The 55,295-nt window shown below is 48.2% G+C and overlaps 1 protein-coding gene across 1 annotated transcript; it reads left to right on the top strand.

Annotated features, from left to right (window-relative positions):
- Positions 1 to 23,637: 23,637 nt before the first annotated feature.
- LOC144737254 (endonuclease domain-containing 1 protein-like) lies at positions 23,638 to 38,925 on the top strand. The gene is made up of 3 exons (XM_078619975.1): positions 23,638 to 23,701; positions 30,402 to 30,723; positions 33,922 to 38,925. The coding sequence occupies exons 2-3, from the start codon at positions 30,424 to 30,426 to the stop codon at positions 34,924 to 34,926; spliced, it is 1,305 nt and encodes a 434-aa protein (XP_078476101.1). The 5' UTR covers positions 23,638 to 23,701; positions 30,402 to 30,423; the 3' UTR covers positions 34,927 to 38,925.
- Positions 38,926 to 55,295: the final 16,370 nt, after the last annotated feature.

Below are 55,295 nucleotides of genomic sequence, written 5' to 3'. Positions count from 1 at the left end.
TTTCAGGACAGTCCCTCATTAGATGCCCTCGGCGATCGCACATATAACATGCCCGGGGAGGGGGGGCGGTTCCGTAGCGGGTCCCCTGCCCACTCCCTCCTCCCCCATTACGCCGCTGTCCACCCTCCGCCTCTAGTCAGGCTACCCTTCCGGATAACCCTCCTACCGTGGCGCGTAGGTCCCCCATTTCGGACCGGATGGTCTCAACGGAGGATTGCAGTTTGGTCAGATTCTCACCTACGTGGGTTATCTTACCGTCCATATCTCCTATGCCGGTCTGTAACCCAGCTACCCACCCCGGGGTTGTCTCGCTGGGTTTCTGGGGCTCCCTTGTCCGTCCCTTTACTGCGATGGTGGGCTCCTCCTCCTCGTCGGAGAGTAGGCTCGCTACGGCGCACTCTCGTCCCCTCCCTCGAGGCTGCGCGCGCTCACCCGAGAGTTTCTCGCATTTGCGCGTGCGCTCGACGAGGGTGTTAAAGGAGAGGCATGCACCGTCTACATTTGGCTGCCACCACGGGGTGCGTGCCAAACATCGCTCGAGTTTACCGGCGGCGAGGCCCTCAATTATCTTTGCCTCGTACTCCGGGTACGCGAGCCGGGTCAGCATGCGTACGTCCTCGGCGTAATCTCGCAGATCCTCGCCGGGTTGGCGGCGGCGTGCCTCTAAGGCCGCCCGCGCCTCCTCTTCGTCATAGGTGCCGAAGCGCCGTTCGAGTTCGCACATTAATTCTTCCCACTGAGTTTGAGCGCTTGCGGGCAAAGCTTCCACAAAGTCAGCTGCCTGCCCATCTAAATGTAGCTCTAACTGCTGCAACGCCTCCTCATCTGACCACCCATTAACTTTTTTAGCCCCCCTGATGCTGCGGGCAAATGATTTCCATGATGGAATTCCTTTGCCCGTAAACGTGCATTTGATTTTAATCTGGGTTGGGGGGCCTCTTTCCCTTGGGGGTGCGGGGGATCGTCCCGTTTCTGACACCACTTTGTCGGGGTCGCTGGCCCCCGAGATCCCTCCCTCGATGATTCTAACGGCCGGGCTAACATCATCACTCGCCCCCCCCCCCCCCCCCCCCCGCTGCTAAGCGAACCGCTGCTAGGTTCCTCACCCATGGTGTGGGAGCCGTCGCTCGAGGATTCCCCTCCACCGCGGGTCCGCGTAGTAGGCATGGTTAGATACCGAGTGGTATTATGCCCCCTTTACACTACCACGATACCTCCCTTTCCTAATCGCGTACCTGCAACCCACACGGAGCGAACGTACGCACACACACACACACAGCTCCGTGCACTCCAACTCCACACTGACTACTCACGTTATGATCGCGCACCTGTATCCTACGCGGAGCGGACGCATGCGCACACACGCAGCTCTACACGCGACACCCACTCTCGCGCCGCTAGGCGCAGCGCTCCCACGAGGCGAGCCGCAGCACTACACACGTTCACACCGCTCACGAGATCACACGAGGCCACGCTTTGCTATTAATGATTTATTATTTGCTACCTGCGAATTGATGCTAGATCAGTATGAGTCGACGAGGCTGGCCTATTCTACCACCCCTGAATCTATTCTCTATTTATCGGCTATGATCCTACTTCACCTTCCTACTCACGGTTCGAAGTATTCGGCATCCTGTGGCTTTTCCTCGATGCTCGTCTGGACACGTCACGCGGACGTCCGGAGGGCAGAGCTGGGGGCTGACTTGAACGCGGGCCTCTTGAAGCGAAGTGGATAGAGATCTCCCTACCTTGCTACGCTCCCTTTTATCCTAATTCCCGGACTCAGGCCCCTCCCCCCTTCCCACGTACCGGGTGCCTTTGATATGCTAATCGGATGTGCCGCAAGTGCGGCATTACGCAAGTGCGGCGTTAATTCTAATTAATCCCTTTCTCACGCAGGCCCCCATTATTGCAGTTCATGCGGTGGTGTCCATCACAAAGGCCTGCCGTGGGAATCTGTGCACGGCCTCCCCTCTCCCGATCTATTCATACCTTCAGCTCAATCATTTACCCTCCCCAACAATTGTGCCTGCGCGCTCAAGCGCAACCATCCCAACCTTCCGTGACTATGCGCAAGAGCCCCTGCGGTCCTGCTACTCATGCTGTCCCGTCCTTCCCCTGCTTGCCTCGTCGACGCGTGGGGGGGGGGGGGGGTGTGGGTGGGGGATGCGTCTCAACCGTGGTGGCTGAATGCCCTTCGCCGCGGCCATACCATCTTAAGGCCGGTCGCAGCGCCGCGGTGCAACGTAGCGTCGGGGGAGGTCATCCAATTCCCTGATCGCCGGAAACCGTGAGAGTTAATCCCGATAAGGGTTTCTCGGATAAAAAACGGTCGATCAGGTGTCCTCGCCTTCCAGCTCTATGATGGGGGGGGGAAATGCGTGCGGGTGTGTTCATGTGAGGTGAGGTGAGGGGGACGAGGGGTTGGCTCCGTCGCTTGGTGGTGGCGAGGTCGGGGATGGGGTGCCTGCCGAACGGCTTCGTGGCGGCGGCATCACATCCCCGCTCCCGATGCAGCTCCGCTGCTGGCTTTCCTCCTAGCCTCTCCGCCTTTGTGCAGTCTCTCTCAGCTGCTCTCTCTGCAGCCCCACCGCTGCTCTCCATCTCCCCCACGCCCTGACACCGATGGCCAACGGTGCCGAGTCCCGTCCTGTGGCAGTCGCGCCACTCTCCACTCTCTGCCCTGCGTGGCCTCCTCCCGTCTTTATACTCACACTCTCTCCCGTCTCTTCCGGTTACCGCCCTTAAGAACTTTCCCCTCTCCCCCCACGTGACCTAACCCCTCCCCCCGTTACGTCATATCCGCGAGGCCGTTTACGCCCGCATTACACATTTAAGGGTTGACGTTTAAGGGCCAACCCTTAAACGGAAACCCTAAAACACAAGGTTTTGCGTTCAAGGGTTGGTGTTTAAGGGTTGGGGTTTCAGGGTTGGCATTAAACGTTTGGCGTTCAAGGGTTGGTGTTTAAGGGTTGGCGTTTAAGGGTTGGTGTTTAAGGGTTGTGTTTCAGGGTTGGCGTTAAACGTTTGGCTTTCAAGGGTTGGAATTTAAGGGTTGGCGTTTGAGGGTTGGCATTATAAAGGTTGGTGTTTAAGGGTTGGCGTTTAAGAGTTGGTGTTTAAGGGCTGTGTTTAAAGGTTTGTGTTTAAGGGCAAACCCTTGAATGCAAACCCTTAAACACAATGATTTGCTTTGAAGGGTTGGCCTGTAAGGGTTGGTGTTGAAGGGTTGGCGTTAAAGGTTTGATGTTTGAGGGTTGGTGTTTAAACATTGGCGTTCAAGGGTTGTGTTTAAGGGTTGGTGTTTAAGGGTTGGTTTTTAAGCGTTGGCGTTTAAGGGTTGGTGTGTAAGGTTGGCGTTTAAGGGTTGTGTTTAAGGGTTGGCGTTTAAGGGTTGGCTTTTAAGAGTTGGCGTTTAAGGGTTTGCATTTAAGGTTTAGCGTTTAAGGGTTGGTGTTTTAAAAGGTGGGCGTTTAGATGGTTGGTGTTTAATCGTTGGCGTTAAAGGTTTCGAGTTTAAGGGTTGGTGCGTTTGTAAGGAAGGGTTGGGGTTTAATAGGGTTATTGTTTACTGGTTGGCTATTAATGGTTGGCCTTGGTGCTTAATGGTTGCATTTAAGGATTGGCGTTTAAGGGCACCCTTAAACGGAAACTCTAAACCACGAGGTTTTGCGTTTAAGGGGCGACGTTTAAGGGTTGGTGTATAAGGGTTTGGCGTTAAAGGTTGGGCGTTTAAGGGTTGGTGTTTAAGAAAAGGAGTTTAAGTGTTGGCGTTTAGGGGTTGGCGTTTCATTGTTGGTGTCTAAGTGTTGTTATTTAAGGGTTGGATTTTGGGGATGCCGTTTAAGGATTGGCTTTTAAATGGTTGGTTTTAAGAGCTGGCATTTAATGGTTGTATTTGATGGTTGGCGTTTTAAGGGTTGGCGTTTAACGGTTTGAGTTTAAGGGTTCCTGTGTATAGTTGGTGTTTAAGGGTTGGCGTTCAAGATTTGGGGTTTGAGGGTTGGTGTTTAACGGTTGGTGTTTAAGAATTGGCGTCTAGGGCTGTGTTTAAAGGTTTGCGTTTAAGGGTAAACACAATTATTTCCGTTTAAGGGTTGGCGTGTAAGGGTTGGTATTTAAGGGTTGGCGTTAAAGGGTTGTGTTTAAGGGTTGGCGTTTAAGGGTTGGTGAAAATTTTTTTGCTGAAGTGGGAGAGAGATACCGTGGTAAGAGGCTATATAGGTAAGAGAGGGGAGAGGAGCAAGGGAGGGCATAGGGGGAGGGGAGCATTGCGTGGACGCAAGGAGGCGGAGACGTGAAGCTAGGATGGCGGGAAGTGGACGGGGCTGGACGTGGGAAGCTGAGAGAGCTGGGGATGCGCTGGGGGGGAGGAAGCTACAACAAAACAGCAACAGTACCAAAAAATCTAACAACCCCAATGCAGCAACAATGCCAAACGATATATCACGTTACCATACATAGCAGGCATTACCAAAAAAGATTGCCAAAATCTTAAACAAACACAAGTTCAAGGTCTGATTCAGTACAGTACACAAAATCCGTGATCTAATCCCATCTGTGAAGGATGTCCTTCCTGACATGCAATATCCGGGAGTCTACAAATTAAGTTACACCTGTGGTGATTGTTACATTGGGGAAACGAAACGTAATGTCTCGGATCGTGTTCGCGAGCACAAGGCAGATCTGAAACACGGCAGTACTAATGTAATAACAGCCATAGAGGGTTCACGTGGGGATTGGCTTGCCGGTCCTGCTTATAGCCAATAAGGGTTGAGATAGGGACCATGGCCCATGCGTCATCACGACAGGTCATCAGGAGTGATTAGCCTAGCCATTCGGGGCCCCAGCTAATGGGGAGCCGGATGAGGGGCGTGGTCCCGGGATTGACAGGGAACCATCGAGAATGGTCGAAGCTGTCCATGAACGATTGGCTGGGGGAACCACGTGACGAAGGTATTAAGAGCGAGTGAGAGAGAACGATCGGGAGCAGACTGAAACTGACGAGAGCAGGGTCACGCGCGGACGGGGGCTCGGGTTGCCACGTGCGCGGTGGGGACTTAGTGCGTAGTCTGTCCTCTCTCCGTTGTCTGCCAGCAACGGAGAGTGAGTGAGCAAAGTGTATTGTGGAGTGGAAATAAAAGGACTGATTCCGAAGCCGTCTCCTGAAGGATTATTACACTGGTGTCAGAAGTAATTCTGCGACTGTTTGGACGATCGTCAAGATGTCTAAGCACCTCAGAAAAAAGAACCTGCCCGTGCCTCTGTCGGAGGAAGAGGTCGAGACGGATGAAGATGAGCTGTTGGGAGCTACAGCCCTGGTGCCGCCGGCTGACGACACTCGCCTCGACGTCTCTCAGCGTCGACCGGGGGAGGATGCGACCACCGCAGGACCGAGAGATGAATGGCGGCTGATGGCGGAGCAGATTGAGTCATTGCGCGCAATTCTGCTAAGCCTGGTGACCGCGGTGGCGTCCTCACCAGCCGTGGGTCGCCAGATCGCCGATCAGCTGGACGCCGCGGGAAGGGGTCCTGCTATGGAAGCGGGACCCGCCATTGCTCCTGCCACGCGGGAGGACGCCGTCGTCTTGGGTGGGGCGGCTGCGCCGGAGTCGTCGGCCGCCATTTTGGGCGCGCCTACCACCACGCGGCCGCCGGACGCCATTTTGTCTGCACCGAGCGGAGAGCGGGAACGGCGGCCGGAGACGCCCGCGGCACGCGCCTGCTACCGCGGACATCGCCTTCCACAAATAAAAGAATTTATCGCCGGGGGCGATTGGAGTGCTTTTACGTGGTGCTTTGAGTCAGCTTTTAGATCTGTCAACTGGACGGAGGAACAGGCGCTGGGAGCGCTACCTACGCTGCTCGATGATGTGTCTCTGGGAGTCTTCCGCTCCATCCCGGCGTCCAAGAAGAAGACACTGCGGGATGCGTTCACAGAGATGGCGGAATTTTACGACCCGCCGACATCGGCCACCAGAAAATTTATGTCGCGTCGCCGGGCACCGGAGGAATCGCCGCTGGCCTATCGGGGGGCGTTGATGGCGATGGCCATGGCCGCCTACCCCGACGCAACGGCCGAGCATTTGGATCCACTCATCCTTTCCCGCATGCTGGAGTTGTCTCAGGAGCTCAACATCTCTCTACCAGTGTGCGGCCACGAACCACTTTCATCGCGGTGGGTGGCGCGCTGCCTGGACGCTAAGTTTAATATCAAGCGGTGGGACCAGATGGCGGCGTGGACGGGGAAACCCGAGATCGACGGGCCGCCTCTGGGGTGGTCTCCGCGACTGGTTGTCCACTGCTCCAACGACTCGGGCGACGACGACATGCTGGCTGCTGCTGTCCCGCATAGGATTCCGGGCCGGCGGCTGCGCGACCAGCGGGGCGACTACACGGGCCGACCGCGTGCGAGGGCCGGGTCGTCCGACCACCGGCCGACGTCGGCCGCGTGTTTTAAGTGCGGCAGACGGGGCCACTTCGCCCGTGACTGCCGCTGCCGACCTCTGCTGTCGCCTCCTCCGCCAAGGGGACCTCCATCTCCTCTACCTGCCGCGGAGCTGCAACAACTCGGGCGAGTCGGCACAAATCGGACACCCGGCAGGTCGTGTCACATCACTCATCCACTCGCACTCATTCTTACACTCCTAAGGGTAATTTTACTTCTCCTGCTCCATTGACACGCTCTGCTACACAGTGGAAGAAATTGGCTCGCAGGATTGTGGCTGCGGCGTCGGGCTCGTCGACGGTACGCGGTACCATCGACGGCGTTGACGTCCGTATCTTGGTGGACACTGGCGCATCGGCTACCATCATTTCGGATGTAATTTTTCATTTGTTGTCCATTCCTGCGTCGAGAATACGCAAAGCTAATGATGCGTGTGTTGCCACCAATGGGGGGAGCATGGGTATCTGCGGACAGGTGGATGTGAGCATCGCTATCGGAAATATTACCGCCGCAGGACCTGTGTTAATTTCTCGCTCACTAGCTGTTCCATGATTGTTGGGTACGGATTTCCTGCACCGGATGCCGTTGTGAATACGGGTCGACCAGGACTGTTTGGAAATGCCGGGGGGTCGTAGGATGGCGTTCCTGCCTTCCCTGCTGGCCAAGGCGCCTACAGGTAACGCAGTTACTGCTGTAGTTGCGGCTACGGTGGAGGTTCCATCGGGAGCGCAAATGCTTATTCCGCTACGTTACTGAAAACCACTTCAAATGGGAAGGGGTGCGAAAGGCGTGCTATTATCCCCATCGAATTCCGTATCGAAATCTTTTTCTTTGGTGGCAGCACAGACGATCGTGCGCCCAGGTCAGGCACCTTTCATACAGGTCTTGAATGGGGGACCTGATCGCGTTGTTGTTCCGGAGGGATTGGTGCTGGCTCTCCCCACTACCGATTTCGCCTCTTGTGAAAAACCGCCGCGCGCTCGGATGCCCGCGGATGGGCCTCCGCATGATCGTTCACAAGAACGCTGGATCGCGGATTTATGCGGAGAGAATTCTTCCTTGTCAAGTGAACATAGGAACGCCTTGCGTTCGCTGTTGCTGCAGTACGCTGATGTGTTCAGCAGAAATGATTTGGACCTCGGACGCACATCGCTTTTGTCGCACCATATTGAAACCGGTGCGTCGCCGCCTGTCTGTATGCACCCTCGCCGCATGAGCCCGGCGGAAGGGGAACACGTGCATGGGGCGGTATATGAATTGCTGGCGGCGGATATTATCTCGCCATCCAATAGTCCTTGGGGCGCGCCCATCGTTTTGGTTAAGAAAAAAGATGGTGGTACGAGGTTTTGCGTTGATTTCCGCCGGTTGAACAAAATCTCGGTAGCGGACGCGTACCCCTTACCGAGGATGGATGACTCATTGAATGCTTTATCGGATGCTAAATTCTTTTCCACCCTTGACCTGTCCTCGGGCTTCTGGCAGCTTCCCCTCGATGACGAGTCAAAACCAAAACGGCATTCCGCACGCCGCAAGGCCTCTTTGAAATTTAATCGGTTGCCGATGGGCCTGAACGCGGCTCCAGCCACGTTTCAGCGGCTCATGGAATTGGTATTGGCGGGACTGCAGTGGGAAACGTGCCTCCTATATCTAGACGATATAATTGTCTTTAGCCGCACGTTCGATGAACATCTCCAACGCCTTGAGACAGTTTTTCAAAGAATGCGTGCGGCTGACCTTAAGTTTAAACCGAGGAAATGCCACCTCCTGCAACACTCCGTCCGTTACCTGGGTCATATTGTCGGTTCGGACGGTGTATCCACTGACCCTCTGAAAACGAAGTGTCTACGTGAGTGGCCCACACCCACTCCAGTGGGTGATGTTCGGCGGTTTATTGGATTCGCTTCCTATTATCGCCGCTTCGTTAAGAACTTTGCGACGTTGGCAAAACCATTACACGTTCTGACTGGCAAAAATCAAAGGTTTAAATGGGGGGCGGAGGAAGAAAGTTCCTTTATGGCACTTCGGGACCACCTCGCCACGGCGCCTACGTTAGATTACCCAGATTTTTCACAGCCGTTCATCCTTGATACGGATGCTAGTGATATCGGCATTGGGGCCGTTGTGTCGCAACGTAAGGACGGGGTTGAGAGGGTGGTGGCGTATGGCAGCAGGGTTCTGTCCCCTGCGGAAACGCGATATTGCGTGACAAGGCGGGAACTTTTGGCAATTGTCCATTTTGTTCGATTGTACCGACCGTACCTGTATGGACGGAAATTCCTGGTCCACACTGATCATGCGGCTTTGCAATATTCCCTCAAATTGGATCAGCCGTCAGGCCAATTGGCCCGGTGGTTGGAATCGTTACAGGAATTTTCCTTCGATATAACATACCGAAAGGGGGCCCGTCATGCGAATGCTGATGCGCTCTCAAGGCTGCCGCCCGTTCCTCCGTGCACTTGCCTGACGGGCACGCACTGCTGCGCCGCACCGCCCACGTCGCCCTGCCCGGTTATGGGGGCGATAGCGAATGAGGACGACGCAGGGGCGAAAGCGAAAGAGGAGGACCAGCAGGTGTCGGTGGACACCGATGATACCTTACGGCTGCCGCACGTGGTCTGGTTGCGCGAGCAGGAGGCCGATGCCTCGCTGTCTCCGCTACGTAAATTGGTTGGAAAACAGAAATCGCAATTGGCGGGCTGGAAGTGGCAGATATTCCGGGGTAAGTCGGGATTGCTAATGTGTACCGACGGGGTGTCTGACCGACCACGCTTGGTGGTGCCTACTTCGCTTCGCTACGACCTGCTCCGTGCTCTGCACGCTGATAAGTTGATGCACCTCGGCGTCCAAAAGACTGTGGCCGCGATGCAAAAGGATTTTTTCTGGGCCGGTATGACGGCGGACAACAATGATTTTGTCCGCTCGTGCCATGACTGTGCGAAAAGGAAGCCGCCTCGGAACCACTATGTACCACCGTTGCGTTCCATTGAAGTGTCCCGTATCAACGAATTAGTGGCTCTCGACATTCTAGGGCCGTTTCCCCCGTCGGCTAGGGGCAATAAATACCTTCTGGTCGGGGTGGAATATTTTTCTCGATGGCCGATGGCCTGGCCTCTGCCCTACCAAACGGCAGCGTCCATCACCGACGCTTTCTTGAACGGGTATGTCATGGACAAGGGGGCACCTGAAAGGCTGCTCACAGATCAAGGCCGGAATTTCTCCTCTAAATTGCTTAGGGAAGTTTGTGACGCGCTAGGTACAAAGAAAGTTCGCACCTCCCCATACCATCCACAAACAGATGGTATGGTGGAACGATTCAACCATACCCTTTCCACTATGCTTTGTCACACGGTCAGTGAAAAGCAAACCGATTGGGACTTGCACATACCAGGCGTCTTGGCGGCATACCGCATGGTTCCGCACACGTCCACGGGATACTCACCGTTTTTTTTTATGTATGGCCGTGAAAATGTTCCACCCATCGATGTGCAACTGGGTACGCCGAGTTTAGATCGCGTTATTTATAAATGTGTCGTAACCCTCCACCACCCGACACGGCCAATCAGTAAAAAATGTGTCACGTTGACAAAAGACAAATAGTTCACTGCTTTAGCCCACCGGTGTGTTGAAGCCACAACATTTACAATTTGAGTACGACGTTTCGCTGGTAATTGCATCCAGCATCATCGGGCAAGTCGCCAGAATGGTGAGGCGCTGCTGTTTCTCCCGTTCTTATATAGAGCAGCAGCAGGGTGACGTCATCATTAACTCATTAACTCATCAGGTGCAACGATTCAAGGGCGGATGATTGTAATTATATACTAGATTAGTTATCAGGCTATTGTTACGATGCGAGTTGTAGATTAGTAATCATTTGGAATGTGTTTTATTGTGATTATGCTACATTAGTAATCAGTTAATGTTTGTTTCCCTTATAAGGAATTGTAATGTATCTTATTTAATAATACGCTTCCAGGCCGCACTAAGCCTGTAGCTGTCTGAGCGATTAAAGTTATTTCTGTTTCTCTCAATTTCAATCGATTCTCTAATTAGTCTTTGCCAGTAGTAACTAGTTTTACACAACACTTCCACGTTGTCAAAATCAATTGAGTGTCCCTGTTGGCATGCATGTTCTGCCACTGCCGACAGTTGTGTTTGTGAAAGTTTAATATTTCTCTGGTGTTCTTTTAGTCTTACACTAACGTTGCGCCCTGTCTGTCCAATATAGCATCTGCCACATACACAATTAATCCGATATACACCTTCTGTTGATAATTTAGGCAATTCGTCTTTAGTGCACGTTACTAGTTGTTGAATTTTGTGTACGGTACCAAATCTTACTGTAATGTTTTGCTTTTGCAAAACACGGGCTAATTTGTCAGTTACTCCTGAGATAAATGGTATTTTTATTGTTTTAATAATCTGATCGCTTTCAGCAGTGTTGCTTTGCGATCGTGATTTGGCTTTTAGTGCTCTGTTAATTTAAGCATTATTGTAGCCCTTCTGTCTTAGTGCTTCTTTAACATGTTTAATCTCTCTCACTAGACTTTCACCATCTGACACTGTTTTAGCCCGATGTATGAGCGTCTTGATAAGAGAGGATTTCTGAGCTGGGTGATGATGTGAATCTGCATTCAGATAGGCATCAGTGTGCGTTTGCTTTCTGTAAATGCTGTGTGTTATTTTACCATTTATGCCATGCCCAAGTAAAATATCCAGGAACGGGAGTGTGTTATTCACCTCCATTTCCATGGTGAACTGAATGGCCGGGTTTTGTGCATTGAGATGATTTAGAAACTCGTTGAGTGTATCTTTACCATGTGGCCAGACCACCAAAGTGTCATCCACATATCTAAACCAAAAGGATGGTTTTAATGTGCTCGAGGCAAGTGCTCTGGTTTCAAAGTTTTCCATGTACAAATTTGCTATAGCAGGAGATAAAGGAGAGCCCATTGCTGCTCCCTCCCTTTGTTTAAAGAATTCGCCTCTCCATAAGAAGTAAGTGTTATTTAAACAATGGTCTGCGAGTTTCGGAATATCTTTTGGTAAACCTGTATTCTTTACCAGTGTATCAAGTAATTCAAGCGACTCGCTCACTGGAACCTTAGTGAATAGCGAAACTACATCAAAACTCACCAAAATATCATTAGGGTTAAGTTTAATATCTTTGATCATATTCACAAGATGTTCTGAATTTCTTATGAATGATGATGTCCTACCGATGTAAGGCTGTATTTGTTTAGTTACATATTTTGCTAATTTATATGTGGCAGAGCCAATTGTACTGACTATAGGTCGTAAAGGGATGCCGACTTTATGGATCTTTGGTAGCCCATACAGTCTAGGTGGTTTTGAAGCCCTTGGCTTAATTAGGAATTGCTCATTTTTTGGGATTAATGAATTTGCAATGATTGCACTAGTCTTACGTTCCAAAGTATTAGTTGGATCTCGTTTAATATTAATGTAGGTACTTTCCTCTAATAAATCTTACATTTTATTATCATAATCGGCTCGTGACATCACTACTGTAGTGCGGCCCTTGTCAGCTGCTAGGATTTGAATATATTTGTTTAGACGAAGCTCTCTTAAGGCTTTTGCCTCGTTCGAGCTGATATTTACTTTAGGTACTTTACTATTCTCAATAATTTTGGCAACCTCGTGTCTAGTCATCTCTGCCTCATTATGTGGAAGGAGTCTTACTGCTGATTCTACCTCAGCAATGATCTCATCCACTGGAATTGTGCGTGGGGTAACGGCAAAGTTAAGGCCTTTAGAAAGGACAGAAATCATGTCAGTGGTTAAATCAGTGTTAGTCAAGTTCATTACGGTTTTGTTTTTAAATTGTTCGTTTTTAATAGGGATTTGTTTATTGTAAAGTCTAGAAATTTGTTAATTTGGTTAGCATTTGTTAGATTAAACACATTATCAGCCGATTGTTGTGTTATAGTATCGATTATATTCCAATGATGCATGGACACACTATTGCTTATATTTAAATGTAAATGCTTTAGCGATTCAGAAATGTTGGATAATTCACTCCTGTTGTGTTGTATTCTCTCTATTAATAATAATTCGCTAGCTTTGTGTAGTATTTTGTTAGCCTTAGAAGACTTTATGTGATGTGTTATTTTAACTGCGTTTGGTATTACCTTCGAATCTCTGCACCTTTTGAGGAACGCCAATGAAGATATCAATTTCATCCGCTTAATGCGGAGCTTCTCCAATTTTCTGGTTTTAAGAAAAGTATCCTCCCCATAGAGGTTAGTCAGTTTAACACGTAGGCTTTCGCGACCAATGTTATTCATAATCAACGTTTTTGGGTTTAGATCGCGTTATTTATAAATGTGTCGTAACCCTCCACCACCCGACACGGCCAATCAGTAAAAAATGTGTCACGTTGACAAAAGACAAATAGTTCACTGCTTTAGCCCACCGGTGTGTTGAAGCCACAACATTTACAATTTGAGTACGACGTTTCGCTGGTAATTGCATCCAGCATCATCGGGCAAGTCGCCAGAATGGTGAGGCGCTGCTGTTTCTCCCGTTCTTATATAGAGCAGCAGCAGGGTGACGTCATCATTTACTCATTAAACGAGATCCAACTAATACTTTGGAACGTAAGACTAGTGCAATCATTGCAAATTCATTAATCCCAAAAAATGAGCAATCCCTAATTAAGCCAAGGGCTTCAAAACCACCTAGACTGTATGGGCTACCAAAGATCCATAAAGTCGGCATCCCTTTACGACCTATAGTCAGTACAAGTGGCTCTGCCACATATAAATTAGCAAAATATGTAACTAAACAAATACAGCCTTACATCGGTAGGACATCATCATTCATAAAAAATTCAGAACATCTTGTGAATATGATCAAAGATATTAAACTTAACCCTAATGATATTTTGGTGAGTTTTTATGTGGTTTCGCTATTCACTAAGGTTCCAGTGAGCGAGTCGCTTGAATTACTTGATACACTGGTAAAGAATACAGGTTTACCAAAAGATATTCCGAAACTCGCAGACCATTGTTTAAATAACACTTACTTCTTATGGAGAGGCGAATTCTTTAAACAAAGGGAGGGAGCAGCAATGGGCTCTCCTTTATCTCCTGCTATAGCAAATTTGTACATGGAAAACTTTGAAACCAGAGCACTTGCCTCGAGCACATTAAAACCATCCTTTTGGTTTAGATATGTGGATGACACTTTGGTGGTCTGGCCACATGGTAAAGATACACTCAACGAGTTTCTAAATCATCTCAATGCACAAAACCCGGCCATTCAGTTCACCATGGAAATGGAGGTGAATAACACACTCCCGTTCCTGGATATTTTACTTGGGCATGGCATAAATGGTAAAATAACACACAGCGTTTACAGAAAGCAAACGCACACTGATGCCTATCTGAATGCAGATTCACATCATCACCCAGCTCAGAAATCCTCTCTTATCAAGACGCTCATACATCGGGCTAAAACAGTGTCAGATGGTGAAAGTCTAGTGAGAGAGATTAAACATGTTAAAGAAGCACTAAGACAGAATGGCTACAATAATGCTCAAATTAACAGAGCACTAAAAGCCAAATCACGATCGCAAAGCAACACTGCTGAAAGCGATCAGATTATTAAAACAATAAAAATACCATTTATCTCAGGAGTAACTGACAAATTAGCCCGTGTTTTGCAAAAGCAAAACATTACAGTAAGATTTGGTACCGTACACAAAATTCAACAACTAGTAACGTGCACTCAAGACGAATTACCTAAATTATCAACAGAAGGTGTATATCGGATTAATTGTGTATGTGGCAGATGCTATATTGGACAGACAGGGCGCAACGTTAGTGTAAGACTAAAAGAACACCAGATAAATATTAAACTATCACAAACACAACTGTCGGCAGTGGCAGAACATGCATGCCAACAGGGACACTCAATTGATTTTGACAACGTGGAAGTGTTGTGTAAAACTAGTTACTACTGGCAAAGACTAATTAGAGAATCGATTGAAATTGAGAGAAACAGAAATAACTTTAATCGCTCAGACAGCTACAGGCTTAGTGCGGCCTGGATGCGTATTATTAAATAAGATACATTACAATTCCTTATAAGGGAAACAAACATTAACTGATTACTAATGTAGCATAATCACAATAAAACACATTCCAAATGATTACTAATCTACAACTCGCATCGTAACAATAGCCTGATAACTAATCTAGTATATAATTACAATCATCCGCCCTTGAATCTTTGCACCTGATGAGTTAATGAGTTAATGATGACGTCACCCTGCTGCTGCTCTATATAAGAACGGGAGAAACAGCAGCGCCTCACCATTCTGGCGACTTGCCCGATGATGCTGGATGCAATTACCAGCGAAACGTCGTACTCAAATTGTAAATGTTGTGGCTTCAACACACCGGTGGGCTAAAGCAGTGAACTATTTGTCGTTTGTCAACGTGACACATTTTTTACTGATTGGCCGTGTCGGGTGGTGGAGGGTTACGACACATTTATAAATAACGCGATCTAAACCCAAAAACGTTGATTATGAATAACATTGGTCGCGAAAGCCTACGTGTTAAACTGGGTACGCCGAGTAAACAACCGTCCAGCTCCCTGCCTGACCACGTGCGTGACTCGCTTGAACGAGTAACGGAAGCGCGAGAGGCTGCCCGGTGTGCGACGGCCCGTGCTCAGGCAAGGAACGAACGGTACGCGCGTCGATCGCATACTCGCATGCCTTGGTCAGTGGGAGACCTGGCGTGGCTCCACTGCCCCCAGGTACCGGCGGGCACATCCCCTAAACTGCACAGGCCATGGCGGGGGCCTGTGACGCTCGTAGATGTTCGGAACTCGCAAAGTATCCGCGTTCAATATAGCAAACGTCGGTGGTATATTCATTCCTCGCGACTTAAACCCTATGTTGACGCACGTGTCGGTCCTTCATCCCCAATAGCTGACCTGCCGGGTTCTGCTGGGCCGACTGCGCCGCTTGACACGCCCGTTGATCCCAGGGGGGACTGTGTTGTGCCTCCTGCAGATGAACAGGTTCTGAGGGCTGAGGAAGCCCCCGCTGCCCCCCCCTCCAACGGCGCCCGCCCTGGACGTGACCAAGCACCAACAACCGACTTCTTCTTCGAGCCTGCCACCTCCTGTCCATCCGGAAGCAAAGCGACCTTGCGCTGGGAGCGGAGAGGGTCCCGCGTCGCGTACGCGGTCGAAATCTCTTCCGTTTCGTTAACGTTGGATTGTTCGCTGATTCCCTGTCGTTACTGCGCTGCAGGGGCGCCCTAATGTATGTTGTGATTTTTTTATAATTATTATGGGTGACTGTTTACATGTTGCTAGGCGCGGAACGCCGGTTCACCCTCAAATTGTTAAACGCACCTTGGTGCCCTAATAAGATGTTGCGGAATTGGTTCTTCACCCTTTTCCCAGCCGAGACGGCTAATTTTTTTTCACCGGGGGGGGGGGGGGGGGGGTGATGTAATAACAGCCATAGAGGGTTCACGTGGGGATTGGCTTGCCGGTCCTGCTTGTAGCCAATAAGGGTTGAGATAGGGACCATGGCCCATGCGTCATCACGACAGGTCATCAGGAGTGATTGGCCTAGCCATTCGGGGCCCCAGCTAATGGGGAGCCGGATGAGGGGCGTGGTCCCGGGATTGACAGGGAACCATCGAGAATGGTCGAAGCTGTCCATGAACGATTGGCTGGGGGAACCACGTGACGAAGGTATTAAGAGCGAGTGAGAGAGAACGATCGGGAGCAGACTGAAACTGACGAGAGCAGGGTCACGCGCGGACGGGGGCTCGGGTTGCCACGTGCGCGGTGGGGACTTAGTGCGTAGTCTGTCCTCTCTCCGTTGTCTGCCAGCAACGGAGAGTGAGTGAGCAAAGTGTATTGTGGAGTGGAAATAAAAGGACTGATTCCGAAGCCGTCTCCTGAAGGATTATTACACTAATACTTCCGCCGTGGCTGACCATTGCTGTAACACTGTAGGCTCTCATGATATTGTTTTTTTCTGAGACCAAGGTGCTCTGCAAACCTTCGGACTACTATCAAAGGTTTGTTCATGAAGCCATCCAGATATATAAATGTATCAACCGAGAAGATGGATACATATTAAGCAATCATTGGAAGGATGTTATTAACCAGGTAAAACCTTAAATACTTTATGGTTTCACTATGAGATCTCTTCATATTTACCGGGCACTCGTCTATTTTGCCGAGTTAATTGTATCCCTAGCGTTTGTCATTGCTGCTGCATTTGGATTGTTGGCTTTATTGGTACTGTTGCCGTTTTGTTGTAGCTTCTACCCCCCCCCCCCACCGCGCGTTCCCACCTCTCTCAGCCTCCCACGTTCAGCCCCGCCCACTTCCCCCCGTCCGAGCTTCATGTCTCCCCCTCCTCGCGTCCACGCAACGCTCCCCTCCCCCTACCCCCTCCCTGGCTTCAGGGTTTTGTTTGAGTTGGCGTTTAAGGGTTTGGCGTTTAGATGGTTGGTGTTTAAGCATTGGCGTTTCAGGGTTGGCATTTAAGGGTTGGTGTGTTTTAAAGGAAGGGTTTGTGTTTAAAAGGGTTATTGTTTACTGGTTGGCGATTAATGGTTGGCGTTGGTGCTTAAGGTTTTGTTTAAGGTTTGGCGTTTAAGGGCCAACCCTTAAACGGAAACCCTAAAACACAAGGTTTGGCGTTAAAGATTGGGCGTTTAAATGGTTGGTGTTTAAGAGTTGGTATTTAAGGGTTGGTGTTATAGGGTTGACGTTTAAAGGTTGGTGTTTAAGTGTTGGTTTTTTGCGGTTGCCATTTAAGGATTGGCCTTTAAATGGTTGGTTTTAAGGGGTTGGCGTTCAAGGATTGTGGCATGTCGTGAAGGATCTGCTGCATTTCAACCAGCCATCAACTAGTCAACTCAGACTGTGCACAGTGCTTGCCAGGTTCTTCATCAATAAAATAGTGACAAACAAGACGGGAGTTTTAAACTTGAAGGCAATGCATTCTCCTTAGCCTGCCATTTGAGTTTAATCAACCTGGAACCAATGCAAAACTTGAGACCCTGGCACCAACATTGGTGGCAGAGGTTGCCATGTTCATCACACGTCTGCAAAATAAGATAATGCCACTCAACTACATTCACATCGATTGTCAAATCGTGCTCAGACGTAATTGCGCTGCTGATTGTCCACCTGAAATATTTCGTTCAGCGACGACTGTTTCCCAGAATAGTTCAAAATGGCGCAGGTAACACCACTCCTGCAAAAAGTTGGCTTGAGCCAAAGTGACCCTGTAAACTATCACCCAATCTCAAACCTGAATACGATTTCAAAGGTCAAGATTATGGATGATGGGTGCACCGCAGGGTTAGTAGGCCTCAATATCTGAGCCGTCTTCGACACCATTGACCATGAGATACTCATCGGGTAGCTAAGGTCAAGGTTCAGTATATTGAGCACAGCACTGAGGTGGATTCAGCCATACCTACATGGTCAATCACAGTTCGTCAAGCTGTGTAAAGAACAGTCATCGCCAATGTCATGTCTAGTTGATGTACCAAAGGTGTCCTCACTCGGGCTCTTTCTAATTTTAACATACATCTCTCCGATTGACGATGTCATCTCATCACATAACATCAAAATCCATCAATACGTTGATGATAAACAATTGTACATCATAGTAAAATAAAAGTTAGATATGGAGAGCCTCGGTAAACTCGAACATTGCACACGAGCAGTGCATGTGTGGTTTGCACGGAACAAAATGGTGCTTAATCCAGGAAAATCGGAGGTACGGTTGGTTGGCACTCAAGCTCAGACGAAAAACATTGTGGGAGGATTTGGTGTGGCAGTCGTAGACTTCAGGATTCGGCTTTCTACTCATCTAAAGAGATTTGGTACCATACTCAACCAGAATATGTCGTTTGATAATCACGTGCAAAATATCGTCATGTTCTAAAATATGCAGATCAGGGTTCTACGACACATTCGACCACTACTGAGAAGTGACATAGCCAACACGGTAGCATGTAGCATGGTATCAGCGAGGCTCTAGTATTGCAACTCACTACTTTATGGGACGTCTGCCAAAAACATTGCCAAGTTGCAGCATGTTACGCATGTATGCCATTTTTTGACGTATGTCGTGACGGTTACTGCAAGATCCGATGATGTCTATCCAGTACTGACTGAGCTGCATTGCCTTTTGGTTGCTGGACGAAAAGATTATAAGGTCGCACACACAGTTCTTGCTAAAAATGAATCACAGTACCTGATTTCGTCAAGGAATATAAACCATCACGCGATTTTCAGTCATCATCACAGCGGCTTTTGGCTAACCATCAAACAAAGAATGTCACTGCATTGCGAGATTGAAAAGCATTTCTTTAACTGATTTTTGTGTTTATTTTGTTGTCATTCCCCCGCACCTTCGATGAGCATGGTTGGTTACGTACATTGCAAAATAAGTTCAACATACAAACATACAACCTCGCCTTCCTTGTTCAGACCTCCCTCTCATTATATGTGTAGTGGGTAAATAATTGGAGGAGAACTTCTTGTGAGGAATCACGATATTTATTAACAATCTGGGTACAGGTCCCTAACACAAAGGGGTAACGGCCCCTTCAACCCGATACCTAAGGAGGTATGGCCTCTGGGCTACATGGCCGCCTAACACTGGGACCACCCTACACGTCTTTGTATCCCTTCGGCTAGGGGGCTCTAAGAGAGGCTATCCCGACCTGACCGTGCCAAGGTGTATGGGTCCTGACTTCTGGTCTGCTCAGACCCGGCCCTCAGAAGGACATCAGGAGAGGGGAGCCCCAGGGTCTTACCACTGGCCACACTCCACTCAGCTCCAGCCCTGAGAAGGATGGTGGAGCTTGGGGTCCAGGGTCCTACTGCTAGCCCCGTCTTCGGTCTTCGCCTTGAGATGACTGAGCCAGACCCTTGAGAGGTCCGGCTTCTATACTGGTTCGTGGCTTGCTCCACCCTAGCCACACCTCCCTTCCAGAACTTTCTGGAAGGTGACATCATCCAGGATCCACTTCCCAGGGATTGTCGTTGGCCCCTTGGGCCATCGTCATTAACACTTGTGTGATAGCGCTTCCGCCCCCCGTTGACGAGAAGTGGGAGCTATCTGGTAACAGAATGGGCAGTGACGATTAATGCTTCTACGTATCTATGAGTGTTGTCCCTTGTCCTCTATGTAACCTCCATACTGACTTTCGACCACGTTCCCCCCACAAACTCTATACTGCCATTTGTGGCCAGGTCACCTCCGTTAATGAGTTAAGTAGCTCAGTAGGTCTTACCTGGTAATTTGAATAGTTTCACAAATGAGGGTTATTCAAAATAGGAAGGTTACCAAAGACATACTGTAAGAATATTCGCAGGTAAAACTTCTTTGGGAAAACACCTTTCGCGTATATTTGAATAATGGCTAAAAAAACACCATATATGGGATGCAATGGTGGCGAGATGTCATCTCACTTGCCTGGTATGCACGGGTGCGTGGATTCGATCCCAACCATGATGCATGCTGTATATTGGGAGTTTGCATGTTTTCCCCATAGCTGTGTGGATTTGTCTCAGATTTCTCCGGTTATCCAACCACGTTTAGAAACATGCATTTAGATTATTTGGCTGCTATATATGTCCACGTGATAAGCCACTTAGTTGAGCTATCATATGTGGCCAGGTCGCTTCTGAAAAAGAGCTACATGTATATAGCTCAGTGGGCCTTACCTGATGCCATCACATCTCTCCCTCGATTTAAGGAATAAAACGGGAGGATTTCTGCACACATCTGGCTGTTGCCTGATGCAGATAGTTGTAATTAAAACCCCAATATATATGGGGCACAGCGGTGGCGAGATATTAACTCCCTCACCTGGTATGCAGGAGGGTGTGGGTTCGATCTAGACCCTTACACTTGCTGTATATTTGAAGGTTGTATGTTCTCCGCGTGGCTGTGTGGATTTGTCTCTGGGTCCTCCAGTTTCCCTTCACGTTTAAAAAAAACATGCCTCTAGATTATTTGGCTCCTGTACATTTTCCCATGATCATCCCCTTCATCGAGCTATAATTTGTGGCCAGGTTGCGTCTGAAAAAGAGCCGATATAATAAAAGTATATTTTACTTAAGTAGTTATATAATTAAATAACCTTTAGCATAACATAACCCAGAACATTATACATCCGTGCTGCATCGGCTCAACAAACTAAGAGTTAAATGCAAAGCAAATTTTAATCTAAAAAAAATGCTAAATGTGTCAGCCAGCATCTTTTGAGAGCGAAAAACACACTATAAACAAATATTTCACACGCATTGTTTGCACAATATTGTGGCTAAATTTTCAACCACTATGTCGGAAGGGAAGTGTGCAACACATTGCAAACTGTGTTTTTTCCTTGTAGAAGTTTACACACGCGTCTTATCTGAGGCTCACACCTCCCAGGAGAAAGTGGATGTGGTGGTGGCAGTGCTGAGGAAAGTGATTCTGCCTTGTTAAAATCCGCTGCTGGATTGACACGGTTGGCTGTGCGCGCTGCGAAAGGAGTTCAATATACATATGTCAACGATAACTTAATTAAAAACGGGACGTGCAGCACACTATAAACAAATAATTCACATGCATTGTTTGCGCACTATTGTGGCTACATTTTCAACCGCTAAGTCGCAAGCGAAGTGTGCAACACATTGCAAAAGTATGTTTTTGCATTGTAGAAGTATGCACACGCATCTTATCTGAGGCTCGCACCTCCCAGTAGAAAGTGGATGTGGTGATGGCAGCGCTGACGAAAGTAATTCAAGCCCTTTTTCAATCCAAGACTGAATGAAGGCCTCTATTATTTTTGGGATATCGGGATAACAGAGCAGATGTCACCGTGTGGATCACTGCCGGTTGGTGAAGAAAATACCCATGATCAGTGCTGATATCGCCACGTGCAACTGATCTATATGCAGGCTGGTAGACAGACAAAAATGCAGGTGCAGTCATCAGTTGGAATTAGAGGTGGCCGAGCAGCTCAGATGTCAGAGCAGTGCGCTCACACTGCTGAGATCCCAGGATGAATCCAAGTAACCGTGAGGGCCGACGTCCACCCAACTGCCCTCGCCAGGCAGATGGGGCACAACGTTTGCCCCCGCCACTCCCTCCTCCACTCTCTCCTCTACCGCGTCAATCAGCCCCTGCTGAGCCCCCACCGTGCCCCCGCCATCCGTTTTATCAGCCCCCCCCCCCCCCCCCCGTGTTAGCGCCCCCTCTGACAGACATCGATAAATCGCTGGCTCACCGCTGCACGGGGTTATTTCACACACGCACACATGCTAACGCTAATGCTACGTCGGCAGCGAGCACGCGCGCGCCCCTGCCGGCGATCAATTTAACACACACACGCGCATAAACACGTACGAGCGTCGGCGAGCGGTTTTAAAGAACTCCGCCCCACACCCTTAATATTCACGCGGCACGGCTCTACGGATGCGTGAGCGTCAGCCGCCATTTATGTTTTAATACATGCGCACGCCTCGTCGTTACTGCTATTGTTGTCGCGCGAACATGCGCAAGCGTCAGCGAACGATTTTAACTCAACCCGCCCCTGCCCCAATATTCAGGCAGCACGGCTGCATGGATGCACGAGCGTCGGCGGCCGTTTATGGTTTTAATACATGCATGCATCACACATACACTCAGATTACGACCCACACAGAAATCACACCGCACCGATACTCTGTACTAAAGTTTATCAATGACGCAAATACACACTACCTGGGGAAGAATATTTAGCGAGAAGAGCTTAGCCTAGCTCTTCCTACGAACCCAGTCACTCAAACGTCCTACCGTGTACAGCGAAGCTGTACTCACAGCATCGCATGAATGCATCGCATGGATGCTGTGAGAGTCGGAGGGAGGAGGACGAGAGAAAACTTTACCTATCGCTGCCTCGTAGCAGCACTCACTGGCATCACATGGTTGCTGCGAGCGGTTCGAGGAGGCAGGACGGCAGGGAGTGGGTCTTGGCGGCCCAGAGGTTGAAAACGAGACTTAAAATTGTCCTGGGCTACTCTTTTCATTCTCAAAACTTCCAAGGCCCAGGGTGATGTCGTATCGCTCAGCCAATTGTGCGCTTACTTGTGCCGTCGTCCCTCTCGACCATCTCTACCGTGGCCTAATCCTAGTCCCCGGCGGCGGTCGCCGACCACCAATTGTCCCTTGTTGCCCATTATCTGGAAGGGCGCTTGCGCTTTTCCTGCCTAATATTCTGCCCTCTATCCTCCCCCTAATGTTGGAGTAACTCATTGCGGTTGGCCCAGGGGACCTTTTCTTTCTGCGCCCATGCAATTTTAAATCAATTTTAGGGGCATCACAATGTAACCTGTCCTGCGGGGGTCAGCCAAATTCTTGGCACCGGGAAACCGTGGGACTTTCCGTCTAGGGGCCCTTCGGATTAAAAACCCGATGTGCCAGGCAACCCCCCGCCAGGACACTACATGGTTGCAAGTGTTGCTCCGTAGTTGTGTCACCACATAACCACCTGTGATCGTCTCAGGCCATCACCTGAGATTGCAGAAATAATCTTAATACATATGTTTAACTGCTATTCTTTGGATCTTTCGGTAAAGTGAAGTAGATAGAAAAAAATTAAATTAAATTAAATAAACGACAACGCTTTTGATGACAACAGACGCGATCGACATGAGGAGGAAAAACTTTCCTACCTCTCCCCTCTCATCTTATTCTACTCCCCTCCACACATTTTCCTACCTCTCCTCTCTTATCTCAATGTGCTCCCCTCCACAGATTCTCCTATCTCTTGTCCCCTTTTTGCTCCTGATCATGGTCGCTTGTGTTGTGATCAAAATTTCGTAGTTTTTATTTTATTTACTTTTATTTTTCTATCTTCGTGACTTTACTGAAAGAACCAAAGAAGATTAATGCTTGCAGTCACGAAGGTTTTAAGTCAAAATGTTTAACTGCTTTTTGTGTTCAGTATGTGTTTCTTCGATTGACATGGTTGGCTATGCACGTTGCGAAAGAAGTTCAATATACATATGTACACTATAACTCAATTTACAATTATTTAAAAACGGGACATGAAGCCATATGGAACCGCAAACAGACAGAAACTCATTGGACGGTGTCCTCATGGTGCGGTTTGGAGGAGGAGCTCACTGTGTATTTAATGCCGTTCTGGGAGTTGGCCACTTTCAGAAGACAAGCCCCGGATCCCACACGACTGCTGATAGGTGAGATCCTCACATGTCGCCAAAGTTCATCCATGGACTCATCCCTTTGCAAGTCTCCCCCTCTCATCTCACTCGACTCCCCTTCTCCATGCACTCTCCTACCCCTCCACTCTCATTTCACTACACTTCCCTCCCCCACGCACTCTCCAACCTCTTCCCTCTCATTGCATTCTACTCCCCTCAACAAATGTTCCTACCTCTCCCCTCTCATCTCACTCTACATTTCTCCACAAACTCCCCTACCTCTCATCTCATTCTACTCCCCTCTACACGTTCTATTACCTCCCCCCCTGATCTCACTCCACTCCCCTCCACACATCCTCCCACCTCTCCCCATTCATCTCACTGTACTCCCATCCACACAATCTTCTACCTCTACCTGCTCATCTCATTCTACGCCCCTCCACAAACTCCCCTACCTCCCCCCTCATCTCACTCTACTCCCCTCCACATATTTTTCTACCTCTCCCCTCTCATCTCATTCTACTCCCCTCCACACTCTCTCCTACCTCTACCTTCTCATCTCATTCTACTCAACTACACAAACTGCCCTACCTCTCCTATCTCATCTCACGTTACTCCCCTCCTCACATTTCCTACCGCTCCCCACTCATCTCGCTGTACTCCCCTCAACACATTCTTCTACCTCTCCCCTCTCGTTTCACCCCATTCCCCTCCACGCACTCTCTTACTTCTGCCCTCTCACCTCACGCTCTCTCCTACCTTTGCTCAAGTGAAAGAAATATGCCCCCAGTAACCTTAAGTTAGCGGATATTAGTAATGGTCTAAAGGTGTATGTTCTGTGCAGAAATGACTACGTTATCTCTATATATGAACATGGGTGATGATGTGATTGCCAGGTTTTTAACCTTGTACACGTTGAATCGTGACTTTGTTAGAAGGTACCAATTCTAGATTTAAAACTTTCGCGACTGCAAGAATTCATACTCTTTGGTGTTTTCGGTAAAGTCACGTAGGTAAAACAATCAATATAATAAAATAAATGAAAACAACTAAATTAAATCACGACGTTTCGGAGGCAACACAAGCTTCCTTCACCTGATCACGACGTTTCGGAGGTAACACAAGCTTCCTTCATCAAGCTTCCTTCATCAGGTGAAGGATGCTTGTGTTGCCTCTGAAACGTCGTGATCAGGTGAAGGAAGCTCGTGTTGCCTCCGAAAATTCGTGATTTAATTCAGTTGTTTTCATTTATTTGATTGTATTGATTGTTTTACCTACGTGACATTACCGAAAAAACCAAAGAGTATAAGGTACCAATTGTTCGTCATTTTAAAGTAGATACATCTCTCGTTTAACGTGATAAATGTGTACCTGAAAGGTTTGGCGTTAAGTGAAAGCCGTGTGGAGCGAGGACTTACTGGTGACTGAACCATGTTTGCACTGTAAACACACGTTGTAGCTATCCTGAAAAAATAGCTGAGATGAAGCTATGTCGCGGAAAACTGTATCATTTCTTGTAATGTTTCTAGATTTTAAGCTTTCGTGACTGCAAGGATTCATATTCTTAGGTTTTTTCGGTAAAGTCACGTAGGTAAAAAATTAAAATTAAAATTAATAAAAGTAAAATAAAATTTAAAAAAATCACGACGTTTCGGAGGCAACACAAGCTTCCGTCTTCAGGTGGAACCGTCACAGCCACGACAGCTGTATCAAGTAAATGAGAGATTACAAGAGATACCACTCCGTATATATAATGGTTGAGGGGGGAAGGGCCAGGAACGGCACACTTTTTATCAATATGGTAAGGTGAGGCTTAAGACTAAGAATAGACTGTGGGCTCTCATGAAATTGTCTTTTTCGAGACAAAGGTGCTCCTGGCTTCCATCAAAGGTTTGTACACGAAGCCATACAAATATACAAACACAGACATAATTTCAACCGTGATGATGGTTACAAACTGAGTAATCATTGGAAAGATGTGATTAACCATGCAAAAAAATATTTAACTACACTTATTTGGACCATCTTATTTGACAGACAACTATTACAGGTTACTGATAGACAGCCAGTTTTGTTTTACCATGTTTAGTTTTTCTTTTTTTCACACTTTTGTTATGTAGGCTAGGCGTTAGTCACAAACCGCACCTCTCCATAACAAAGGCTCAGTCTTTTGTTATGCAGTCTATTCTTAGTCTTAAGCCTCACCTTACCATATTAATAAAAAGTGTGCCGTTCCTGGCCCTTCCCCCCTCAACCATTATATATACGGAGTGGTATCTCTTGTAGTCTCTCATTTACTTGATACAGCTGTCGTGGCTGTGACGGTTCCACCTGAAGACGGAAGCTAGTGTTGCCTCCGAAACGTCGTGATTTTTTATTTTACTTTTATTAATTTTTATTTTTATTTTTTACCTACGTGACTTCACCGAAAAAACCTAAGAATATGAATTATTGTAATGTTTCCTCACGCGTACTGTATCGTACTATTCAACCATGCAGCTCAATAAATTAGTTCGTCATCGAGTGCTCAATAACCGCATTCGAATGGGCATGTACTACGTTATAACGTGCGCATTCCGTGTTCTAAGAGTGCGCGTTTCTTGTCATAATGGACGCGTTCTGCGAAACGTTTTCCCTCATAAAAGAATAACTGTACTGTAAATAGAATTGAAAGCAGAAGGAAACGATTCATTATGTAATGCACTGGATATATAAAATAAGAATAAAGTAGAGTTGTGAATTGCTCACATCACGGGATATTATTTAATTATTAGTAAGTTATACTTTTACCCTTGTGTATCAATACTATGGGACTACAATTATATCCCGCACCCCCGAAGTGCCACATACATACAGATACAGTGTAATGTCTTTCATAGGAGGACAGTTGCACTTGCACTCTATATACAACTTCGTGCATACGTGCACTGTAGTACCATTTATGTGAATAATTGGCACTTATTCGAATCATCATTACTCTTTGGTTCTTTCGATAAAGTCACGTAGGTGAAAAAATAAAATAAAAATAAAACAAATAGAAATAAATCACGACGTTTCGATTGCAACACAAGCATATGTCATCAGGTGTGACAACCACAGCAAGAATTAATTTGTTACTGAAATGGAAGAGATGCCGGAGTTAAGAGGGTTTATACTGGTAGGAACGAAGTGGACCAGACCACAACAGATTATATCGTCCGTCCGTCCGTCCGTCCATCCGATGTACGATTAGGTGTAGCAACATCGCCCCCTACTGACATTCCCTTATCATTCCCTGAGATTGCTTTTAATTAAATAAAAATAAAAAATTAAATAAAAATACAATTTTACTCACAGCGCCATAAAGCCTACAGCTAGGCCTAAAGCCTCGAACTACGCCTATCACTCTCCCTTCGTATCGTACCCCCGCATGTGTGCAAGGGAGTTAATGTTTAACAATGTTACATTCCCTGATGCTTTTAAATAGAAACATTTAAATTTAAAGCTTTTACATAAATAATAAAAACATTTACTTTTAAAATTAACTCACGGCGGCCTAAAGCCTACAGCTAGGCCTAAAGCCTAAAACTAGGCCTCAACCTATCCCTTCGTATCGTACCCCCGCGTGTGTGAAAGGGAGTTAATGTTTTACAATGTTACATTCCCTCATGTTTTTAAATAGAAACATTTACATTTAAAGCTTTTACATAAATAAGTAAACCATTTCAATTACAAATTAACTCACAGCGGCATAACGCCTACAGCTAGGCCTAAAGCCTCGAACTACGCCTATCACTCTCCCTTCGTATCGTACCCCCGCGTGTGTGCAAGGGAATTAATGTTTAACAATGTTACATTCCCTGATGCTTTTAAATAGAAACATTTAAATTTAAAGCTTTTACATAAATAATACAAACATTTAAGTTTAAAATTAACTCACGGCGGCCTCAAGCCTACAGCTAGGCCTAAAGCCTAGAATTAGGCCTCAACCTCTCCCTTCGTATCGTACGATTCGCTGTAGGAACATCGCCCCTACTGCAAACACTTGCCAGGACCCTACAAAAACCTTTAGACTCAGTGGGCCTTTCCTGGCTAAACAAGTGTAATAATACATTATTATTCTTTGGTTATTCGTTCCTACCAGCCCACCCCGCAGGGTCCTGTTATAAGTCAGAGAGGGCGGTGAGGGGGGGGAAATGAGAGGGGGAGCGTTGCGTGTGCGATAATGACTGGGAACATGAGACTGGGCAGGGGGGGGGGGGGCTGTAAGTAACCTGGCGCGGTGTCAGGTGCGGAGAGGAGAGCAACACGGCGACACGATTGCCGTCAAGACAGATGCTGGAGCTCAAAACAAAATAGCTGCACTGCTGAACGTTAAGGATGTAATTAACTCGGTGAAATAGACTAGTAACCCGGTAATAAGATGGAACAACAATGAACCGTTACATTTTACTTGGTTAATAACATATTTCCAATGATTGCTCAATTTGTATCCATCTTCTCGGTTGAAGTTATCTATGTTTATATATCTGGATTGCTTCATGAATACATCTTTGATGGTAGCCAGACAGCTTGCAAAGCACCTTGGTCTCAGAGAAAACAATATCATGAGAACCCACAGCGTTATAGCAATTGTCAGCCACGGCGGAGGTATTAGTCCTGCCGTGTTTCAGATCTGCCTTGTGCTCGCGAACACGGTCCGAGACATGTCGTTTCGTTTCACCAATGAAACAATCACCAAAGGTGCAACTTAGTTTGTAAACTCCAGGATATTGCATGTCAGGAATGACATCCTTCACAGATGGGATTAGATCACGAATTTTGTGTACTGTACTGATATGGACCTGGATCTCGTGTTTGTTTAAGATTTTGGAAATCTTTTGGTAACGCCTGCTATGTATGGTAACGTGATGGTTTTGATCGGCGTCTCAGGGAGTTGTTTCTCCATGGTTGGAGAAACAGCTTTGCGGATAATGTGGTGTTTGTCATAAAACTTCAAATCTAGAATGAATCATCATTCACTGTAAAATTATGCCTTAATTGCATATTCATAATCATTTAAAAAATTATATTAATTTCGTCCAATGACATTGCCAAATAGTCGTGTTTGTTACAGCAAGTTGCATTGTGAACAAAGCTTTTGCATTGTGGATTAAACATGTGCAGTCTGCTTCACATTCAAATGCTAAGATCTAGATGTACCCATGTGTAACCGACATCATGCTCCGAAGTTGAGCCGCTACATTTGGCTTTAATGTAAAAATCGTTACCCTTTCCTTGGCAACGGTGTCCTCTTCCAAATCACAGATTATATCGACATTAGTAAATCTAATGATAAAAATTTACATTTATAAGATAAAAATCATCCAGGGATCTCAGTTCGCCATGCACAAAGTGAGAAAATATAAACACAATACTACAATGTAGTCCTGAGTCCCCTGGACATACATGGGAAGTGTAGGCCAGGCAAAATAGCTGAGCTTGTAGAGACGACCTAAACAGAGGGGGATTTAATTCGCCTGTCTAACCACGAGTGGACAGGGCATTTCATAGTCTTGGTGCAGCCCATGCAAAAGGCTCCATCACCGCAGGGTCGAATTTTCTCGGCACGTGGAGCAGATGTAGATCAGCGATGTGTACAGGTGTTTAATCTATTCAATGTTAAGCGGTATGAGGCCATTCAAACTAAACTACTTTAACAAACAAAATTATTTTACCAGGTAAGGCGCACTGAGCTATGTATATTTTTTTAGAAGCGACCTGGCTAACGCAAATTATAGCTCAACAAAGTGGCTTATCACATGGAAATTTATTACAGACAAATACTCTAAACGCATGTTGATTACAAATGTGTGGGGGGGACCAGAGGACCCGGATAAATTTGATGCTACCACGTGGAGAGAAACATGCAAGCCTAAAATATAGAGGCGTTACAGAGTTGGAATCGAACCTACCAGGCGAGGTAGTTAACACTTCGCCATCATGGAGCCCCCTCTCAGCACCGTTTAAGGCATTGTATGTCCAGTGGCTATACTTTGAATTTGGACCAGTAGGACCAGCATGGCGAAGTATGATGAGGAAACTCCCATGTACGTATGTATGTTGAACTTATTTCGCACCGTATGTAGCCAACCGTGCTAATCGGAGGTGTGGGGGTAGGACAACAAACTAAACACATATAGCAGTTCTAAAGAAATTAGTTTTCATTCTAGATTTAAAAGTACACAGCTCCAGTTGTTTCCTGATATCCGAAGGGAGAATGTTCCAATTAGTCGCAGAAGTGCATCTGGAAGCGCACGATACACTGCTGTGCGCATGTGCTGCAGCGGTGCTCCTATGCGGCAACGGAAGTTCATGTACTTTGACATTCTAATCTCTCTCCATAATCTCCCCCATTAACACAACTGATATGCTTGCGTGTAGGGATGGGACTCCGTTCTAGCTCAGACCCCGCATGCTTGCCCTTGGGTTACACCACCCCTCAAACATATATAACCCCTTGTTGTAGCAGCTCTCTCGCTATGTTGTTCAGCAGTTCTACTGCTGAATTTTTGTTTCGATTGAGGACGATCGCTTGTGTTTGCGATCGAAACGTCGTGATTTATTATATTTATTGTATTTTTCTACCTACGTGCTTTTTGAAAAAGAACCAAAGAGTAAGCTACAAGCCTATTGAGAAAATTTCATGTAGCAGTGTGTAGTCAAGGGGTCAGATTGAAATATGAATCATGTTTTTGTATGTTACCTATTTTTACAGGAACACCGAAGCTTGAAGATAAATGGCGGCACTCCTGCATCTGCTCACACGTTTGGCTCCGCTGCTGTCACTTGCCGGAGCAAAAGTTGTCGCCGATTTTGACAACAACTGGTGTGGCAGCTTTTTTTACAAGAGCACTCAGCCACAAATGCGAGACTGCAACTCATGCGATAAGATCTGCCAGATCTACAAGGACGTCAACCGATTTGCTACCCTCTACGACCATGAAAAACGGATCCCGATCTACTCTGCATACGTCTTCAACGATCAAAAATGCGACACAGCTCCGAAAAGACGGAACGCATGGTTCATTGAGCCACAGGTAACATGCATTTGCATTCAGAAATAGTTCATAGATGAGAATACAACCGAGTGCTCGTGTTTCGTTCCAATACGGGAGAATAAAGAGAAAGTAAAAACGCGTCAAACAGGCATCAAACGATGATTCAAACACTACCAGCGTCTCGTTCTGGTTCCTCATAATCTTTGGTCATACACATGTTATGTTGTAAATAAACATTATACTCAATCATAACAATCTCACGAGGAAGTATCTTACGTGATAAGTAGCCTACTGTTACACTGGGTACACGAGTGTCACTTCCCTCTTAATAGAATCATCCTTCTAACTGAGGGTTGATGTCTTCAACCTTTTTCTATCCTCCACATCTTCATTGTAACACGCATCCATCCCCTCACATTTTCCCACCATCCAAGCCGTTGTTTCCTACTTTGCCCTCTTCCCCTCCATATTATTCCCCTGCAAAATCACCTTCATTAATTCCCCTACCAAACCTCCCAACACATACCCTACATTCTTCTTATCAATTCCTGAAATAATTTCAGCTTATTTCCAAATTATCTCAACCACTCTTCCTTTCTCCTTCTTACACATCAACTTTCTCTCTCCGTACTATAACAGCACATATCAAAGCATTTTACCTTCTCATCTCTTCCTTTCAAAGTTACCATACTTTGCTTATATAACCCACCACACTCTACATCAAAATCTTCACTACTTTAAACATATCTTACTATTCCTGCGCCTGATTTCAAATGCTATGGTAACTCCTTCACCTTGCAAGAATATTAACAAACCGAACTCAACTTTTGCTGAGACGAGAATAAGGGCCATGATTATAAAACGGATTATTAAACTACCCACCTTAGACATAACAGATGTTTGATTGAGTGCTAAGGATCTTCTTGTTCGAATATACATGAGCAATATGGTTAAGAGCTAGATATCAATGTCGGGGCTAGGTCATTCGTATATATGCACTTGCGAGATGATGTGATTGGCAGGTCACTTATGTATAGATGTTAAATAGTGACAGTGCTAGTACTGAGCCTTGAAAGAGACCATTGTTAATCATTCTCATGTGGCTTTGCTAACAGCAAGGTGTTCGCCCTGAAAGAATGGTTGCTGAGCATCGCGTCGATTAAGTTCACAGTAGCATGGCATCTGATGGTGTTGGCCAGCTTCAGCAGCTGAGGTCAATCCTTGTTGTGCCAGGTTGCTGTCGACGCTTGAAACTAGCTTCTCTGAGGGTGGTGAAGGAATTAGCAGCAATTACGACCGGTTTGGCATCCCTTGACTCGTTTTGGAGGCAGTTGAGAGTTGATAATGGGGGAAAGTCTGTCAAGCAGTACACTTTATATCAGCCTGGAGGTGGAAGGCAAGAGGGATTTTGTCAAGATGGCGATGACATTGGATTTGGCTTCCATGCTTCTGGGAAATTGCCAGTCCTGTGCGTGATGGTGAATACTTTTCAAGCCATTGTTCTCCATGTAGTCCCAACTTTTTTTAGAAACTCAGGACACAGGCCATCCCACACCTCCGATTAGCACGGTTGGCTACGTACAGTGCTAAAAAAAGTTCAGCAAACATACATCGTATATCCCATTACCTTTGTAATAAAAGACTCGGACGCTTCTCTCTGTCCTGTGTCCTTTATTTGGGTTCGATCTCTTTTCCCTCACGGCACTCCCCTATATACTCTTCGCTCTGCAGCCCCAGGCTGCTGTCGCTCACGTAGCCCAACTCCCTCCTAGCAGAACCGCTGCTGTCTCGTCGCGCAGACCCCCGCTGCCCAACTCCTCTCTTGCAGACCCGCTGCTCTCTCTGCAGCCTCCTCGCTGCTCCTGCTGCCCCGGGGTCGGTCATCGTTGGCCGACGGTGCCGATCCTCGTGGCCCGTGTGTGTGGCGATCTCGCCACTCCCTCTCTCACCCTTCGCCCTGCGTGGCCTCACACTTTCCCAGTCTCCGATCACTCCTCTACTGCTTCCGGTTCCCCCCCTTATAGACCTGAACCCTCTCCCCCACGTGACGTAACTCCTCCCCCCATGACGTCACTTCCGGGAGGTCGTTTACGCCCGCATTACACCTTGTTGGATTTTGTGACCCTGCGGACCACTTCCACTTCAGCAACAGCGAAAGGCCTCTTTAGGTCTGTTGCTTGCAGTGGCTGACTCGAGGTGATGGTGAATAGTTTACAGAACAGCTTGATTGGTGAGCGTGTCCATTGGCAGCTTTGAGCAGAACAGCAACGTGTGGGAGGACACGGTGTTCTCTGACGTTTTTGGTGGTCTGTGCTCTATTTATGGGACCCTTTTTGGCAGTATCAAGATGAAGTAAACAATTAAAAGGCCCTTTCTAGCAATAATACAGGTGTTTAGATTTCCAAAACCAAATAATACGTATTGCTAAATATCAAGTCTGAATTAATCAAACAGAATTGTGCTAAAATATTTGATGAGTTCTTGCCAAACCAAAATTAATTCATGGAATCTGAGATGGGACTGACGACCTGGACTGATGAAGGAGCTTTGTTGGGCACGTGGCACGGTTCCCAGTGGTGGACCATGCCTACCAGGTTCTCTGTGTAACACGGGTGGAGGAGTCCGAGGAGGACACCAATACGTGTGCTGCATGGCTACAGCAGATGAATGATGAATCTCACACAAAGACATTCACCTCTCCACCCACACCCATTCACTCACTAGCTTACCCACATACTCACCCGCTCACCTGCCTACTTATTAACTCACCCAACCACTCATCCATTCACCATGGGAACCTCATTTGCCAGTAAAAATATGATAATTGTTTTTTTACCCTTCAATCTGGCAACAAAACTGACACCTTTTTTACTCACCCATTCTCGCACTCACCCACTCAGTCACTCACCTACTCACCCACCCAGGGGTGACCACCACGTGTACCACACGGCTCTTGCAGATGGATGGCTATTGCTGAGGCTTGGGCATGAGAAGGTAACTGGCGTGTGAGGTCGCCAAAGGGAACTGGGATGGCTGATGCCTCCGAGTAAATGGGACAAAACACTGTCGCACACTCCTATATTTGATAGCTAAACTGCGGCCTCCTTCACGTGTTTGGAGCAATAAATTATGGCCTTAATTCAGCAGTGGTAAGGTGAATATATTAATATAAATAACAAAAAATAAATATTTTAGCGACTAACATAGACATGTGTTGTTGTGAATTTCTCATTTCAGTTGATCAGAGCATATTACGGTGCGAACATGGCACCTCCAAACTTCTGGCATTACAGAGGTGTCGAGGTTAAGCAGGCGGTGGATGGTGACTACAAAAACACGGCCTACGACCGCGGACATCTCAACCCGAACTTGTATCAGTGCAATGAAGGCAGGACGGCCACGTTCACCTTGACAAATGCCGTCCCATTGGACTCATGCTTTAACAGAATAAATTGGTACAACTACGAGAAACATACTAAACGCATCTTACAAAAGAAGTGTCCGTCACCATCGAAAGCTTATTTAATTACTGGTGCTGTTCCTTCCAACTTCACAATCCCTATATCACCAGATGACCAGCTTGATGATGAAACCAGAACCTTTCACAGAATATCTGTTCCATTATATTTATGGACTGCAGTTTGCTGTGACCACTTTCACAGCGATAAAAAGTTTAGTTTTGGATACTTTGGGAAAAATGTACCCGGTATTGAAATCCGACCATCAACAATTGAAGATCTTGAAAACAAGTTGAAGTTGTTTTATTCCTACAACAACCTTGAGCTCTTTGCTGGTAAATGTGATGGTAATGTTAAAGTCAGGGATGAAATTATAAAAATGATCACATTCAAAAATCTCGAAACATATGTGCCATCATTTTCAGCGTTAATTCCACCAGCTCAACGACGACTTCCCGACATTGAAACTAGCTTTTGCCAATCAGGAGATTATGTTAATGCATGCTCTGGAAAATATTCAATGGTGACTGTAAGCGGTATCCCATGCCGAAATAATTTCCCCTGTGGCTACTACGGTCAGTCATATGTATGGTGTTACACAGACAGTGAAAACAACTGGAATTACTGCTGTGCACCAAATTCATATTGCGGGAAGCATGATTATTCGAACAATTGGTGCTACACTGACGAGATTAATTGGAACAATTATGAGTGTGCATATTTGGTAGCACAATATGATGAACTGGAAGAAGGCGGCTCATATAGTCAAGGAGGGGATATTTAACCCCTAAGTTTCAAGCCCTCACAGCCATAAGTATTGATCACGAATATCGTTTTTTTTCAGTTTTGACCTGTATTAGAAAACTAGATAAGGCTTTGACTCACCACCAGTCCATCTGTTAATCGAAATAATGTGACAGTAGAAGGCCAATCATAACTACATTAGCCGTAAAAATGTAATGTCTCAAGAGCAGTTCCCCCTCTCATTACAATGATAGAATAAGAATATTATAAGATCGCAAAATGAATCTCCAAATCTATATCCCTCCATCTACGCTTAAGCTAACGTCCACATTTTTTATGGAGTGCAGATCGTCAGTAACCCCAGGGAGATCACCGCTTTTCGGAGATGAGACATGTTTTAAATTATACCGAAGAGTTCAGATGGTTAGAATGTGTTGTCCTCCACGGAAAGAAAGTGAAAGTTTGAGGATAAGGAAATTGACTGAGAAAGTTAGTTTGAATATCAATATTTGAAGTTCCTGTATTTGATGGAGAGTTTGATTCCGGTCGAGGAAGATGGCGAATAAAGTTTAAAAAGAATGGCATATAGGCAAGCTAGACTTTATAATTAGATTAAGGGTGTCATAAAGATTTACATGTTGGGAAAAACCAACAAAATCTAAAAGGGCTACATTCCTTCACAAAGATACAGTTCGTAGAGCCAACATGAATACGAAAATCACTTATGAATTAAATTCGATTGTAAGTAGGATATGAAAATTAAAATAAATTGGAAATGCTCTGTAAAATGTAAAATATGGAATTTTATTTCGGGGGGCGGGGGGGGGGGTATACATTAAAATACTGATGAATCGCAATGCACCTTGATTTAAGGGCCGAATCATGTGAAGGGGTTAGGTTTAAATCAAGACGATGGATTATAGAAAAGTAGCCACCTCAACCAGAAAACGCGCCTTTTCAACTCTTGCATAACAAGATCCGACTACTTGGTTCAGCAGGAAGCAGTCTTCCTATTATGTGATGATTCAGTCAGGCAGAGCAGCTCACAACCTGTGGTCGAGCAACAATTAATTGATTAGTAAGGCCTTGCTGATTAGTGGACGGATATTGCGTGTTAAGGCATTGCTGTCGAGTGATTGACATACAATTATGAATTAACTATAAAGAGGTAAGGTCCACTGAGCAATTTAACTCTTATTCAGAAGCAGCCAGGCCACAAATGATAGCTCAATTAAGTGGTTAATCACATGGAAATGTATCGCAGCCAAATTCTCTAAAGCATGTTTCTAAATGTGGAAGAAAAAAAACAGAGGACAGTGTCGAAAAATCCACACGACGATCGGAAGAGAGATACGGAAACACTAAATATATGGGCGTAAGGGTTAAGATCGAACCCATAACTTTCTGTATACCTTGTGAGTTATTTAAGATCTAGTAGTAATGCATCACCACCATGGTGAGATGTTAATAGTAAGGCCTTGCTAGCTAGTGAATGGACATTGAGTAGTAAGGCTTTGCCATCCTGTGAATGGGTATTGAGTAGGAAGACCTTGCTTACTTTTGGACGGACATTGAGTAATCAGACCTTGCTGTCCAATGAACAGATATGGAGTAGTAAGACTTTGCTAGCTAGTGACCCGACATTGTGAAGTAAGGCCTTGCTGTCCAATGAACAGACATTGAGTGGTACGGCCTTGCTAGTTAGTGAACGGATATTGAGCAAAGCCACCATCAACGATGTTCAGCTCCGTTCCACCCATGGAAACATTGCCAGTTGTTTGACTTAAAATATATATCTGAAAATTGTAGTAATTAACTGTCTAGCTGGGTTGAACAGTGCCTGCGCTGATAACTGCTGATGGTACCAATGTAGTGTGCATCATGTGTAGCTGGGATATCGCACACTAATGTGTACCCTTGTTCCTCCTTCATGCACTCATTCAATTGCTCTGGAAACGTTACGTTATTATGGTTAATGTAGTTGCGATTTTGCCATCCGTAAAATTATGTCGACTAGCAGACGGGTTCGTGTTGAGTTTAAATATACAGTATAGGCCTTTTTTCAAAAAATTATATTAAGAATAATTCTGCCAATTTGTTTTTAATAATCAAACAGGGTGTAGCAAAAAAAAGTGATACAAAACTTACTCACACCTCACCCCACTGCCTCTCACAAGCCACACAAGAAGGCAGCTGGAGATAAGCCAGAAAATGTAATAAAACCCCGGGGCAAAGGGAGGTTAGTGACAATCTGGGAATCTCCACGGGGCAAAGGACCATAAGACACGGTCTCCACGCACGTTCTGGACAGTTTCCCAAACAAATCCTCCAGACCCACTGGCATCTGGAGAAACAGCCTGGTTTCACATCGAAACTCGCTGATACAGACTTTACACCACCCCAGTCGATTATCCACGGACGGCGAGAGCCACAGGGCAAACGGACATTATTGCAACTGGAGTTTCATTTTTAACAACGGTCAAAGTTCGATTCGTAGCGACAAGAATAAATCGACATTATAGACTGCCAGTACACTCTCAGATTAAGAACCAGACTGCAATTTACCTGAGTGGCTTTTATTATTACTTATTTATTTTACCCTTTTTCGCCTCATATATTTTTTTTTATTATTACTCTTTGGTTCTTTCAGTAAAGCGGCGTCTGCTTAACTCAAAGAGTTGAGCAAGGTAACCAAACACCCACACACACATAACACACATAACACACATAACACCCACACCACACATAACACACATAACACCCACACACACATAACACACATAACACACATAACACACATAACACCCACACACACATAACACACATAACACACATAACACACATAACACCCACACACACATAACACACATAACACACATAACACACATAACACCCACACACACATAACACACATACCACACATAACACACATAACACCCACACACACATAACACACATAACACCCACACACACATAACACACATAACACCCACACACACACATAACACACATAACACACATAACACACATAACACCCACACACACATAACACACATAACACACATAACACACATAACACCCACACACACATAACACACATAACACACATAACACACATAACACACATAACACCCACACACACATAACACACATAACACACATAACACACATAACACCCACACACACATAACACACATAACACACATAACACACATAACACACATAACACACATAACACACATAACACCCACACACACATAACACCCACACACACATAACACACATAACACACATAACACACATAACACCCACACACACATAACACACATAACACACATAACACACATAACACACATAACACACATATCGGGACTAATAAGATGACTTCAAAGTTTTCTTTGTCTTTCGAAAAGGGTGGCCATCCTAAGCTGGTGTGTTAACTATTAGCTGATCGTGAAAAGCATTGCTGCCCATTGAGTTACGTAGATACGGTCGTTTAGAAGTATTTTAGGCATTCTTTTTGTTAATTGCCTAATTGTACCAAAATTATTAATTGATGAAACTAAACATTTATAAACATCTCCGTTACGAATCTACACACTCAAAGGGATACTTCTGTGTTCAAAAATTATTTAATCACAAAATCTTGCCCGCGAATTTATTGAAGCCTTAGCCAATGCTTGACAAGCAGACACACTGCCGCACACCATTCTTCCAAGACATTTTGTTAATTGCAAAATCTTACAAATGACTTCATTGAGGTCTACTTTTGCATTAGTAACATGTTTCTTCATTTGTGTCCTATGAATATTGTCTCATTAACTTTTAAGGACTTTTTCCTATCGCCTTATATGCTCACTTTACTCTGAGGAATTAGCCAATTGTTCTGTTACCCAGTTTAACAAACGTAACCATTGAGGGTTAAATGTACGGATCAATGAAGACATCTCCAGGAGTACTGTATTTACATTCCTAGCATAAGCGTTAGCATATTAGAGTGTTGTGTTTTTTTGATATATTAAAGTTGCTTAACACAGAAGAGTCTGAGTGGTGCCTTCCTAAGTTCATGCAAAATAATCGTAATTATAAGAACTGTTTCCTGCGGTAAGATCTGGATTTTGAGACCTGACATGAACACTAAAACATAATAAGTAAAAGTTAAAGCGAGAATCATAATTGATAATACAACCCTAGACAACAAAGCAGCACCCAATTAGCATAAATGCATGATTTGCATAATTACATACATTAGAATACATTCGGAAAATTACTTGTTTTTTATTTTCATTAACAAAAATGTGTTTTTATAATTTTTCAAGATGTAATATATACAACAATCCCATTTTCTTATATACGGCTATTAAAAAAAACTAAATAATACGAGTAATCATAATTAACCCTGTTGATTGTTCAACCACATGCCAGTGGGGGAGGGGCTGGGGAAGGCGTAGGCGCAGGTTTGGGGTATTGATCATCGCCGTCCCGAAGCCTCCGAGTGGATGCGGTACCCCATCCAGGAAGAGGGAGCATGTGGCCCTTCCGAGCTGTGGGAAGGGACTGGACTATCAGATGTGCCACGATCTCTGTGGAGCGGTTGTCAAGTGGTGGTGGAGTAGTGGTGGAGCTGTGGATGAGCTGTGAAGAAGCGGTGGTGGAGCGGTGGTAGAGCGGTGGTGGAGGAAGCCGCGCTGTGATAGGAAAGAGTGAAACTAAGGTTGCCAACCCTAACCTGGATTGGCTGTTAGACTCAAATTTGAATTGGTATCGATCTTTCGGTGACTTTGAAACGCAATACAGAATATTTTAATGTTAGGATATTTCAATAAAAATATTAATAATTAAGCAATGTCCCGGGAATAGGTTCTGATGTCAGAGTTGTCAAACCTCATTTAGACGCTATTGGAAAAGCAGGCTTAACCATGTAATGCCTTCTGAGCTACTTAGCTCTTTAACAGTGGCATCCTGGCTACCATTGATAGCACTCAAAATCCGCAGGTCAGTGTAGGTGATTGTGGGAAAAAATTGTATTGACATGGACCCTTATCACTCCTGCTGGCTCAGTCGGAATTTAAAGCAGCAGGAGAAACCGGAGGTCCCGGAGGTCCCGGAGAAAGCCAAATGTGGTAACTACAGGGAGAAACATGCGAACTCCACACAAACAGGATTCCTGAGCCTGGAATCAAACCCCCGACCTCGTGTATGGGAGGAGGCGAGTGAGTGAAGCAATCAGCTACTTTAGACACGTTTTAATAAACATATAACAAGCCATAGTTGTAGGTTTTTACCCTTTTAAACTGGTACAAAACTGACATCTTTATTCAAGGCATCATGTTTGCAATAACTACAACACAAGTAGTCAAAAAAGCAAACAAAAAGAAGCAACTCTGATAATGATAATAATATGCACTGTGCTTGAAGTTGATTGGTCCACACCCGAGACGGCTTTCTTTAGAGCCTCGTCCCCATTGGTGTTGGACCAGATGACACCAGAAGGCGTACAACTCAAACACAGTGCAATATCAGAGTATTGAGAGCTCGGGGTAAGCTTTAACACTATGAGATCTCTTTTACCAGTGGCAAAATATAGTAGTAGGTTTTTACCCTTTTAAACTGGTACAAAACTGACATCTTTATTCAAGGCATCATGTTTGCAATAACCACAACACAAGTAGTCAAAAAAGCAAACAAAAAAAGCAACTCTGATAATGATAATAATATGCACTGTCCTTGAAGTTGATTGGTCCACACCCGAGACGGCTTTCTTTAGAGCCATAGTGTTAATGCTTACCCCGAGCTCTCAATACTCTGATATTGCACTGTGTTTGAGTTGTACGCCTTCTGGTGTCATCTGGTCCAACACCAATGGGGACTAGGCTCTAAAGAAAGCGTGGAACATTTGCTAGCAGGTCATGGAAATGATCCAGATGTCAAGGGATGATTGACTGAGATGACTTGCAGATGCACCACGTGCTCTCTGCTGTGCCAACTTTTCTGCGCTTTAGCCACTTAGCGCTCCACCCATCGATGTGAGCGTTACTCCTCCGACCTCATTGTTGTTGCTAGGCTGTGCAGCATTCCTCATGAGCCTCCTCTACAGAAGTCGATCTTGGAATTCCTGGTCTCAGTCATTGGCAAGTCTGATCACCTTCACATCCTCGAACCTATACTAATAGGGGTTTTTCCCCTTTTTTCTGGCAACAAAACTGATACCTTTTGCAAGGAATCATGTTAACATTAACCACAATACTTGCAGTCAAATGCAAACAAAAACAATACTCTGATAATTTATGCAGTGTCTTTGAAACCGATTGGTCCACACCAGAGACAACTTTCTTTGTCTCATATGGTGTTTTGCCAGAAAAAAGGGGAAAACCCCTATTAGTATATTTTGGTACTGGCAAAGGAGGTCCCATGATCCTCGAACCCTTTTCTTTAGCCCATGCCATGCCCATTTAGCCCCTACCATCTGGACTAACTAAAGCTGGTGAGCATGCAGTGTTTGGGAATGCGGGATTCATAACCCAATGGTGGCTTGCCTGCCAAAGAAGCATACAGATTATATTCTCGACTGATATCTGAGGGATCTGTTATCTTTTAATACAATCGAATCTGGTTCAATAGAAAGGTCATAGGCAGGCCAGCATTAATTGTATAAGCCAACACAGATGTTCCTTTAAATGAGTTAATATTTCACATCCACAGAGAAAGGAGTAATATTTTTGGTCAAGAAGACTTAGAGCTTTGTATGGAGCAACAGTCCTGGCAGCTTCCACACAGTGCTACAAATAATTATGTTCGACTAATTTAAGTGAGACGTTGGCTGCAAAAACAAAATTGTCATAACCACAGTAACTAAGTATGGGAGTTCCTCCATTACCTGTAGAACTGCCTGATTACTCAAAGAGAGTTGAGCAGGTGGAGTGTTGGATAACATGAAATACATAGGGAGTTGCTTGATTTTTGTGGAACATATGCAAGGCCCCATATTGTGATGAGATTCTCCAGGTAAAGATCAAGAGTCCCAAATTCCATCTCATACATAACATGGTTGACCACCAGGGTACGATCCCTTGACTACAACTAGGCATCGGTTTGCAACCCATTGTAACTGTACCAAATGCCTTTGCAGGGCCATTGTGAACTTCTCAAACTACACAATTATTGAACATCCTATTTAATGTATGGGACCAGAGAGAATTCCTGTCACATGCCAAGTTGAACAGTAAATGGTTCCAACTGCTGGTCACGCAGCTTTAGCCGGGTCAGTTCAAAATCATAAAATTCCTTAACGAATGTGAGCAGAAGGGCAGGGAAATCGAAAACAAATAGCAACCCAAAGCTCTTTATGGTAATGTAGGCCTTTATTACGTTAATAAATCAGAGATCTAGTTTCGGCTGAAAATCGATATATCTGTGCTGTAGCAGACGGACAGAAAATACAGGAGACTGCTTGAATATCGCAGGGGTTACATTCTTGGAAAGTGCTACGAAAGCCAAAACCACAATATTCAATACTTAATACTTAGCTAAATGATGGGGTTAGGTAAACGGCCACCAAAAATAAACACATCACAATTTAAATACGTATTGTACTGCATGCCAAACAAACCAAATACAGTAATTGAAATAAACACGTAGTAATCCTAAAAAACATTCCAAGACAATAAATAGTATAAATACTGAATACGGTCCTTCCAATGATGATGTTTGTGCATGAATGGGGAGCAATAGTACAACGGTTAGTGTGCTGTACTATGAATCTGGCGTCTTGAGTTCTAATCCCGCTCACGCCCAACACCAATGACTGAATCGGCCCTGGGTCTTCCCTGGTGTAATGTGTAAACATGTGTAAACATCGGCACTGGAGAAACAATGGCAGCCAGGCATGGTGGTCACCCACCCCTTCATGTGCCGTGACGACCTTCATAGGTGCTACTCGCTCACAGAACTTGCCTCAACGGCTGTTAAGGCTATAACAGGGGTATTTGTCTTTGTCCTTAAGATGCTTGTGTGGTGGCCGTTGGCCCCCGGGGTCCCCCCCGCCATCATCCCCTATTCCGTTTACGTTACCCCACCTCCCTATTACTCGCTAAGGATTCGCCGGCATTCGAACGCGACGCCCCTACTGTTACAGCCTCGCGCCGCGCTCCCACGCTGCGAGCATACGTGCGCACAGCATCATCAATCAAACGCCATACTCCCCCTCTTTACACCGCTACGTACAGCTCTCGCACGCTGCGAGCGTGTGCCCGTCTACAGCCCGGTGCGGCACTCGCCTCCACGTCGAATAACCACGTGACCCATGCGCACCCGTATCCGACACGTAGCGAACGTACGCGCACTCACGCACACAGCTCCCCGCGGCGCTCACTCACCACTGAGCACTCACGTTGTGATCGCGCACCTGTATCATACACTTAGTGAACACACGCGCACCCACACGCGCAGCTCCGCGCAGCGCTCACTCACGTGGCGAACCAGTGTACACAGCACCACACACGTTCACACCACTCGACGAGATCACACGAGGCCGCGATCAGCTATTAATGATTTATTGTCTGCTACCTGGAACTTGTTGTTGAATCAGTCTGAATCGACGAGGCTGGCCTACGCTGATACATTTATGCCTTTTCCCGATTTATCTGCTTATGATACCCTTTAACCTTGATACTCACGGTTCGAAGTATTCGGCGTCCTGTGGCTTTTCCTTTATGCTGTCGGGACACGTCACGCGGACGTCCGGAGGGCAGAGCTGGGAGCCGACTTGAACGCGTGCCTCTTGAAGAGAAGTGAGATCCTCTACCTTGCTACAATCCCTTTTATCCTCTCTCGCGGACTCCCCTGACTACTCTCCGCTCATGAGCGGCGCATATGCTAATCAATGTGCGGCGTGCGCGGTGTAAATTCGAATTAATCCCTTTCTCACGCATGCCTTTGTTATTGCAGATTATGCGGTGGCGTCCCTCACAAAGGCTCGCCGTGGGAATTTGTGCACGGGCTACCCGTGTGCCTCCGTTCTCCTGATTATTCCTACTTTCCGCTTAGTGCTTTACTTTCCCTAACAATGGTGTCTGCGCGCTCAAGCGCAACCATCCTAACCATCCACGACTACGCGCAAGAGCCCCCGCAGTCCTGCTAATCATGCCGTCCCGTCCCTCCCCTGCTTGCCTCGTCGACACGTGGGGGGTGTGTGTGGGGGATGCGCCTCAACCGCGGTGGCCGAATGCCCCTCGCCGCAACCATACCATCTTAAGGCTGGTCGCAGCGCCGCGGTGCAACGTAGCGTCGGGGGAGGTCGTCCAATTCCCTGGTCGCCGGAAACCGTGAAAGTCAATCCCGATAAGGGCTTCTCGGATAAAAACCGGTCGATCAGGTGATCTCCCCTTCCAGCTCTATGGGTGGGGGAAAGTGCGTGCGGGTGTGTTCATGTGAGGTGAGGTGAGGGGGACGTGGGGTCGGCTCCGTCGCTTGGTGGTGGCGAGGTCGCAGATGGGGCGCCTGCTGAATGGCTTCGTGGCGGCGGCATCACATAGCCCCCCGAGGTGCCAGTCCCCGTCCCGGGTTGACTGGAGCACCTCGCTTGGGCCGCGCCCACGAGAAAACGTTGCGGGGTCCGGGGGATCCGTCCGGACCTCGTGGCTGGTCTCGGGGCAGATGGCTCCGTCCTCTGCAGCTCCTGCGGCGGCCTCCTCCTCCACTCCAGCGGCTCTCCCTGTCCCTCGGTACCTGCGGGCTGGGGTACAAACTCAGCAGCGGAAGGGTTTAGGAGCCGTCGTCCGCATCGTCTCCTGACTGGATCGGGGCATCTCGGGGGCCCGGCATGGCCCATGTAGTGTGAGAGGCCCCCCAACACGAGGGGTGCGGGTACCCCGGGTTTTCGGGGCCTTCGGGCGACGGGGTTCTCTCTCGCCGGGGCCGCTTTCCATGGTTTTAAGCGGCGGACGTTGACCACCGTCTCTCGACCCCTCTCCCCGCCATAGATTAGTACCGTCCAGGGGCAGATCTGCCGCACCACGGTCCAGGGTCCCCGCCAGTAGGTCGTCAGTTTCCCCACCTGCCCGGCCCCGACACGAGGGGTGTGTAGCCATACCTTAGCACCTGTTAGGAATAAGGGGGGTTCCATGCGGGGTCGGGTGCCCTGTTCCTGCCGCCGATGCGCGGCTTCCCCTTGCGGGTATGCTCGGCCTCGGGCTTCTCGCAGGGTCTCCAACAGGTGTTCCACGGGGCGGCTTCCCTCCTCCGGCTGGGCGGAAGGAATGCCGAATAGCAGATCTGTGGGTAAACGAGTCTCACGGCCGAACATCATTAGAAACGGGGTTTGTCCCGTCAACTTGTGTACGGTGGTGGCGTAGGCAAAAAGGGCGTAGGGGAGGTGTTCGTCCCAATCCCGTTGATTTGCGGCCGCCATACGTTTGAGTTTCCCCGCTAGGGTCTGATTCATGCGCTCTACCATACCGTTCGCTTGGGGGTGGTACGCTGTGGTTCGGTCCTTCTGGATTCCGAATTCTCGGCACAGTGCCTGGAACAGCTCGGCCTCGAACTCGCTACCCTGGTCGGTGAGGACTCGTTCTGGGATCCCGTGCTTAAGTACGTAATGTTCCACAAATGCCCGGGCCAGCACCAAGGCCGTTTTATCAGGGATGGCCACTGCCACGGGGTAGCGGGTGAAATACTCTACTGCGACTAGGATATACCGGTTGCCTCGTTGGGATCGCGGGAATGGCCCCTGTAGGTCGATCCCCACCAGCTGATTCGTGCGGCTGACGCGGAACGGCCTTAGGGGTACCTGGTATCGTGCCGGTTTCGGCCCGCACTGCTGACAGGCGCGGCAGCCCTGTACCCAGGCCGCCACGTCTTGAGCCAATTTGGGCCAGAGATACTGGCGACGCAGGGTCTCTCGAGTGCGTCGTTCCCCATCGTGGCCCCCGAGTGGGTGGTCATGCACCAGCCGTAGCAGCTGGGGTCGCACCTGGGCAGGAACACAGATGCACCCCGGCTGGCCGGCCTCGGTTAACTCCCGTACCACCCCGTTCTGCACACACAACCGGCCATACAAACTGCTCCAGGGTCCTGGTAGGGCGCTCTTTTCCTCCCGCAGTGCCGCCTCCACCGCCGCCAGATCGGGATCCCGCTGCTGGGTCTGTCTAAGCTGCTCGTCGTTCAGGCCCGGGAAGGCGAAGCCGACGTCCTCCTGGATCCGTCCGATCGGGGTGGGGTGATTCGCTGGGTCCCGAGCGGTGGGTCCCGCGCTTGCCGGGCGGTCGACGGGATCCTCGGTGCCACCTGTGAGGGTCTCTGTGGCGCACACTGCACTCTCGCTCGCTGGGGGGGGGGGGTCAGTGGCCGCGGCCTCTCGGGGGTCCGTTGCCTGCCGGCAGCGTCCCCCCGTGAAACACGGGCAGGCCTCCTCTGCCCTTGTCTCGGCGTACACCGTGGGCCGCCTCGACAAGGCGTCCGCGTTTGCATGCGTCCGGCCAGCCCGATACTCGATTTGCAGGTTGTACTCCTGCAACTGCGCCAACCACCGGGCCATCTGCCCCCGCGGCTCCTTGAATGTAAGAAGGAACTGCAGAGCATAATGGTCAGTGCGTACGTGACATCTCCTGCCGTACAAATACGGCCGGAACTGTTTACATGCGAAAATAACGGCATACAACTCTTGGCGGGTCACGCAATAGTTCAGCTCGGCCCCAGTCAAGGTCCGGCTGGCGTACGCGATGACTCGTTCCGTCCCATCCTGTACCTGTGACAACACCGCGCCCAGCCCGCTGCTGCAGGCGTCGGTGTCCAAAATAAAATCGGTGGTAAAATCGGGGAAAGCGAGGGTGGGGGCGTGGGTGAGGTGGTCTTTGAGAGTGGTGAAGGCCGTCTGGCAGGCACCCGTCCATTGATGGGGGTGCTTAGGGGAGGTGAGTTGGGTGAGGGGGCGTGCAATCTCGCTGAATCCCTTTACAAATCGACGATAATAGGTGGCGAGCCCCAAAAATGATCTGATCTCCGTCAGATTCCTTGGCCGTAGCCACTCCACTACGGCGCGTACGTTCTCCGGATCGGTGCGCAACGCCTGCTTCGCTGACGCGATGCCCGAGGTACCCCACCTCGCATTGTGCGATGTAACACTTACGTGGCTTGAGCTTGAGATGAGCCGCTCGCAGTCGCTGGAACACTTCTCGTAACCTGGACCAATGCTCAGACAAAGATCTACTGAACACTATCACGTCATCCAGGTAAATCAGGCACTGTTCCCATTGCAAGCCCCGCATCACCAACTCCATCAGCCACTGGAACGTCGCGGGCGCATTGGTGAGTCCGAACGGGAGTACTCGAAACTCGAATAGTCCCATCGGGGTGGTGAAGGTGGTTTTTGGCCGATCCGGCGAGGCTGTCAAAAGTGTCGTCGATGCGGGGTATGGGGAAGGCGTCGCCGAGCGTGACTGCGTTCAGTTTACGGTAATCAACGCAGAACCGGGTTGACCCATCCTTTTTCGTTACTAGTACCACCGGGGCTGACCAGGGGCTCGCCGAGGGCTGAATTATGTTATCGCGAAGCATGTCCCCAACCGCCTCTTTGATCTGTGTGTGTTCAGGTGCGCCCACTCGGTACGCAGGGAGTTTGATGGGTCTGGCTGCACCGGTGTCAATTTGGTGCTTAACAAGGTCGGTCCGACCCACGTCCGAGTCGTGTTCACTGAACACGTCGGCATACTCCTGCAGTAACTCGCGCAGCCGATCGGCCTCTCCCTTAGGTAAATCCGCCCATGGCACATGTAACGCGTCGAGCAGGGGGACGACCTCGGCTCGGGGAGTCGGGCCGACTCGCCAGGCCAGGTCCTGGTCCCCCTCAGAACGACCGGGGTCCTCAGCCCAGAGTGCGAACACCGATTCATCAGAGTGGCGTGCGTGCAAGGGGTGTACGGTGGCAATCGGGGTGCGCTGTCGCAGTATTGCTGGGGTACTGTGGGGGTTAAACATCCGCATAAACAATCGGCCCCCATCTGCGTTTACCAACGTGGCGGATCCCACGACCCCATACCGTTTCGCCAACTCCGGGTGAGGAGTTTGCATTACCTCTCCTGATGGTCGGAGCGCGGGGTCGGTGGGGGATGTTGCTACCGGCACCAGCATCTCGGTGAGCGGCCCGATGGTGACTGCCGTCGCCAGGATAGCGGCCACAGGTGCGAAGCGGGGGCGCGTCGGTTCTCGTCCCAGGAACGGAATCCGCTCGCCGTTGCTCTCCATGGTGGCGCATCGCTGGCGGGGTTGCACGTTGAGTCCCAACCGTTCTAGGAGGTCGGTACCTGCGATACACTCGTGACACAACGCACTCGACACGTAGAACTCCTGGTTGCACACCTGGCTGCCTATGCGGACCTCTAGGGTGGCCCTCCCCAGCAACCCCATTCCGGCTCCGCTCGCCGTGTGCAGCGCCCAGTCCGGGGCCTGCAGGTGACGCACGTCGACCCCGATCGCGCTGCAGTGCGCTGCACTCACGAGCGAGGCCACCGCCCCCATGTCCAGCAGGATTCGGGTACGCACTCCGCTTACCTCCCCTTCCACCAGCGACGTGGCCCCCGTGATCCCCGCCACCAGCTCCCGTAGCCAGTCGCCAGGAGTCACCGTTTCCATGGGCGTTGTTGCTGGAACCTGTGTGGAGATCACTCGCTCGCCATTATCACTACAGCTTGTGTCGGGGCTACGTCGATTTCACCCCCCGGTGGCCCCCTCTCTAGGGGGGCCTTAGTGTTTGACCTTAGCCCTTGTCTAGCTCGGGCGACCTGAGGACAGTCCCTCCTGAGATGCCCTCGCCAATCGCACACATAACACGTCCGGGGAGGGGTGGCGGCTCCGTAGTGGGTCCCCTGCCCGCTCCCTCTCCCTGTACGCAGTTGTTCCAACTCGGACTCTAATTGGGATACCTTCCCGGCCAGCCCCCCTACTGTGGAGTGTAGCTCACCCATCTCAGACTGAATGGTAGACTGTAGCTTGGCCATATTTCGGCTCATTTTATTGTCTACTTGGGTTATCATATCTCCCATGCCGGCCTGTAACCCGGCTACTCACGCCGGGGTTGTCTCGCTGGGTCTCTGGGGCTCCCTTGCCCGTCCCCTTACTGCGGTGGCGAGCTCTTCCTCCTCGTCGGAGAGTAGGCTCTCTACGGTGCACTCTCGTCCCCTACCTCGAGGCTGCGCGCGCACTCGACGAGGGTGTTAAAGGAGAGGCGTGCACCGTCTACATTTGGCTGCCACCACGGGGTGCATGCCAAATATCGCTGGACTTTACCGGCGGCGAGGCCCTCAATTATTTTTGCCTCGTACTCCGGGTACGTGAGCTGGATCAGCGTGCGTACGTCCTCGGCGTAATCTCGCAGATCCTCGCCGGGTTGGCGGCGGTGTGCCTCTAAGGCCGCCTGCGCCTCCTCCTCGTCATGGGTGCCGAAGCGCCGTTCGAGTTGGAACATTAATTCTTCCCACTGAATTTGTGCGCTTGCGGGCAAAGCTTCCACAAAATCAGCTGCCCGCCCATCTAAATGTAGCTCTAACTGCTGCAACGCCTCCTCATCTGCCCACCCATTAATCTTTTTAGCCCCCTTGATGCTGCGGGAAAACGATTTCCATGATGGAATCCCTTTGCCCATAAATGTGCCTTTTACTTTAACTTGGGTCGGGGGGCCTCTCTCCCTTGGGGGCGCGGGGGATCGTCGCGTTTCTGACACCAATATGTGGGGGCCGTTGGCCCCCGGGTTCCCCCCCGCCATCATCCCCTATTCCGTTTACGTTACCCCACCTCCCTATTACCCGCTAAGGTTTCGCCGGCATTCGAACGCGACGCCCCTACTGTTACAGCCTCGCGCCGCGCTCCCACGCTGCGAGCATACGTGCGCACAGCATCATCAATCAAACGCCATACTCCCCCTCTTTACACCGCTACCTACAGCTCTCGCACGCTGCGAGCGTGTGCCCGTCTACAGCCCAGTGCGGCACTCGCCTCCACGTCGAATAACCACGTGACCCATGCGCACCCGTATCCGACACGTAGCGAACGTACACGCAACTCACGCACACAGCTCCCCGCGGCACTCACTCACCACTGAGCACTCACGTTGTGATCGCGCACCTGTATCATACACGTAGTGAACGTACGCGCACTCACGCACACAGCTCCCCGCGGCACTCACTCACCACTGAGCACTCACGTTGTGATCGCGCACCTGTATCATACACGTAGTGAACACACGCGCACCCACACGCGCAGCCCCGCGCAGCACTCACTCACGTGGCGAACCACTGTGTACACAGCACCTCACACGTTCACACCACTCGACAAGATCACACGAGGCCGCGATCAGCTATTAATGATTTATTGTCTGCTACCTGGAACTTGTTGTTGAATCAGTCTGAATCGACGAGGCTGGCCTACGCTGATACCTTTATGCCTATTCCCGATTTATCTGCTTATGATACCCTTTCACCTTGCTACTCACGGTTCGAAGTATTCGGCGTCCTGTGGCTTTTCCTCTATGCTGTCGGGACACGTCACGCGGACGTTCGGAGGGCAGAGCTGGGAGCCGACTTGAACGCGTGCCTCTTGAAAAGAAGTGAGATCCTCTACCTTGCTACGATCCCTTTTATCCTCTCTCGCGGACTCCCCCGACTAATCTCCGCTCATGAGCGGCGCATATGTTAATCAATGTGCGGCGTGCGCGGCGTAAATTCTAATTAATCCTTTTCTCACGCATGCCTTTGTTATTGCAGATTATGCGGCGGCGTCCCTCACAAAGGCTCGCCGTGGGAATTTGTGCACGGGCTACCCGTGTGCCTCCGTTCTCCTGATTATTCCTACTTTCCGCTTAGTGCTTTACCTTCCCTAACAATGGTGCCTGCGCGCTCAAGCGCAACCATCCTAACCATCCGCGACTACGCGCAAGAGCCCCCGCAGTCCTGCTAATCATGCCGTCCCGTCCCTCCCCTGCTTGCCTCGTCGACACGTGGGGGGTGTGTGTGGGGGATGCGCCTCAACCGCGGTGGCCGAATGCCCCTCGCCGCAACCATTCCATCTTAAGGCCGGTCGCAGCGCCGCGGTGCAATGTAGCGTCGGGGGAGGTTCGTCCAATTCCCTGGTCGCCGGAAACCGTGAAAGTCAATCCCGATAAGGGCTTCTCGGATAAAAACCGGTCGATCAGGTGATCTCCCCTTCCAGCTCTATGGGTGGGGGAAAGTGCGTGCGGGTGTGTTCATGTGAGGTGAGGTGAGGGGGACGTGGGGTCGGCTCCGTCGCTTGGTGGTGGCGAGGTCGCAGATGGGGCGCTTGCTGAACGGCTTCGTGGCGGCGGCATCACACTTGCCTAGCTTCCCTCGTTCGCCCTCCACAACGGTATCAGCTGATACGGTACTTCCGGATACATTATACCCGCAAATGGACAAATTGGTATCCAAAAAGGTTGCCCGTGATCGGTTAAAACGGCAAAAGATAAACCCGCAATATTCAAGAGTCTCCTGTATGACATTTGCAGATAGCTGCCATGGCCTGTAACCACAACGGGGCTTTATAAGTTTTTTTCTGAGCAGGTCTGGCAAGCCAATGTTGAATTATCATTGCCTTCCAACACATGTGGTTGAATATTAGATCTTCGTCCAATCCTGCAGAGATCACCCTTTGGTCCATGCAGTTGTAATAATGTTCCGTATTGCAACCTGTGTAAAATTACCACCCTCCTTCAGCAGTTTCCCTTGGAGGTTTATTATGCCCGGCACTAAAACTGCGCTTACACTCTGGATCGTTTCTCGCACTAAGTTGACAGATGGTGCACCTGCCAAATTTACAGTGCGGTTGCTTCCTGGAATATTTAAGACATAGCAAAAGCAACAAATACATAGACACAGGCACACAAATTGAAATACACAAACAGGTGTGTTAGCTACAAAGCACGCTAACAAGCTCACAAAACACGCTCTACAAAACCACTAACACTGGCAAAAAATCCAAAGAAAAAAAGGTTTAAATTTTAACTGAAACGAGCAGTCAAATAAAACACACATATATTAAAACATATATTAAAACATATATTGATTCACACATGCACAGTTACCTGCAACAACAAAAAACCCAATATAACCTTAAAATAAGTTCAGGAGTGGGTATATGGGTAGCACCACACCCGACAGCAATTGCTTCCTCAGTGACGATGTTTACACAATGCACCAGGTACTCAATTGTGGTTGAAAAGAGCTCGGGAAGGCCCAGGACTGGTTCAGATTATAGTCACTGATGTTGGTAGCCGTGAGTGGGAATATAACTCGGTGTTGCCTGGTTCGTAGCGTTACACTACCACACACAACAGCTGCCATTTGCCAATGTCACCAATCGTAGCATTCCGGGTTCACCAGTATGGTCAAATGTAGCAGCCGTCCTGATTAGTAAGACAATCAGAGTCGTTCGATATATTTAAGTCTGTCTGGAAAACTCACCTCTTTAAAGTGGCCTTCATCATCCGCTTAGTTTTGTTCCTTTACTGTGAGCGAGTGGGTGAGTGAATGGGTCACCGAGTTAGTGGGTGGGTGAGTGAGTGAATAGGTGATGGAATGAGTGGATGAGTGAGTGGGTGCTCGAGTGAGTGGGCAGGTCATCGAATACGTGGGTGAGTGGGTGATCGAGTGAGTGGGTGAACGAGTGATTGAATGTTTTACTTTACAAATGTAAATTATTATGGTATTATTATAATTGCAGGCATATTAATCACACCAACGTGCACCATCTGATTAACAATGGATGTTAAAGTTACTCTCTTACACGCCATTTTTTATGATTAGGAAATTTTGTTCTGGCATCATGACCCAAATGTTTGATGAAAAAAGCAAAACACAGTTGTTAAGATGAGAATCTTGATCATCAGAATCTGTCTTTTAAAGAAATCCGAAGAGCTATGGAAGTCTCTTTCACAGATGTCCAGTCAGCGCGGGTCAGAAAGTTACATAAATAAAACATGGGTGGCTACGTACGGTTTGATATTAGTTCAATATACATACAAAAACTATAGGACAGCAAAATAGATGAAAGGTAAGAAATTCACAAAACAGACAAAGAAATGAATAAAGTACATATGTAAAAGGAGTAATATGGGGAATTGACGTCATGTGTGCTGTCCAGTGCGATGACGTTGTGGAACGCGAAGTCATGCTCGCTGGGCGGGACAATGACGTGATGTCTCCTCTCGTACTTAAGCGGGACCCCGTGACGAAAGCAGGGTCACTGTGGGAACGCGGAATGGTGGAAGGGTGAAGAGGGAACCAGGGGTGGAGGGACCGAGTGGTGAGTCTGGAGGGAAGCCGGTGGTAGCCATAGGAGGTGCTGCTCTCCCCGGTCGGTGGTGTTGGCTAATTCCCCGATCCGACTCGAGGGAGAGAGACCGGAGCTCACCGGGCTGGGACCAGACAGAGTAGGGTCGTGTGGAAGGACCTAGCCTAGGATCCCTAACCCCTGACAGACCTGGTCTTCACCTGATGACGGCTGCTTGCGTTGTGGCCGAAACGCCGTGAGAATTATTTTATTATTTTTATTGTTTCCATTCTACGTGACTTTACCGAAAGAACCAAGAAGATGAATCCCTGCAGTCACGAAAGCTTTAAATCGAAAAATAAATTAAATCACGACGTTTCGGGCGCAACACAAGCGTCCGTCATCAGGTGGGACAACCACAGCAAGAACAAATTGCTGAAGTTGGCAAAAGGGCTGCTGTAACAAGAGGCTATATAGGTAAGAGAGGGGGGAGGAGCCAGGGAGGAGAGATAAAGAGGGGGGGAGTGTCGTGCTGCTCACTAGAGGGAATGAGGAGCGAGGGAGCAATAACAAAATGCCGGGGGGGGAGGGGGGGAGAAAGTGAGCGGTGCTGGGAGTGGGAAGCTGCGGAAACTGGAGATGTGGATATGAAGCGTCGTGATTTATTTTATTTTATACCTACCTGTGTGTACAGTGTGTGCGCTGTGTATGGACATTCCCGACGTCGCTGCAGGACTGCCCTATTTGCCACCGTCAATTTTCGGACTGCCGCCGCGATCTCATTCAGCGGGCTGCTGTTCCCCTCATCTGCAGCGGCCGGGACACCGGTGACGGTGGGCAGGTGGAGCTCCTCGGAGCCTCCCTCACATGTGTGACCACCCGCACCTGCTAAGTCCCCTTCCCTTTGAGCGCTGAGGCACCGGGTCATACAGAGGGAGGTCTGGGCTTCCTCCTCCACTATTGGCAGCACGGCACCCATTTCTTGCAACAGTGCCAGCATCTTCTCCATCACCAGCGAGTCTAGCACCGCTTTATCCAGCAGTTGATAGGCTGTCTGCACGAGCGGATGGTGGGTCAAATACCTCCGTCATTTCCTGATAAGCGGCATGCAAATTGGATCTCTGCCTTGCAGGGATGGCTCTGAAGATGGCAAGTGCCTCGTCGTTCAAGGCGGTGGGTAGTGCCTTAAACGCCTCCTCTTAAGTCCAGTCCAGTACCTGGTCAGCTGCCTCAAACCTCCTCATGAAGGATCCCCAAATCCCCTCCCGCCTCTACGAACTCCTTCACTGGCCCCAGCCGGTGGGGCCTGCTGGACCCCCTCTCGCACGCCATTAAGCACGCGTCCAATTGCGGCGCAGCAGCAGCGCCGTGCGTCCTCGGGTCCGTGGCACCTGCACCAGCAGACAGGATGTGCACAGGCATCAGCTCCCCCGGAAGGTGACTGCTCTTGTGGTGTCGAGGTCGCCCTTTTCACCTGTTGGTCCCAATGTGGGATCCTCCCTTGCTGTCTACCGGCGGAGGATCTGCCACCATCTCCAGGGCTCTCAGTCTTGCCGTCCTCCCAACGTTTTCAGCGGATTAACCAATACGCCCTTCGAGTCTTCTCCATCCCTCTACAACCAGCGGTGCTTGCATGAGCAGAAGTAGGCCTCGGCAAGGTAAGGTAATTTACCCTTTTTACCGGGTAAAAGGGTAAAGGTAAAGGGTAAAGGTGTCGACATGCCAAGGGGTAAGGTAATGGGTAGGGTAAAGGTAGCTTGGAAGAATTACCCGGTAGGGTAAATGTAGCGCGAAGTATTACCCGGTAAATACGGTACCTTGTTTACCGCTAAAAGCTCCATGGCACAGTCTGTGGCCTCCATTTAATAAGTAATATTTCAAAAAACTTTTTTTAAAACACGCTTTTATTGAATGTACGAGTAATGGCAGAACTCCACGACTCCAGGAAGTGGCCCCGAAGCTTGCCATAACGTAAGGGGCCGAGGCCAATTACAGCCAACGTCAGTTGACCGTGGACAATTAGACCCAAGCCGAAACATAACATATAAAAAATGTTTAAAAACAGATATTTTTATGCACTGTAAAAAATGTGACACATTGTTACTTAAAAAAATTATGGCAACAAAGTGACACGTA

Source organism: Lampetra planeri, chromosome 66 (genome assembly GCF_965212315.1).
Source record: "Lampetra planeri chromosome 66, kcLamPlan1.2.h2, whole genome shotgun sequence".
Taxonomy (NCBI): Eukaryota; Metazoa; Chordata; class Hyperoartia; order Petromyzontiformes; family Petromyzontidae; genus Lampetra; species Lampetra planeri.
The sequence above is the reverse complement of the archived record's forward strand: the minus strand, read 5'-3'. Positions and strand labels throughout refer to the sequence as shown.

Bases quoted from the DNA above. Each gene is read 5' to 3' on its own strand.
- LOC144737254 (XM_078619975.1), top strand. From the start codon at position 30,424: ATGGCGGCACTCCTGCATCTGCTCACACGTTTGGCTCCGCTGCTGTCA. The intron at 30,724-33,921 runs GTAACATGCATT...TTCTCATTTCAG, and splicing joins CATGGTTCATTGAGCCACAG to TTGATCAGAGCATATTACGG.